This window comes from Parasteatoda tepidariorum, chromosome 2 (assembly GCF_982258835.1).
Source record: "Parasteatoda tepidariorum strain Cologne lab strain chromosome 2, Ptep-v5.0, whole genome shotgun sequence".
Taxonomy (NCBI): domain Eukaryota; kingdom Metazoa; phylum Arthropoda; class Arachnida; order Araneae; family Theridiidae; genus Parasteatoda; species Parasteatoda tepidariorum.
In genome coordinates, this window is record NC_141756.1 from 115004760 (window position 1) to 115076848 (window position 72089).

Here is a 72089-nt window from a genome sequence, read left to right on the forward strand (position 1 = left end):
TTAGCAAAAATTTGTAAGTTTAAAAGTTATTTGGCACCTTAGCGATAGTAGTTGGCATGACAGTTCACGATACGGAAATATTCCCATATTTTTAATAAACATATAAGTTTAAAAAATCAGTAACTGTATTTTGGAAATTGTTAAACAAGTTTTATGATTAAATATATCTTTATACAAAATCAACTTTTTCACAAAAAAAATAGGAAAGAAAAAGCAATGAAAAAAGCTATTTTTGTTTCAAATTTTTAAAAACCAAATAACTCAAATAGATAATCAGTAAACATATCAATAAAAAATAAGCATTTATAGTATAAGTTATAAATATAAAATAATAAAGATAACAAACTGTGTATCGATACAATTTTAACTAAATTTCGTAAGATTATTCTCTTTGTTACCAAATAAATTACTTTCATATGAAACACGCACTTTTAAGAAAAATTTATATTCGATAATAGCTTTAGTTCAAAACATAAAGCAAACAACTTTGACGAAGATATTAAAAGTAATCAAATAAACTTTACATAGAGTTGCACACATATAACAATAGAATTCTTTATTTCAGTTCAGGAAAAATAAAATTATACATTGTTTGCGGAAATAAAAGAGGTTGTTATATTAGGGATTTATTAACCTTTTTAACACAAATTTTGTAGACATTATTACTGAGCTTGCAGACCATTAAATTAGAAGAATTAAATCAATAATATTAAAGAATTAATTTTGTTTCGTTGTTTACCACCAACAGATCACAAACACACGGGATTAGAGCGTCTTAAGTTGTCACATAAGTGTTTCAGTTGAATTGAGATTTCTAATCATGCATTGCAATAGTTACGATCTTTATGACAGTCAATGTTGCAGTTAAATTCCACCCTTAGCTTCTTTACAGGGCTCTTAATACATATACTGCAATAAACAGTTTACACAGTTTTACAATTTTAGAATGATAATGAAGTTTTATAGTGCCTAGTCATAAAAGAAACTTTTATATACAGGGTATCTGCTACAGTTCAGATTTTCAAATCCATTACTTTCCATGAATAATCCAAGAAATTTTCATGACTTTACCGAAGTTACTATTTTCTCAGATAAAAACACAACAATAAATTAAAAAAAGCATTATAATAACATTAAATGAGATGAAAGGTATAACTGAAACAGTTATACTCTACATTTTCATATTTATTAATTTTAAACTTAAAAAAAAAGGAGTAAAGAAAGAGTTAAAGTTATAAAATAGCTGTAAAAAATACAAAAGCAAATAACTAAATACAAGCAGATACATGTAGTTATTTAAAGCTGTTTTATTTCTTCTTAAAAGCATAAAATAAAAAGAATAAATAAATAAAAAAATTCTGAAATCCCTGGAGTTTAAAAGATAATTCCTTCTTTCATTTCTTGAAAGAACACCGGAATTTAATAAAGAGCAGGAAAAAAAACATTTTATATTTTAATGAAATCTGACAGTGAGTGGGGATTTTGTTACTAATTCAGATATTCGGAACAATGGAACTCTGTGAAATTGGGGGGGGGGAGGATTCTGTTTTAAAAAATAGATTTTTTGGCGGCGTAAATGTATGAACTTTTCATGAATTTTTTTAAAAAAATAAGTAAAATCATGACAAATTTTGTTCCATACTGAAATCTATAACTTTTCAGGTGCGTAGATAAAAAATTGACAGAGAGAAAGTCTAAAATGACAGAACACAAGATATCAGGGCAGTACTATGAAAACTTTTAACTGAGTACAAATGCTTTAGGATCCCAGCTCAAGTTATCCGTAACCAAAATTGTTCACAGTCAACCATTTGAAATAAATAATTAAAAAAAAATGAGTATTTGCATGTACAACGATGGCTGTTATGAATTAAAATGAGATATTATACCTTTGTTTCGATTCACGATGAAAGTTATTTTAATTATTTAATATTATTTTATACATAATTATAGCTCATTCTTAATGATACAATTCAAGGATTCAGCATTCAAATAAAATATCTTAAAATACATTTAAAATAGTTTGCAAATTCAAATATGAGATATTATTAACTGCATATTGTTTTATTCTGAATGTGATTTTTTTTTAAAAAGCCAAGAATTCAAAACTATAAGTTTTACCTGTAAAAACTTTTAAATTATTATTGAAATAAATAAAAATAATTAATATACATCAGGCATTCCTATTAAATATGCTGTTGAATTTTGAATATTTCATAGTTTGGTTATTGCTTTATATAGAAACTCCCCTGATTTTGATGTACTTAAATAAATAAAAAAAAAGCTTTCAGGGTGGCCACTCAAAACAGATTTCAAATTTCCCCGATTTTTCCAAGTTTTCCAGGTAAAAATCTTAAAATTTCCAGGTTTGTGTTTTTTCCTTTTTTCTTATAAAGTGTAGGATGTGTACAAGAAAAGTGTCTGTATTATAAAATATCCTATTCAAAATGTCATTTTTTTAAACATATCTTGAAAAAAAAAATTTTTTTTGTACAAGATTTTTTTTAATTATTTTTTAATGTTCTGATACAACATTAATTTTTAAAAAATTAAGACGTGGAGAAAATAATATGTTTAGCTTGCAGAATATATTGTTTTTATTGAATAATTTTAAATGTTTTTATTGAATTTAATGTGTTATTTTAAGTAGTATTTGCTCAAAGTGTACCTACAAAATGACAAAATCAGAATAACCAATAAAACCTTGGATAAGTATTGTTTAATATATTATAGGAAAAGTGTCAGGTGATTATATATCAATAATTTTTGAATAATTAAAGTGGCTCCCAAAAATGCTCACTCCCTTATAACTTATATTGAAATAGGAAATAAAAATTCAATAATTAAAATGAATATTTCACAATGGGTATTTGATAATAAGATGTATAATCTATTCTTAGCAAAACAGTAACAAAGATGTATAATCTATTCTTAGCAAAACAGTATCTATTCTTAGCAAAACAGTATTAATCAAATAGTAACAAAAATGTTACCCCACGAAAGTCATCGTACATCGAAATGTATTGGATCTCAAAATTAAAATTATCGTCAATTGCTTTTTTTATTTAATTATTTTTCATTTAATTAATTTCTTTATTAGCAATTTAGTATCAAACCTATAATAGCAAAATTATATTTTAATTTTTGCTTGCTAACTCCGTAATATTTTATTTTATCATTTAAAAATGACTTGTGGTCGTAATAAAATATACCAAATTTGATTATTTGTCTTCATAAGAGGTAAATCAGTAATGAATATGTTAAATTAGCTTACTGTATTCAATTGAACTGTGCAATATGAGATAAAATGCTTAAAAGAAGGACTTCATATCAGAGACTAAAATTATAAATTTTGTGGAAAAATTCATAAATTTGCAATTGAGTGTTGCAAAAGTTTCTGTAAAAATTTAAAAAAAATATTCTGCCCGAATTTCACCTGAAAAAAAAAATAACTAGTTACACGTATTTTCAACCTTTAAAAGCTATTGTAGATGCTAAAGGAAACTACACTAAATGTTAATTTAACGAAAAATTAGATTTACTAATAGACTGAGTTTTTTCTTTAAAAGTGTAAGATGACTTTTGAGGGATAAAGTTTTTGTCACTTTTTGATGATTGATTCCTTAAAAATAAACTTTTCCTTTATTTTTAAAATATTTCATATTGTCAGTTGCTTTATATTTCAGTTTTGTTAAGATTAGAACACATTTTTTATCATTAAATATACATTCTGAAACATTCATTTTAATTAATGGATAGTCTTATTTCATTGAAAGTCATAAGTGTATCAACACTTTTGTGAATCACTGTAATTACATTTCAATATAAAGCTGTACTGTATACTGCATTATACTGTATTTCATCTTACCAGTGCTTTTTATGAAATTCACTGATCATATTTTCTTTAAACCAATATCTCAAGTCAAATTTTTAAATAATGGTATTTTGAAATAGCATTTTTATTTTAAGAGTTTCAGTATAAAAAAATAAATGTCAGAAATGTAAAATTGCCTAATTTTTAGTTCTATACTCTATAGAAGAAACAAAATAGATAAAATTCCTTAAAATTTATACTTTTTTGATTTTTCTTCTTATTTGAAATTAAAACATTTAAAGAATTCCAGTCTTAGCACACAGTTTTTTAGTTTAGCATAGTTAATTGTATTTGTTTGAACAACTGGAATCTTGTCAAGTGCAGAACTAAAACACTAAGTTTCGTTTTCCTTCTCCTGACTAAACACATATGAATAAAAAAAAATTATATTTTATGCATATACATCATTTAATATGTTTCCTATATATTCCTTAGTCATTGTCAGCTTTTTTAGGTAAAAAAGGAATAGTTTTGAAATATCATCTCTGGAATGCAAGCAACATTTACGAACTTTCGATATTGTGATAACTGTACAATTCGAATTTTGAATCAAAAAACTAATATTTACCAACAAAACCGTAAAATTTGATATTAATATATTGTTAGTTCTAAAAAAACTTTTTTCAAAATAAAAATATACTATAAAAGGTTAAAATGAAATAGAAAAAATTAGCATTAATGCAAGAATTGTAACAATTTGTCGACAAACATTGCTGTTAGTGATGGGGGAAATGGGTGATTGGTTAGTTTGCTGAAAAAAAATAATTTACAGATTTCTTTGAATGGGAGTTCAAAAGCTTTCAGAAAAAGAGTGCAATATAAAATCTATTATTATTAAATTATAACCAACTATTTTTAAAGAATTTAATAAAGTTAAAAATACAAAAACATTTTGACTCATTTTGTCAAAATAAAAAAAAATTACCACTCTCAATTGCGAACAAACTTGAATCATTGTGTGAACGCGGACAGAATTTAAAAACCGAATCCTAATATCCGTCTTCCACATCCACCATAATCTTTGCCTTTCCTAAATTGCACAGTCTGCATAGAGATCAAAGACATTTCCTTAGCAACCATGGGAGAATTTTATGTTGTATTCTAGTTTAACAGGGTTATAATGGAGCAAATTTTGATGAAAGCAAAGTAAGTTGATGATATTTTAACTGCTTGGGGATACATTTCCGTCTAAAAAATGTGGGTATAATGTTTGAAACAATTTAAATTAAGAAAATTAGCAAATAACTTAAATTAGTGAAATTAAAAAAATATATAAGAAAAAATTTCCAGCTTTTCTTTAAAAATTCCAGGTTTTTATCCATATTTCCCTGATTTTTCCAGGTTTATTCCAGTATAAAAAAAATTCCCTGATAATTCCAGGTTTTCAAGGTTTTCCAGGTGGGTGGCCACCCTGCTTATGTAACATACATGGAAAAAAAATAAGAATAACAAATGATTCAAATGGTTTTATAATATCTAACATAAATCATTACAGAATAAAAACTATGCACTTAAGTTAGTGGTTGAATATGGATATTTAAGTTTAGAAGTTCAACAAAAAGTTTTTCTAATAAAAATTTAGGGTTAGTCAATGTTCAAACAAACTTTAAGAGAAAAAAAAACTTGGTGGCTCTGCTCACAAACCCCATGATTGCATCACATTCTTGTCTTTTAGAGGTCGATCTTTTTAAAAAAATAAGCTTATTTTACAAGTAAAATATGTAGTTATTATAATTTTATATTGGAACATTCTCTTAATATTTCATTTATAATGATACGAACGATTATCTTGACTTGAAAATAATAGACTGTACCCGAGAAAAAATAAATTTAAACATAAACTCTATAATGAAAATATTAGAATTCAAGTTTTTATCAGATAAAAATAAAAAATTTAATTTTTAAGCATTATATAAAGCATATATGCAAACAATATTTTTAAGAGGAATTTATTTTAAATCATACAAATTCACTAACTTAAAATTTGTGCATTTTTTAATAAAATGATTTATTGTTAAATCTAAAAATACAATTCTTTAAAATAAAGATCTAAGCACTAGCAAGCGCATCAATAATTACAATGACAGTGAATAAATAAATATTCAAAATGATTTTAAGGCAGTAGAATAAAAAATAATTTTATATTTATACTACTCAAACGTAAGATTTAAAGCATCCCTGTAATTTAGCTTTGCTAAACACATTTATTTAAATGTATTACATTACAATTTCATAAAAATGTCATATTGACATATTGAAAAAAAATTAGTATGCTTATAAAATAACGAAGTCTAAGTAACAGGATTCAAAATGATAGAAATTGTTCTTAAAAAAAATTCTATTAAAAACAAAATAAATAAATTTGAAGAAATCTTAGTAGAAGGGTTAAATCTTGTTTGTATAGATGCTTTATAATGCTCAGGAAAACCATGTTTCAATCCTAGCATTATCAAATTCATTGATGTCAGAAATCGAAGGTATAGGTAAAGGGTTATTTTTCTCAATTCTTTTCTTTAATTTTTCCATGCTAAAATAACATTATTTCTTATTTTTTAAAATTAGTACAGGGTATCTGCTACATTTTAGAATTTCAAATTCATGACTAATTCCAAGAATTTTTCATGACTTAACGAAGTTACTATTTTCTCTGACAAAAACGCAACAATAAATTTAAATCAGCATTATAATAACATTCAGTGAAATGATAGGTATAACCAAAACTGTTATACTCAGCATCTTCATATTTATAGACTTTAAATTTAAAAAACAGAGTAAAGTAAGAGCTGAAGCAATGAAATAGCTGAAAAAAATACAAAAGCAAATGACTTTTTCCCCTTTTTTTCTGCAGAATTATATTCTAAAGATACTTTTCTTGTTCATTGGAAATGAAAGAAATACTCCTGATTTTTCTGTTCCCATTTTGGAATAAAAAAATTCGCTAATGACTGACTTTTGCTTCAGCTAAAATTTTAAATTGATAAAATAAAATAAAAATTCTGAAATCACAGAAGTTTAAAAGATAATTTGCTGTAGAAATGATGTTTTTTGTTTCATTGTTTGAAAGAACACCATAATTTTTAAAGAACACGATAAAAACATTTTATATCTTAATCAGATATGACTGTGAGTGGGGATTTTGTTACAAATTCAGATATTCGGAACAATATGAAATTTGGGGGGGAGGGAGGGTACATTCCATTTAAAAAATTAGATTTTTTGACGACCTAAATCCATGACTTTTCATGATTTTTCTCAACAAAAAAAAATAGTTAAAATCATGACATTTCATGACACATTTTGATCAATACCGAAATTCGTGACTTTCCATGATTCTAGAGTTTCTTGAGTCGATGAATGAGTTTCATGGTGCGTGGATACCCTGTTAGTACTTTTATTTCATGTTAAATTGTGCTTTAAAGTTCAAAATGTTTAAAAAAAATGCAAGTGAAATGTCATGACTGCTCCTTGTCCCCAAAATGCACATAAAATCTGATTTAGTATGACTGTTTATTTGAATATAGCATACATAATTCATATTCTTAGAATAATTTGTAAATTTTGTTTTACACATCAATTTTTTGTCATTTGTGCATTATCTATTTCAAATACTTAAAGTGGCAACAAAACTAACTTGGTGGCGTTAGTAGATGAATAAAATAAAACTTCGATCAGGGTGCGTAACAAAATTTTTCAACAAAAAAAAAAGCACCTTTTAAGTAACTTTCAAGCACTCAAAATGTTTTTAATCACTTTCCAAAAATAAAATATATATAATTATGATTTGCGCAGTAATAAAAATTACTTTTTTCTATTTTTAAAATTCGTAATTTATAAACAAAAAATCAATAAAGTTAAAAAACTTTACATAATCATAATAAAATAACTAGTTTTTGATATATATTGCAGAAAAAAGTCAATAAATTGCAAATGAGTAAAAAAAAAAAATTCCTTTGTATGAACTATAATTACTTATCTTTATACAATATATTAATAGTTTAATTTTTTAAAAAATAGCTTCAATTCTTATAGGAGAAAACTATTGTTTTGTATTTACTGCACCAACTTAAAATGCACTTAAAAAGGAAAGTATTTACTGAACAAGGGACTGTAATTATTAAATTGTTTGAAATTTTTTTAACCTGCTTAATATGTTTTAATTTTGATAATACAATTATGTATGTTGTTTCTATTTTGTCAGATTTCCAACAATATTAAAATAAGAGTGTTATTGTTTAACAATAAGAGCATAGTCAGTAAGTATAAGAATGCATCAATAGTTTAATTTACAAAATGAAATAGCTTTCCATCTTTAAGAATAAAACTATTGTTTTGTAATTACTGTACCAACTTAAAGTGCACTTAAAAGGGAAAATAATTACGGAATAAGGGACTGCAATTTTTAAATTATTTAAAACAATCTTAATGTGTTTAATATGTTTTAATTTTCATAATGTAATTAAATATGTTGTTTATATTTTTATGATTTCAAACAATAATAAAATTAGAATGTTATTGTTCAGCAATAAGAACATAGTCAGTAAATATAAGAGTACAAAATTTTAGAATGAAAGCACTAATTTATTATTGTTAATAACATTATTAATTGAGAAAAAGTTAAAATAATTTATTTAAACATGTTTAGAGAATTATGAATACATTTTGTTTTGTGAAACAGATAATTTTGATTTAAAATCATGAGCTTTGTATTAAAAAAAAAACTCTAATTAGCTAAAAAAAAAAACTACATTTTCTCAAAACTTAAATGTATTTTTGTCTTTATAATTTTTATTGGAAGTTAGATCAATATATTTTGTTTTCCCTTTTGTATTTTAACTACTTTAAGATTTAAATGTTGTAATTTCAAATAGGATCTTTTAATTAGTTTTATTTTAAAAAAATATTATATCATATATTTCTTATTTTCTTATATAATAAAAATATATTTGGTTCCTTTAAAAAAAGAAAAACAACCTCTATATAATGCAAAAATTAGCAATTTCAGTTTTAGTTATTTGTCTATATTTTTTAACTATATAGTAAACTCCTGATAATTCGTGGAGTCAAGTGGCCCACGAAGTGTGAATTCGGTCATAATCCACATAGCACTTAAAAATAACACACATAAATTTTTTTTAAACATAAATGCAACATTTTTGAAGGTTCACTTATTGTAGGCACAAAATATACGAAAATTTTCAGAAAATAAAATTAAGTGTTATTTACATATTTTCTTTGCGATGTTATCTATTTTCTTTAGAATAGTAAATAACTTTTCAATAAAATATCATTTTAATTATTTTCTATGTTATTTTAATAAATTATTTATTTATAAGAAAAAATTTAATGATCTTTGTGTGTTTTTAAAGCACTTAAGTGAGGAAACAGTAATTACATTTTCTCAAGCAAAGGCAATTTGAAACTGTAACTAAACTTTTGTTTTAAAAGTTTCTTCATTGCTAGTCATTGATTTGTAAGCTTCAATCTATTATCAACATTAAGTTCATTATGAGATGAATTCCTAATTGTCTGAGAATAATTTTTTCATATAAGGCACTTGGGTGTAATGAAATGTAAAGAGAGAACCCAAATTAAATTGCAAAACATGAAAACATTTACAGAAGTAAATTAGCAGAAAATTGTGAGCATGTGCTTTAATGAAGAATTCTACATAGTCATTTGTAAAAATTGTTTTGTACCAGATTACAGAGAATCTTGTGCATGATATTAAATGGAGCATATACTGGGCTGAATAAAGTTCAACAACAAGTGTCACACTACATGGAATATACTATATAAAGTTTTTGTATGTAATAATAATAAAATTTTACAAAAGTAATTGAATGAATTTTTAAAAAATATTTTTTGAAGCGTACTTAATAAAGAGGTTACTCAAGATAATCTGCACATCACCTAGATTATCTATGGAGCAATTGATTTCTAAAGTATATGTGTTACAGAAATTTACAAATTTCATACTATTTAGAACTTACTGCAGAGGCATTCAAAGCATTTTTCATTCTCTCCCAGGTTGCTTCATGATTACTCAAGTTGATCAAGGTTTTCCAGCAGTTGAATTATTGCAAGAAGCAACAGAGTGAAGATGAGTCCTACAAGGATTTTAATATTATGATAAAAAGATTGATAAGTATAATAGATTTAAAGAACTCAAAATAAATTAAAATAATGAAAATAATGCACAAGTTTCAAAGCTACAACAAAGCATTCATAATTAGACAGATTTGAATATTTCACATTATTTCTAACGTATGTTTCATGTAATGTTTTCTGCATTAAAGATGTTTTAATGTAAATGTATACAATTGTGAACTCCCAATGAAAGTTATATAATTTGCAATATGTATTTTCGATTTTTTTATGTTTTACTTAGTTATATCATTACCGTATTTTACTTAGTTATATCATTTACTAGCATGATTCACTGCAAGTTTACAAGGCTAATGGAAAGTTTTACAGGGAAATAAACATGATATTAAATAAATAAACATTCAAACAAATGTAATACAATTAAAAAATATCATTCAGCTTCTTGTTTGCAATGTTCCCACCCATCTCTTAAAAGTATTAAAAAAAAAAAAAAAAAAACAATTTCAAATGTTTTACATTTAAAATTTAATACAATTATACTTAATTAATCACAGATTTACATTTCTTTCAATAAGAGTTTAAAAATCTACCAGTTATTTAAAATTTGACTAAAATTTACTGTAAATATAGTAAAAGAGAAACTTTTGAAAAATGTGTAACTTTAAAGCTGTATAGAAAAAATATATATATATTTTCATATATTGGAGTGTTGTCAATAAAAAAAACAACCCAGTAAAGTTTTTATATAAAGAATCTTGTAAAAATTACTTATATAAAAAACTACGGTTCTATAATCATCGAAATACTACATAATTTTTTAAAAACCATATTAAGATGAATATATTAACTTTTAAATTACGAAATAGCATAATAAGAAACATCAAATTAATAATCACTTCAAAATTAAAGAATAAATAAAAGTCTTCAAAATACACATCAGCAATTCCAGCTTCTAAGTTAACTCTTGTTAAATTATTTTAGAAACAAATTGGAAAAAACATTGCATTTGTTTGAAATATTTATTATTAACAAATTGTTGCAAAATAATGGAAGTGAACAAGATTTAAATAAATAAGTTTACTTACAATATAAAATAAAAACTTTCAGCAACATCTAAAGAATAAATTAATTCCCAAAATAAAATTAAAAGCTTTTATCTACTCAAACTGTAAGAAATTTTTTAAAAAAATTCTAAGTAATAAACGAAAACAAAAAAAAAGTAATGCAACCAGCAGCATTGAATTATTAATCCAATGTATTAATACACACACACAAAAAAGTAAATAAATACTTAAAAAATAAAACAGCCAAAATCTAAAAATATTTAAATAATTAGACCAAAAAAATAATAATAATAACATCAAATAATAAAAACACTTCTTGAATTTGCAAAAAACTATGTGATGGTTCAAGAATATCTTTTTAAGAAAAACTAAAAATCAAAGTTTTGAGTTTGCAGGCAATCTTTAGACACATAATCAATTCATAAAATACTGATTAATCTAATTCTATTCAAAGAGGGTTAAACATTTTAGGGACAGTTAGCAATTTCAATTGGGATTTTTGGTATTACCCTAAAAGAGTAGGCTTACACCTAAATACTGTTGTTCAGTTATCAAAGCATGCAAAAAAGTTGGTTTCTAACAAGGGAAGAAAGCATCTTGAAAACTCCAATTAAAACAAAGTTAAGCTTTAAACTCCAATCAAAACAAAGTTAAGCTTAAATTAAAGAGCATGTAGCTAAGATAGGGCACAAATTATACAAGCGATTAAATTTCAGAATAGATGGCGCTATTGGTCGAAAATGACATCACAATTTGTGAGAAAGGAGATGGTATGTATTGGTTGATGTGATTTTGAAAAAGTGCTGAAAATTTTTCCTCAAAACAAGTTATTTCTATGATTTTCTTTATTTTCATTTAATCATTTTGTCAGGGTCACGTGATGTAATAACACGCATTTTCTGATGTTGCGAGCTAAAAGCTTGATATTATAGATATGATTTTTTTTTTTTGTTTTGGTTTTTTGGACGATGGATGAAAAAGAATAATAAAATGGTGAATTAGTTTTTTGTAGAATTTTGCGTTATTTCTTTTGTAAAGGGTTACGACTGACAAATGTGCGGGGAAACCCCAATGGATTTCGAAATAAAAGATTGGTAGTTGTTTGTTCTATGAATTTCAAGTTGTTTGATGGAAGATAGTGAGTTATTTAGATTGTCTTGAAATTGGTTTAGGAAGTGGCATTTTTTTTTGTAAGAAGGTGCAGTTTAGAAAGTAGTAGGTGAAAAATGGCATTTTTAGGAAGAGCTTTAAAAGTAGATTTGAAGTGTTTGGCGGAAGAGTTAGGAGAAACGGCAACGGAAGACATGAGAGTTACCGAATTAAAGAAGATTATATTGGCAAGTACGGAGTACGAAGAGGAGTTTGTGAAGGAATTATTAAAAAGAATAGTTAGTGGAAGAGAAGAAATAAAGCGCCAACAAAAAGAAGATGAAATTAGGCGACAAGAATATGAAATTAAGCAACAGGAAAGGGAAGACGAATTAAAGCGGCGAGAACAGGAAAGGGAAGATGAATTAAAGAGGCGAGAACAGGAAAGGGAAGGTGAATTAAAGCGGCGAGAACAGGAAAGGGAAGATGAATTAAAGCGGCAAGAAAAGGAATATGAATTGGAGAGGTTGAAGATAGAAGCTTCATTGGTACATACAGGTACTATAGGAGAGACGAGCAGCTCTCGAAATGAAGAAACAAGAGAACATGTACCTGGTGGATTGCAAAAATTAATGCGTACTTTTGATCCAAAAGAAGGTGATATAAGTTTTTATCTAATATTGTTTGAAAGACAAGCACGAAGAGTCCATATAAAAGAAGAAGATTGGGTAACGCATCTTGTTGGATTATTGCCTCTAGAAATGGCGAATTTAATTGCAAGGGAGCCTGAAGAAAAAGCAAATGATTATAAACATGTAAAATGTATGTTATTGAAAAGGTTTAAATTGAGCCCAGAAGCATTTAAAATAAAGTTTAAGAGACATTGTAAAGCGGCTGAGAGCACTTGGCGAGATTTTGGATTTGAATTGGCGAACTATTTTAACGAATGGGTTTCGGGACTAAAAATTAATGATTTCGACAGCCTGAAACAACTTGTCATTGTCGAACAGATAAAAGAACGAGTACCTGGAGACATACAAAATCATTTTATTGATGAGTGGAGTAGAATTTGCTCAGTTGACACACTTGCTGAGAAGTTAGATGAGTACGAGAATGCAAGGAAATATAACCAAACTACTAAATTCATTGCTTCTCAACCATATAGGAACTTATACCGGGAAAAACCAAACATGGTTAGTAGAAGATATCATACATTTGGTGAAGGATATAAACATGAGCATAACAACCATGGCAGAATTGATAAGCGGAGTTCTTCCCAAAATCCAGTCACATGTTTTAATTGTGGACGAGTAGGACACTTGGCACGATTTTGTCGAGATAATAAAGAGAGGAGAAGAAACATTGAAGGCAAAGTGGCCGAGGTTCAAGTATCGGAAGGGCAAGTATCCGAAGTTAAGGTACTCAGAAATGGAAATATCGAAAGCAAAGTAGTCACTGCAAGATTTAACGGTGAAGTCATGATAGGAAACAAAAAATGTAAAGGCGTTCAACCAAAAATAGCTGCCCTTAAGAAAGTTAGAATTTCATATAATGGAAATGAATACGAAGCTGTAGTAGATTCTGGTGCACAAATAAGTGTATTTAAAAACGATATAGTGGGTAAGGAAGTGGATTACAAAGGACATATAATACTACAACCTGCGTTTGGCGAAAGTCTAAAAGCTGAATTAAAAGAAGTGGAAATCGCTTTGGTAACGGAAGGATATATTACGCCTATAATTAAAACGATGATAGCAGCCGTCAATGGGTTAAATGCTGACATTTTGTTGGATGCTGAAACTTATGAGGCATTATTAGAACAAAAAAGAGTATACAATCCCAGTTTTACTGCTGCTATGAAGCTAAGATCAGATTCCCGAAAGGAGCAGTTATATATGAGTGCAAGTGACGGAGAAGAGCAGCAGGAGCCAACAGTAGGTGAATGCGGTGATAAAAAGAATGGAAATGAAACCGAACGATTCAAGATACAACAACAAAGTTGCGATACTCTCCAAGAAGCATGGAAATTGGGGAAGCAAAATAAAGGAGGGTATGTGATACAAAATAATATACTATGCCATGAAGAGCTGTTGGACGGGAATAGAATACAACAATTAGTAATTCCCGAAATTAGAAAAGGTAAAATACTAGAAATTGCCCACGAGTCAGTATTCGGAGCACATCTAGGAGCTCGTAAAACAATTCAAAGAATTAAATTTTCCTTTTATTGGCCAGGGATGGTCAAGGAAATTAAAGCTTATTGTAGCTCATGTCATGGGTGCCAAGGTAGAAGAGTTGTTCGTTCAGTAGACAAAATTCCGATAACACCTGTGTCACGTCCTGAACTTCCATTCCAAGTGGTGAACGTAGATCTAATTGGTCCTCTAGATCCAGTATCAGCACAAGGACATAAATATATCCTTTGTTTGATGGACCAACATTCAAGATGGCCTGAAGCAGTCCCGCTCAAATCGTTAACGGCAAGGAATACATGTGAAGCACTGCTCGAAATATTCTGTAGGACAGGAATTCCAGAAGTAATCGTGGTGGATAATGCGACAAATTTTACGGCAAGTTTAACGCAAGAGTTTTTGAAGGTTTTAGGAGCTTGTCCGCGATTTTCAACGCCATACCATCCGGAAGGGAACGGATTGATTGAAAGATGGAACCAAACTTTCAAAAATATGCTACATCACATTATTAGAGAAGTAGGAAGAAATTGGCATCGACACATACCATTTGTACTATGGGCTTATCGAGAAGTTCCAAATGCAACTACAGGAGTACCACCTTTTCTGCTAATGTACGGGAGAGAACCGAAAGGCCCGTTATCTATATTGAAGTCAATTTGGGCCGGAGATATGTTTTTACCTTTGAATATGAAAGGATCAGCGGAGGAATATTTAAAAGAGTTAAAAGGAAAATTAGAAATAGCAACCGAAAAGGCAAGGTTAACAAGTGATGTGCAACAAAGTAATTATGCCAAATATTACAATAGAAGGAAAAAATACCGGGAATTTGCGCCAGGAGATCAAGTACTTGTGCTAATGCATGATTCATCCAATTCATTATATGCCAGATGGATAGGTCCAGTAAAGGTAATTAGAAGAGTGAAACCGAATTCGTATTATTTGCAAATGCCTGAAGGAAATTTAAGATTATTGCATGTTAACAAAATGAGAGAATACAAAGCGAGAATTCAAACAGTTGGAGTTGTCTATGATATTGATGATGAATTTGGTGAAATATACGAAACACCAACTCTTCCTACAGATGTGGAAAGCTATGAAGCATTGAAAGGATTAAATTTGGATTACTTACCCAAAATGCAACAAAATCAATTGAAAGATCTTTTACATAGACGCAAAACGTTGTTTTCGGGGAAGATAAGGATAGCTAAAGTTGGGAAACATGCGATAAAGCTGAAAGCTGAGGAGGATACGATGAAACCAAAAACGTATAAGATACCAGAAAACTTAAAGGGGAAAGTGGATGCACAGATCAATGAATTGCTAGCGTTAGGACTGATTGAACCGGTGGTAAGTGAGATAGCACACCCGGTAGTATGTGTTCATAAGAAAGACGGAACAATCAGGTTATGCATTGATTTCAGAAGTTTGAATGCTCTTACCGTTCCGGATGCATATCCAATGCAAAATATGATGGAGTTGAATTTCTTAGTAGGAAAGAAGAAATTCATTACTGTGCTAGATATGTTGAAGGGATATTGGGCTATACCGATGGAGAACGGCAGCAAACACCTCACAGCATTCCGAACTCACCGAGGCCAGTACCAATGGAATGTATTACCCTTTGGATTAAGAAATGCTGCTGCAACCTACCAAAGAGCTATGTCTAAAGTGGTTCAGTCCATGTCTGATTTCACTTGTGCTTATATCGATGATTTAGCAGTATTTTCTGATACGTGGGAGGAACATTTGATTCATCTTGAAGAAGTTTTTAAGAGATTGGAATATTTTAATTTCTCCGTGAACTTGAGAAAGTGCGAATTTGCTAGACAAAAGGTTAAATACTTAGGACATATTATTGGTTCAGGTAAACATGCTCCTGACAAAGAACGAATAAGAGTAATGCAGAAATTAGAGGCACCCAAAACCAAAAAACAACTGAGAAGTGCTTTGGGATTATGCAACTTTTACAGGCAGTATATTCCAAACTTCGCAAAGATTGCTCTTCCACTAACAGAGCTTACTAAAAAGAAAGTTCCTAATGAGATTCCTTGGAGCGAAGAAGCTGAGAAGGCATTCAAGGAATTGAAGACGTCGCTATGTAAGATCGCAGAGTTACAAGTCCCAGACATAGAGAAACCATACTACTTGCATACGGATGCATCTCAAAATGCGGTCGGATGTTGTTTAGGTCAGTTAGATGAAGAAGGAAATATTCGTCCCATAGCTTTCGGTAGCCAGAAGCTGAATTCAACTCAACAGAAATGGTCTACAATTGAAAGGGAAGCTTATGCTATTATTTGGGCTTTGCAGAGATTTGAAACCTTACTCTGTGGTGCTAAGATTATTTTATTAACTGATCATAATCCCCTAGTATTTCTGACGAGTGCGACACCCCAAAGCCCGAGGTTGCAGAGATGGGCGTTAGTCATTCAACGCCATGATATTGAGGCAAGTCACATCAAAGGATCGAAACTTAGTAATGCAGATGCATTGTCCAGACTGTAAATATAAACTAAAATAAGACTCTGAACATTTTTTTCCTATTATTATTATTAGGTGATTAAAGTAAATACCTAGTGTTAAGTTAAACCTAAGATTCAGTGAATATTTGGGGGAATGTGAAACATAGTTTGTTTATGTGTAAAGTGTGACCCTTAAATTATTTGCCATATTCGATCTTTGGATCTAATATGACTCTGGGGGGAAGGTGTCAGGGTCACGTGATGTAATAACACGCATTTTCTGATGTTGCGAGCTAAAAGCTTGATATTATAGATATGATTTTTTTTTTTTTGTTTTGGTTTTTTGGACGATGGATGAAAAAGAATAATAAAATGGTGAATTAGTTTTTTGTAGAATTTTGCGTTATTTCTTTTGTAAAGGGTTACGACTGACACATTTATAATTGATTTTACTTCAATTTCAAGATATAAAACTTCAATATTTTCAAAGGTGCTTTTAGTTTAATATTTTAAAAATAAGTTAATATTTAGTTCAGTTTAATATTTGTAGCGTGACCGTTAAGTTGCTCTTCTACCAGAGAGGTCCAGAGTTCAATTCAAATTTCCTCAACTAAAAAGATTGATAGCTATTTAATAAGTCTTAATTCATTTATAAATTATAATTTTCTTAATCAAAATTAATTCTTTTCAAAAATAAAAATTTTAAAATAAAAAATGAATAGATGTTTCATATTTGTTATTTTTTAATTGAAATATATGGATTATTCTTTAACTAATTATAAAAATTTTAATGTGAATTTTAAAATATTATGGTTATAAAATGGTTTCAGCATTTCTTAATTGAATTTTGCAATTTAAATTTTTTTTAAAAAAAACTTACATTTTAAATTACAAGATTCAGATATCGCAACGCTCGAGTACGCCATCTGGGGAGAGACCGGTTTCATGCCCTTGGCCCTTCTCTCTTCCCTTTCCTCCTCTCTTCAGTTGTATAGGAATGAACAACGATATTTTCCCTTTTCTTAATATTTTTCCTTTTTATCAAATAAAGATATTTTTTAAAATTTCCCTTATGCTTTTCCTTAGAACTATGCTTAATGTAGTTTTCAGTTCCATATAGTTTTCCAACTTAAAAGATTTTAATCTATATGAAAATCAAGGGAGAAACTAACATACTTCCTTCCTCTATTACTCTCCACATGCTAATAGGGGAAGCACGCGAAGTGTTGCCATGGGTAGAGAGTTCTGCTCTACGCCACCTGCAGCCCATTTCGATCGCCAAATAACTACTGATTTTTTGTTTTGTTTTTAAAATAATTTATAAATTGTATAAAACATTAAATAGTTCTAAACATTTTTAGAAAAGAAAGTTAGAGATAATAAATATTATATCAAAATCCAAACTTTTCAGCAGAAAGGAAAAGTCTAAATGCTACACCATAAATGCAGGTAAGCTACAATGGGGAATATTTTATAGTTGGGGCTATTTCCTTGTAAAACATGCATTGTTGATATAACTTTTTACATTAGGCATTTTTGTGTGCCATAGCTGTAAAATAATTTTTGAATTATTTGCTTTAGACTTTTGATCTGACTTGAAAATAAGCGAAGCTGAATTTTCAATGAAGTATAAAATTTAAAATAGTACATATAATTAAAACAAAATGTGAAAAGAAGAAGAAAAAACATTTGGGAAGTTATACTAAGATGGAATTTTTAGTCAAGTCAAAATACATAAAAAAAAAATCTGAATAATTTATCCATTATGTTCAAATTGAGCAATCAATTGGAATTGAAGAAATTATAAAGCTAAAAAAGATTTATGAATGAACGATCAAACTCAATTATAAGTGAATTAAAGTTAAAGCAATAAGTCCAAACTTAACTGAATGCATCAATTCAATTCAATACATTTTGCAGTTACTGTTAATATTTAATAAGTTTACAGAAACCGAGAAAATACCAATCATGATAAACACATTAATGAAAAAAGTAACATTCAGTAAAAGTAAACATTTATTATTAAATCTATTTATTTTCCAGCTTACCTCTAACAGTAAAGGAAGAATCGTTTATCCTGCAACCTTTAGATTATATCCAAATTCAATAAAGACATCAATGTGGCCAGTGAGATTTTTTCATCATTAGCAGCACTTGGATTAGAGACCTGAAAGTCAAAAAATATTTAATTAAAAATATGACAAGAAATAAAACAAAGAGAACATGACTGACACAAATGCCAAAAAACCGATTTCTTAAATGCTGCAAAACACCAAATACACAAGTTTGATTTGAATTGATTACAGAAGCAAAACCTATAGATCAAATTTTTAAGAATATCTAAAATATTAAAAAATTTGCAATTTCAAAAAGAATTAATACAAATAAAAATAATAAATTAAATGTATAAGAAAATATGTTTTTTATCACTTATTTTTATGCAGATATTCAATAGAAATGAGGTTATGAAAAAAACTAGCTTAACTCTCTCGCTTAACTAATGAATGTTTCATAACAGAATTCACTGAAAATCTCAATTTTTAAAATTTACTCTCAATTTCAAAATTTACCCCTCTAAAATTCAATCCCACTCAATTTTCAAAAAAAAAAAATTAATTAATTAATTAATAAATAAATAAAAAACAATAATAATAATGATTTTAGGATTTTGCAATCACTTTGAAGGACCTACTCAATAACAGTTAGTATGCTAAAATATATGTCCACCAGATTTTATAATATTGGAGCATATATTAATTGTGTCAATTTTGCATTGTTTAATAGTTCAGGCAATTTTTAAATATGTGTTGCTCATATCTACCAATGCAAATGATTTGACAGTTGCACTGTGATTTAATTAACATAAAACCTCAAATTGACATTAGCATACATGCAAACCTTTAAAGACTAAAACTGGTAAGACTTTTCATTAAAAATTTATGAAGCATATAAGAATTTCAAAACTAATATTTCACACATATGTTTCAATTTTAAAAACACAACACCTCAGAATATCAGTAAAGTATTTTGGACTCAATAAAATCCTTCATAGTACAATATTTTGACAGATAACAAACTTGAGATTTACAAAACTATAGTTTCCTTAAAATAAATCATTAATTGCAAATTTTTTGATTATAATTCACTATGACTAGTTTTTTAAAATAAATTGCAATATGTTGCCCATAAATAAAATGACATGAAACATGAAGCAAGTCTTAAAGATGACGTAAATTATGTACAAGATATGACTTGCAAATTGAAATGCAACGTATGTTCAGTAAATCGAAGTATATATGAATAGCAAACAATAAAGTTTGAAAAATGCACAAAGTAACAAGTCATAAATAGCAATGAGTGATTAATAAATCACCAAAATGCAAACTTTGTCACATGATTCTTTGATTACTTCAATGCAAAACACAACACATTATTTGGTAATGATTTTTATGTAAAAAATGATGCATAATCTAATAATCATTAAATGCAAAAGGAGATTCATATATCACTTTGATAAAAATTGCAAACAGTAATTTTTAAATCCCATTAATGCTATTTGCAATAGGCAAATTTTAAATCCTTCAAACACGAATCTCAGTGTGTGATTCGTAAATCACTTGAATAAGAATCGTGATGCTTGATTCGGAAAACACTTAATAGCATGTAATACTCAGTATGATTCAGGAAGCATTTCAATGCAGACTCTGATGAGTTATTTACAAATCACCAAAATGAGGCACATCATTTGTAAATCACTTTCTTATTAAACACTATGCTTAATTCTTTATTCACAGAATATTTACCTATGAGGGATAAAAAAATAATGTATAAAACTGAATATAAAATGATAAAAAAGTGAAATGAAGCTAACGCAGTGACTACATTTAAATTTCGAAAAAACACCGCATACCGAGCGGCAACTATAAAGCTATGTACAGAAATGAAAATTGCTTGCTAAAAATTCTAGCTTACTAAATATCAAAGTGAAAAATAATCTAGCAAGAAAAAGCCAAAGGGAAAAATTATGCATTCCTTTTTGACCTTCAAGAATTTACTCATTGTAGCTTTTTAAAAATTATGTTGGTGCAAATTTTTTTACCATTTCATATTTGATAGCTATATAGATTAAATAAATCACAAATTATCAGATTTTCTGAATTGGAATAAAACTTCAATTTTCACACGTTAGCAAATAAAATAAAAAGTTTCAAAAACCACACATTTTAAAATTAGTGCATGCTATGCATGGTTAAAACAGGTCTATTATTAGACATGGTTTCGCTAATTACTTCCTTTACACTTTTCCCACACCCTACTTGTATTTTGATATCCAATCACAGGAGAGGGGTAAATAAGGATAAGGGTCTTTTCCAAAATTTAAATCAGACTCTCATTTAACTGACCTAGAACTATTTTTATAGTAAAAAAAAAATGGCAAAGGAAAGAGGAGTATTTTTTTAAATTTCATATGAACTTGATATAAAATTTGATTTATATAAAATTAATATCTTTTATTAGAATTTTATTCTTAAATTAAATTAGTACAGTAAAAATCAAAGTGAAAACCAGGGGCTGATGCAACATCTTGACACATGGAAAAAGGTTTGCAATTTACTTAATTATGCTGATAAGGTGTTCAAAATTGTCCAAAATATTCTTATATAATATTTGAAAGGCCTCTAGTTTAAAGCAATCATAATGTGATAATAGTAAGGAAAAGCATTAACTGATTTGACCAAACAATGTAAAAGGACAAATAAAATGGAAATAAACAAGGTTTAGCACTTAGAACACTATTAGAAACTACATAATTTGGAAATGAAGACAATATAACTCTATAATATATAATATTACATTATAATAAATAGGTAATTATAAAATTTTTTATTTTAAATTGATACAACAACAGGAAACTTTTAAAAATATTAATGACATAACATAACTAATAATTCAAAGATACAAAAAAGTTGAAAGAGCTTCAGAATTTTCTTTCAGATACAGTAAACTAAAAGTGCAACATTCTTTGTATCATTGATCGGAAAAGGCAAAATCTTATCATCATTAAATATAATTTTTCAAGGCCATTGAAAAACATTCTAAAATGGCAACGTTTAGTTATAAGAAATTCAATAACAGTATATTTTAATACAGTGTTCTGCTTAACTGTTTTTTGAAGGGCGAACCGCCCTGCCCCCCCCCCCACCCCGATCCCAATCAATGGACACTCTTTGCTCTTTTTATAAAAATAAGACACCCTTCATTAGAAACTATGTCTTTTTATTCAGATTCTATTTTGAAAAAAATTAATTCATTGTTTAACTAATAATTATATTGGTAAAATTATGTGCTTATAGGTAAAATTCAGATTACTTATACAAACATTTACTTTGCTTGGATTATTCTCAACTAGTCAAATTTCTAATAAGTATGTTTTTTGGGGCAGGTGGAAGGGGGATATTAATTTTGATTAGTGATTTAAATTCTTTTTTTTTTTAAATGCACCTTTAAAAGTTTATTTTCTTATAATTTTCAGTTAAAATTATTGAGAAAACCTTTCTAGTTGTTTATCAATTAATCTTTTTTTGTTAGTTCTTTTATTGAAAAAAAACATGCACAGAGATTGCCATTTAGCATGCCTTTAATTTTTTTCATAAACTACAATTTTTCTCATATTTTGATAACAAAAAAGAATTACTTCTTGAAATATACTCATAAGATAGTATGAGATGGTAATTTAATAAATTGTCTAGGATAAAATTCAGTTATACATAATAATACACATTTTAACATTTTTGATGTGAGAACCTTTTGAAAGCTGATAAAGCTTTTTTCAGAGAGGAAATACCCTGCTCTTATTTTATTCATGAGAAAAACTCCGTAATACAATATATTTCTTATTTATATAGACATAAGTTTGAAGAGTTTTATTTTTAAAAAAAATAAGGATACGATATATTTCTTATTTCTATAGACATGAGTTTGAAGAGCTTTTTTTAAGATCTCATTTGTTTTAAATTCATATTAATAAACAAAATTCATAGGAATAAGTCACTAAATAAATTAAAGTAAACTAACTAAAATGAGTTTTATTTGTTATCAAATAAAAAATTTATTTCAATTAAGAAAGATTTAGTTGAGAAGAATAAAAAGAAATATATAAAAATATAGAAGACAAAAAGTTTTTATTCAGAAACTTTATAAAATTCTATAATAGCTATATAACATTTTGTACATCATTATAATGATTTTTTCAATTTTGTATTTGTGTATATTGCTAGATTAAAAATAATGAATCAGAATAAGCACAGATATTTCAAGACCCAAACCTGCTTCAATATCATTAAAAAGAATTATTATTAGACCATGCTAGTTTAATAATAATTCTTTTTAAAGAATCATTGAGAATTTTAGAATCATTAAAGTATTTTTAAAATCTAATGGATTTAATCTATATTCTACCAAAACATGTATTCCAAATTTCTATTTCGCAGTTTACCTTCATTTGATTAAGCAAAGAGAAAATAACATGGGTGAAGCTAATAAAAAGTTTTTACTTTAAAAATCTGACACATAAACCTTGCTATAATTTTCTATTTTTAAATTTTTAAGATAAATTTGTGATTGTTTTCATTAAACTAAAGAATATTTAGGTGATTGATTGCAAATTGCATAATTCCTTTTGATGCCCAAGAGCTTAACCTTTGTTTTTGAGTTTTTCCTCTAAAAAAATTCCTCTGCTTAGTATGATTTTTTAAGACAAATTTGTTGGATGAAAAATTTAAAAAAAAAAAAAAAAAAAATTGCAAAATAATAAGGTATAAAACTTGTGAATTTTCAGTGTTTTATGCAAACTTTATTATAATTATTTATTTTTATTAACGAAAAAAAAAATTCAAACTTTAAATAGTTTTAAAAAAAATATGTACCATCATTGATAATGAAGATAAATAAGCAAATTTTAAAAGACTACAAAAATATCAGTAGTTAAAGGAAGTTTAGCAAATTTATAGTTATTATTTTATATTTATTAAGAGTTCTTCTATCCTGATTTAGCCCAACACTGTATGGGTATAGAGGTGAGTCGGATAAATACCCAATGAGTATGGTATTTATATATAGCTATTTACCCCCGCCTTGGGTTAATACCCTAAATCAGGGTTTTCATAACTTTTTATTATTATCTAACTAACTTTTATCAAACCATCAATTGTCTTGCTTATAGTTTTGGAAATAAAAAAATTTTCAATTTTTAAAAAATGAACATTAATACTTAAACTGTATCGATAATAGGAAAAATATTTTTAAAAAAAACTTCAGACACTCAGTAGAGGAGCTACATTGTCACAATAGAGAGTATCATAAAAAGGTTTAGTTGTGTAGCACCACAAAGTAAATTTTATGATAAGTGATTTACGCGAAGGTTAAGCCCCTTTCAAGAAAAAATCACTTTTTTCCCAAGACAATGGTATTAACTAGATAAAATAAATTTATAAAAATAAAGGATGAGTTTAAAATTTCCTAAATATGTTCATTTCTATTAATTCTATAAATTTAATATTTATATTAATTGACTAAACTAAAACTGGAAATTTCCCTTGTAAATTTTTATAAAAAATAACTATATAACTAATTTATTTAAAATAAACATATAAATATATATTTTTTATTTTAAATTTAAAATTATTTGATATTTTGTTTAAAAAGTTTTTTTCTGCATCCTATTAGAAAAAATAAAAATGATTTTTTTAAAAATTCCTTGATATTTTAGTCAAATTAAAAAAAATCATTTTCACAGAAAAATATTAAAATATACAATTTAGTTTTTAAATTAACAAATTATTTTGTTAATTATGAGCAAAACACAACTTAACCTTTAGAATACAAAATAATTTAGGGGATTAAACAAGAGATAGCTGTTGTTTAAAAATAATAAAATTTGACTGAGATAAATTTATTAAGAACTTGTATTTTCCTTTCAGTTTCATATGAAAGATTGATTATTAATATTCTGCTCTGAATTTTTAATTAAATATTAGTTTAAATCAAACTCTTTTGTGATTTGTAATAAAAATACACATTGTAATGGACAATATAAAAAATTTAATGAGTTTTTAAATATAAGTTTTCACTGTTTGTTTATAGAAATATGTAAGCAGGGATACCCTGGAAGATGCACTTTTTAGGGGGTGTCATGTGATATGTATATATTTATATATCAATATGTGAATATATGCAGTGTTTTCCTTAAGTGATTTTAGAAGGGCAACCTGCCCTGTCTACCTTTTGATCCTTATAAATGCACCCTCTTTTCCCTTTCTGTAAAAATAGCCACCATCCCTTAAAAACACTGCCTTTTTACTCATATTCCATTTTTAAGAAAATTCAATGAAAATTATACAATGGTAAAATTATCCGTGTTTATAGATTTAATATTGATAACTATTATAAATATTTACATTGTTAAGATTATTTTCACATGGTAAAATTTGTATAAGTGTCTCTTTTTCTGAAAGGGGTATATCAATGAAATTTTAAGGTTATTTTTTAAATAAATACTTTACTTTAAAAAAACGGACTGTTAAATGCTTAGTTTTTAAAAAAATTTCTGTTCAAATTATAGAAAAAAGCTTGCAAGTTCTTTATTCAAAAACAGTCTTTTTATTTAACTTTTTTAAAAAGAAAAAGAAATATGTATGCGGAGAGACTGTATTTTAATTATTTTTCATAAACTACATTTTTTTTCTTATTTAGATGAGAAAGAATTACTTTTTGAAATATACACATAAAATAGTATAAGAGAGTAATTTAAAAGGAACAAAAATAAAAAAACATTTTCAGAGAAAAAACAATGTGAAAAGGGTAAACAATAAATTAAATTTTTTTTACAAATCAACATACATTTATAAGTTTTTCCCTTTAAACCAAAGGGAAATTAATACCAATTTTTATATATTTTTTTTATTTATTCCAACAAAAAGTAATCAAGATGGAGGGCACACTAGGATAGGTCCCAGTATCCCACTTCATCCCTGTATGTAAAGAAGATAAACTTTTCGAATTCTTAATCTATCAGATATTATTTAAAAGTTATATCATTCAGGAATAAAATATATTTTCAAATAAAATTTGGTTCAGATAAATTATATATGGATATGTGTGCTTTTGCTATCAATCTCACTTGCTATATCCTAATCAGATTTAAAATCATGCCTTATTAAATAATTAATCATTTAATGTATTTAAAATATCGATTTCCAAATTAATTACATACATTTAAATAACAAAAGAAAATAACAATAAATTTTCATTGCTAGAAGTATAAATAAATTTCAGTTCTCAAAAACATTAGGTATAGTAAAACCTATATATTTTATTTATTTATAATATTTCATGTAATAAATAATACATGCAAATCTTGGTTTAGGAGTTAAGCAGTTAATTAAACATCTTTCAAACGCAGAAAAAAAAGTAGTTCTTAAGAAGAGGTTTTTTTAAAAAAGGGAAGAAGTGTAACAAACTAATTAACTTGACACGCATGCTAGCATTAGCATATATTTTCACTCTATTGAAAATCTGTTTAATATTAAGCTCTATACTTTTTAATCAAACACTAATAATTACATAAAAACTAAAAAATTTACTACCAATTTAAATTAACACATTAAGCATTATTGTTCAGATATCATCACAGCACAACTAAATATGGAGCCGAGAAGGAATGAATACTATTCATAAGTAGCAAAAGTTTTGTATGATAAATTTTCTAAAATAAATACTTAATATCCGAAAAATATTTTACATTTTAAAAATATATATCTGAGATCAGAAACCAAAAATAATAGGAATTATGAATCAAAATGTAAACTTCAGAAAGATTAAACCATAGCCACACTCAAATAAAAACTTAAGTTCAATGAATACCTATATACATATAATGTATAATTACATATGTTGCAATATAAAATTTTCATTTAAATGAGTTATAACATTAAGAAGAAAATAATTAAATGCTACAGAAATTTTAAAAAAACAAACACTGGCGAATAATTTCATTATTGACCATTCATTTAAAAAATTGCAATAATTTTGAAATTCCAATTTTCTTTTTTTCAAACTTTTTTATTCTTTGCGCCTTGAGAGTATTGGACAAAATTAATAGTCACCCCTGATCACAAGGCAACTAAATATGATGAGTGGTGATTAAAATATGGCCTGCAGTAGCCACATGATCATCACTTTTTTTGTAGAAAATATATTCAGTGCATTTTCTTATTGTTTGTTAGCCTTTTTTCATAAGTATGAAATTAATATGAATATTTTATAATATTCTGAAAATAACCAAATTTCCCGATAGTTTCTTCATTTTACAAATGAACCTTGTAGAGACATGATGGCTCAGGGGATAGAGCGTTCGCCTTCCAATGTGGTGAACTGGGTTCGAATCACACCGATGGCTGGTCAATACGAATCCGGATCCCGCTTGCACAGAGCTGACATCCTCAGTAGACGGATCATGTGTAGGATTATTAATTATTACAAAATATTCTAAAAAATAATTTAAACAAATAAAATATTTTAGAAAATCAACTCAGTAGTTTTTCAAATAAATGATTTCAAACTTGGTCATTTTACACCTGATTTTATTTAGAGATGAGATCAGCTGATATTTCTTAAACAATCATTATACTTTTTCTGAAGGGGTTTTATAGTTATTATAAGCTATTTGGAAATTGAACATTGCTCATGGAAAAAAAATTCACGAAGGAAAATATTTCATTTCAACACCTATGCAATTAGCCACCGAAGCATGCAATATCTAAAGTTGTCCTATCACATGTTGTTTTTGCTAGCTAAAAATCAGTTTTTGGTTTTGTTATTCAATGAACACGTTTTGTTCATTGTGTGATCATTTTTTGTTCATTCAAGTGAGGAAGATGTTCTACACAAACATAACCAAATGTGAAATGCTCAGACTGCATGCTACAATAAGGAATGATTACAAAACTATTTGTTTTAAATACTAAATTTTAACATTATACTTTTTAGTGAAAAATAATTTAAATCTGCTAAATTTATTCCTACTAGTAAGATATTAATTAATTTATTAAATTAATGACTATCTAGTTAAATCAAGTGGGAAAAATGATATAACACACAAATTATAATAAATTAAAAGTTCAACCAAAACTGCTTTGTTCTTAAAATCTAGATATTGTTAATTATTTTAATGTAAAATGGCTTTAATATTGCTTAAACCCACAAATTAAAAAATTACCAGCTTGAATATTTTTAGACATAACAACAAAATTGTTCATTGTGGGAGTTAAACAAAAATGTAAAATTTCTACAAATTAGTCCAATTAACACTATTCTTTACAAGGTTTTTGTCAAACCATTTCACATTCAGATGTTAGAACTACACTTTCAGCAAATTCAAAACCCTTAAGTCAAAATTGAGTCAGAACACAAATGATCAAATATAGAAAATAATAGAAATAGTCATGTATTTTTAACAGAACTCAGAGGAACCAACTACACTCAATATTCATTAATGTGTAAGAAAAAAAGTTTACAGTTTTCTAATAAATATTTCAATGTATCCATTATGAAAGGTTTAAACTAGTGCAATGTCTGTAAGTGTGCAATCCAAATGAATAGTTATGTGGTATAGATCTGAGAAATATAACTTTTTCTAATTGAATGGGAAAGCCTTTATGAGTAAACAAGAATTCTCTATTTCTGGACAAAACCAAAGTATTTGTATTTGAAAAATATATACTAAAAAAGGGAAAAGTTTTATTATTAAAAGATAAATAAAAAATAATATTAATATATATTTTTTAATACTGTAATGATTACAGTAAAAATTCTTAATGCATAAGAATTTCATTAACATAAAATGCTTTTAATTTATTTATGTTTGCAGGATTAAATGTAAAAAATTTAAGGTTTTGGACAAAAAAGTATAAATAGTCTTACATGAATCTCTCTTCATTAATATAGTAATTTAAATTCATATTTCCAATATGAAGCACATAAAAGAGAACTTTACCTTTATAAAATTTCATTTACGAAAAATATTTAACTAGTAATTTACCAAATTCTACAAAGAGCTGCTTCTTCAATAGATTTAATGAAGTATCAACTTGCACAGATACTGGTGTATCAAAGGAAAGCTGGCACAAACATTCTTTACCTTTTTTTCCCCCTAGCATACATTGCTGAATTTTAGGAAACTTCATAGAATATACAAAAATCAGGAGAATTTTTAATGAATCAGGATAAATAAACAAAATCTGGCAAAGCTGATAACTACAAATTTATCTCTCGAAATAAAACTACATGCTGTTAAATAGCATTGCTATCAATCTAAGCAATGAAGAAACTACTTTTCTTAATCTTCTTACACATTCTTTTAAATAAAGCATCTGAATGGAACACAGTTTGCAAAACTATTCAAAAATGCCTCTATATATGCTTCAAAAAAATTTCTAATTATTTTCTTGTATTTTAGAACTTAGATGCAATTTTATACCAAGTTCTTGGGTGATTTTCGTTGCCAAAAACTCCCTTTTCGAAGCTTTTCCGTGCACCAGCAAGACTTTAGATGGCTCACAATGCTGAATTAGTTCTAATGATTCCTTTATCATCAGCATGTGCAGTGAACAACATATACTGCACAGACATTTTAACCTCTATCTATTTAAAATACTCATATCATGAACAGAACTTCAGATCATAAATTTATTAAAAGTAACAACTAAGTTAATAACTAACTTACAATCTGGCTTTCAAATTCAATTTTCTTGGTACCGCTAACGACTTTATGACCAATCGTTTCAGATACACAATAACCTGGCATAATTATCTATAAAAAAATATGATCAATTTTGACTTAAACAAATATTTTTAACATATACATAATTTCTAAAAAGTCACTTAAAATAAAGTAGCCCTTCACTTGGCCACAATTAGGTACAATGAAAAGGTTCATTGTATTAAAATGAATTTTTGCCAATTTATGCTCTTTGCAAGATTGATTTTCTTAAATTGTAAGAAATAAGAGTTGAGAAATCACTTACAAACTTAGTTATGGTTACAATTATTCTAAATTAAATTTAGGAATTCAAATGAAATATTGTAGGGGGACTACTGCCGAACTAGATTTGCTATCACTCTAAATATAAAAATTATAAAAATATAAAATCTAGCAGAAAATTTGGAGAAATACAGTACCCTTCCATATTATTAGGGACACCTAAAATTTCAAAAAAATTGTCATTTTTCAAAGTGTCATAACTTTTTCAAAAATGAATCAATTTTTATAAAAATTTCAGGACATCATGTTCAGGTCTTCTACTTTCACCTAAAAATTAGTAATTTAATTTATCTCAATTGTTTGCATAAATTTGCCCATTTGAACAAAGCAGGTTTTTTTTTAAAAAAAATGTCATGTCAGACAAGGTGCTTCTTTGTGACAAAATTGTTTACATAAAAATCATTATTTACGCATTAAAGTACAAGTCGTTACCTTTAAAACGCGCTAATGTAAATGACTTTACGATTTTTTTTGCCCGAGATATGAGATTTTGAATTCGAATTCACAACATTAAATAGTGAAAATGTTGACGTTTATAAATAAAACCAATTATTTATACTTTTGAGTATAAATATAAAAATTTTATTATATATGTAATTTATTATATAATATGAATAAACAATTCAAATTTATTATAAAATTTTGATATCGATTTCATTTAATTCAATTGAAATCTAATTTTCACCAAAAATACTGCCACAACTCACTTTTCATTATAAATGACAAGAAAGTTTCAAAATCGTATATCTCAGTCAAAATAAATCTTAAAATCATTTACATTAGCGTGTTTTAAAGGTAACGACTTGTACTTTAATGTGTAAGTAATGATTTTTATTAAAAAAATTTTGTCACAAAGTAGCAACTTGTCAGACTTGACAATTTTTTTAAAAAAAAAATTGCTTTGTTCAAATGGGCAAATTTTTGCAAACAATTGAGATAAATTAAATTAGTAATTTTTAGGTGAAAGTAGAAGACCTGAACAAGATATCCTGAAATTTTTATAAAAATTGATCCATTTTTGAAAAAGTTATGACACTTTGAAAAATGACAATTTTGTAGAAATTTTAAGTGTCCCTAATAATATGGAAGGGTACTGTAGGTAGCATTGAAAATGTAGGTTATAATGAGACTTATGACAGCAATAAAAAATATAAGTATGTTAGTTCCAGCTTGCTAATTATAATTATACTAAACAATTACACTCACTCTTATTGTAAACTATTCTTCAAAAATAGCAACATATGCTCCTTTCAAATGAAAAATTAATCAAAATTGGTTCTCAATCTCTATTGCTACAGATAAAAAAATAATGAACGAGGGTTACAGTTATGTGGGAGTTCTCTTATATTTTAAAATACAATGAGAATTCATAGATAATATATTAATTGCTGGAAAAATTATTCACTTTGATAATAAAAATTATTATAATTTTCACTTATAAAAAATAATGATAAAGGAAAAAACTCTAAAAAGTTATTCAAAAAAATTACTAAGGATAAATAAAAAAAAAACTGAAGGGCAGCTCTTTCTAAACTAACTACTTGTTTATAATTGAGAGATATTGAAGGAGAGGAGGTATTCATTAGGAATCCATCAATATTTTACAGTGTATTTTCAAACCTTCCTTTTTAAAAGAATAAACTATGAATTTCTAAAAGCTCTACTTTCTTTATCTTTCTGGTTAGTCAAATTTTGAGCAGCCAGGCTTTTACTGTATATCCATAGAATGAAATATGTGCAATGGAATTCAAAATTCATAAAAAAAAATTTTTTTTAATTTTGTAATATCACAAGTTAAATTATTTCCATGGCTACAAAGTATGGTTACAAAATTCAATTTAATTTTTACCATTACTGCCATAAAATAGAAACTTTTTTTAAACTAATATTAAAGTCCCCTGTGAAATTGCGACAGCTTTCACTTTTAATGCATTGTATATTTCATTTTTTATCACTAATTGTTTTAGAATTATTTAAAAGTAAAATCAGATTATCTAATTTAAATACAGTTTTTAATTATTTTATCAAACTCAAAAAAAAATTATAAATAAAATATTCTTGCACTATAAAAAAATTATAATTTGAAATACAGTACCACCTCGAAAATCCGGACTTCTGAAATCTGGAAATCTCTAACCTGGTAACAAGAAGCACAATATGGGAAAATATTCTAGAGAAGGCCAAAATGGATTGCTGTACCAATGATGATGATGAATACAACAAAGTTAACAGTTTACTCAAGTTTATACCCAAAATATAAATATTTGCTTAAATCTTATTGCGTGCCTGGACAGGGATTGAAATTTTCTATGTCACAAATGAACAAGCAAAAATTTTTACTCAATAGAACCAATTTAACCTCTTTCCTGGTTATAACTGATTGATTGACCTGGTTATAAAGATTGAGGCAAATGTTTTTACTGAAAAGAAAACAATTTATAAGTTCAGCCTAACAGGCATTGTCTAATGTCCTTTTACACTTTGATTCATTTTAGACCCTTGGAAGGCACAATATAACAAAGAGTTATTGTAATTTCATGCTAATTAATATGAGAATAAGAGAAATTTCAATGATGAACATCCGCAACACTGAAGATAATTAAGAAAATAGGAAGTTGTAAACTTACTTTACCACCTTTTTCAACTCAGTCATATACTCTGGTCAAAAAATCTCTTTCTCTACAACGTTTTGAGACTCTAATAGTAGTAGCATCTGTAGAATCTGTAATCAACAGGTCTAGCCTGCATTTATCAATCCACGCAGGCCCCAAGTGACGATCTGGAGTGGTGTTAAAGTCCCCCTAAAACAGAAATAGTTCTGAATACATGAATCTACATACTTAAACCTATGATGTATTTCAGAATATGCACGAACAGAAAACATGCGTAGAAATGTAAAGAAAATGTATTACAGATACACTTCAAGAAGTAAACATAATTTAATTTTTAAAGAAATCAACGGCTAATTTTTTTATAATTTTGTCAACTGTATTTCACTTCAATTTATTGCAGTTTACAGTACTATATAAGCTGACCACTTGCAATGCATAACTATAGTAGCTCATTCAGATAGTAAAAATTTCTATGTTATCTATTAATTCCTATTTCCAGTAAAGATCTTTTAAGATAAGAGCTTACATCAATTTTAATTTCATTTTTTTTTTTGTGTTACAAAATTTATTTATTAAAACAATAATTCCTAATGCCAATTTCCTCTAATTTCCCCCCTTTTTCTATTAAATTTTATTTTATTTATTATCAACTAAAAAGTCAAATAATTTAATTCTTTGAACTATTAATTAGGTTAATTTTTTTTTCCATAAATTCTAAAAACTGAATATTCCAGACTTAAAAATTCATTAAAAAAAGAAGAAGAAAATAGGAAGATGGATGAGTTACAAAAGTTTTGTCCTCTGTTTCAAAATAGGATGAATTTGGTTCTTGATAAGAGATCAACTTAGACATAACATAAACTTAGTAGGCTTTACTGTATAAAAAAGAAACTGAAATACATCTAACAAGTATGGGTAAGTATTGTGTTGCAGAAATGCAAATTAATGTGTATAAAATAAATTTATTACAGACCAAATGATTGTAATAATAAAATCAAAATACTTAAAACCTAGCTTTTCTCCTATTTGAAAAACACAAAAGCTCAATCAAAATAAATATAAGAAACAATAATCCAATTAATTATTTATGATGACAATAATTTAGAAAAAAAGACTTACTGTGCAGACTACCCAGTAAGCACACACCTCACGGCAAACGTAAGGCCATAAGCTGGCATTCTAGGTAGGATAACGGCAAAAGGCAAGTACAATAGGGTCCTTTATCGTTTGTTTTGAGGCATTTCAGGAAGAGGCGGAATAACTCTTCACTTAAACAGGCCCGAAAAATAAAATGGTTGTTTGGCCTCTTACACTAATTTAGTTACAGGACCTTTATTGTATACCGTTAATTAATTGTAATGTTACAATAGATTAATAATGAATAGATGCAGAGTTGATAAAAAATGTGCTTTTAACTCAAAATTATGAAAAAATCAGGATAGAAGGGGAAAAAATCCATAAACCATTAACCGTATTTCTTGAGAGAGAAAAATTGATTATTTTCTTTTTCTTTGAAAACTGCTAATTTTTTACATAGAATATTAAAAACTAGAATTTTATTATTTTACTATAATCTAAATATACTTTCTGCAGCATTACCTATTATATTTTTTAAAAAAAATAATTTTATTAAAAAATAATTATTTTAAATTTTATTACAATTTTTAAATAAATATATATATAATTATTTATTTTTTATTTTTGAAATCATTTTCTGAAGTATAATTTTTAACTCGAAATATAATATATTCTTACTTTCTAGAAAAATTTAATACATATTCCCTTAAAAATAAGAATAAATATTAAAACTTATAACTAGAACAATTCCTTTGTTCATTGAGAAAAAGTTTTTATTTTTTCGATTGCTTATTATAAAATTCTGTTAAATTTATTGTATTAAACATGTACTTAAGAAAGACTTATTGAATTGAATACTCATTGAAGACTTTCTTTTATTGAAGACTTATTATTATTTTTATTGAATAAGGGATACATTTATTTTTAACGTTAAAGGATTCAACAAAATATCTATCATTTTTATAATTCATGGTAAAAAAAAATAATTAAGTAGTAATTTTATATGATAGCAAAAAAAGGCTAAAGGTCCATTATTGTTTGTATTTTGGCATTTTAGGAGGAAGCGGTATGGAAACTTTTCCCATTGGTTATGTTTTGGTCGCTTAAAATTTATTACTGTAATCCCCAAATGAAATTAACACAAATTTTTTTCCAGAGATTCCTTTTTAAAACCTTCTTTAAAACAAAAATGAATAGGTAAGTTTAAAATTCATGTAAATAAAAAAATCTATTTATAGAAAAAAAATAAATATATTGTAAATTGCTTAAATCCTCCTTGAAATTATAAATTTCTTGAATTTAGAGCAAGGATTTTTAATGAAATATCCTTTTTATTACATTAATTTACTAACTTTTATTACAATTTTAGTATTTTGTAATAATGAATGTATACCATTTTTTAAATGGTATACATTCATTATTACAAAACTTTTAGTAAACTTTTTATTTATATAAACTGTTTTTTATTTTAATGTTCATTTTAAACTTAATTATCTTAGTTTAATCACTTACTTCTCAAAAACTGGATTCAAAACAGTTTAAATGGTCTTAAGAATTGTGAATTTTCAAAAAAATGTGTTTGAATTTTCTGATTGTTATAGCAAATGTTTAGTCTAATAAAGCAAATAACTTTTTTTTTTCCCTAAACTTTTAAGCAATACTTGAAAGTAGTAATTGTTTAGGAAATTTTATTCCTAAAATACGTTTTTAAATAATAAAAATACACTAGGATATTTTTATTAATTAAACTTCAAAATACTAAGCAAAAAAAAAATTTTTTTTAAACTTATAATAAAGAATATAAATAAAAATAAAAATTATACTTTCAAAATGTTAATTATATTTATTTTTTATTTGCATAACAAAAATATTTCTTCATGCAGCATTATATTTATTTTTAAAATAGTTTATATACATTAAGGAAAAAAAACTGTTTTGAATGCAATACATAGATGGCGCTGTTTTCTAATTTTTTATTTTAGACGTGTTTTCGAGTCCTGCAGATAGATGGCAGAAAATATAAAGAGTAGGGTCTTGTAGGGTATAGTTATTCAAAACCAGAATTGCGTCATTGAGTTTTATTTTAAAACTCAATTCTTTTAATAGAAAATTAGACAAAATTAAACATTAAATTTCTCTGTTTCAATCTTTCTCTACACTTACATTCGTCACATACTTCAATTCAAGTGTTAATAAAAATAGCATCGTATTTAAAGCTGGAAAAAATACAAAAGTTACAGTATGATTTAAAAAAAGTTACCGATTTTTTCTTCTACAAAGTCGATATAAGATTTAAATAAAAATACATTCTGTGAAAAATTACTCATTCACCAGTAATATTCCCTAGTTGTAGGAAAATGAAAGAAACATAACAATACAAAATAATAATCACACATTGAATCATTGTCAAATGTCATTTGCAAAATGTTTCCTATACATGAATTAAAAATATTGTTTTTTCTCACAAGGGGTTTTAGGTTAACAAATTTTAAAATTGTGCTTTGTTTTAAATCTTAGGAAATAATAGCAGAAATATGGCTGAAATATGAAAACAACGGTAAGAGTACCGAAATTTTATCTGTTTGCCCAATTAAACTGTTGGTATAGTTTGAAATTTACGGTCAATTTGCAAATCAATATTTTCGAAAAGACATAACTATTTAGACAAAATTGAATGATTATGTAATTAGAACTAAGTGGAGCTCTTTTAACCATAAACTGGTGAAAAATGAAATAGTATTTCATGCTGCTGAATCGACTTGGCAATTTTCATAGTACAAAACGAATCCAACGAATCATTTTCATACCTCCTTTTTAAAGAGAGCAGTTCTTTTCGAATTAATTTATTAAAATCCGGTTAAAGTTTGACGATAATTTAAAAAAAAAATCAAAAACAGTTTCGTAAACATGCAAATAGTACTTAAATATATTAAATGTTTTTCAGATAGTGACGATAATTTATACCTTGACTGCAGCAGATAAATTTTTATCAATTGAACCGCTTACTGATAATAGTTGTTCGGCACAATTTATTTTTATGTATCTTTGTTTTCTACATGGAGGCACCGTCACTTGTTCGCTACGCTCGATAATCCCTGTAGTTGAATCTCATTCATCAAGTTTGAAATAATTTAAAATCAAGTACCAATCGTTTTCTTCCACTTTTTTTCAATAAAAATTACGATCGGATTGCCAGCAGTTGCATTTTAAGGATTACTAAGTTTTGACAAATGAAAAACAAGGAAAAACGGTTTCGCCGAGAGTTATTACAGATTGAAGATGTTCTCTGGAAAAAGCAGTTTATCATTCTGAAGTTTGTTTGTTATTTTTTTTCTCAGAACTAGTGGCATTGGGCACAAACCGTTCTTCAACATTGTACTTAAAAGTTTTTTTTTTCTTCCTGAAAAATCGATTAAAAACCATTTTGTCTACAAAATATAAAATTATTACACTTTTATTTAAGTACATTATATTAAATTGTTAATTGTAACAAAATAAAAAGGATAGCTGGATTTGAATAATAAATAACTGTGCTTAAAAAAATTACATTTAGAAAGGCAGAATGTGCGACACAATAAGAATTAATAAATTAGAAGTAATTTTTTCTTAGCAGATCATATAGGAAACAGTTCATATTTCTCTTTATTCTACATAAATTTTCAAATGTCGGTATGAAATGTCAAAGTTTTATATTTGGCAACACCTAATTTTTTTCGATATAATATTTTTTCTTTATTTTTGCTATTTTTGATATTAAGTCAAGAGGGATATTATAAAAATCGCGTAAATGATAAATTTTTCTACAACAATCGATAAATATTTATTAGTTAAAGAAAAAATTAAAAAGAACCTTTTAAATTGTAATAATTTTCAAACAAATAAGAGTTTCTAAAAGCAAATAAAGACTCTATGTTACGTTTATAAACAAATTTGACTCTTTCAGCAGACCAAATTTAACTTCTGCAGCTGAATTCTTGCTGCCATAGAGCGGCCCATATGTTATTTTTCCAACAAGTTTAAGAGTAAAAATAATCTTGACTTAATTTTAGAATTATTTTTTAATTCCATTGTAATCTTCGTTCAATTTCCTACATATCTTCGTAATTTGAAGTTTCTAAATCTAGTGTTTAGTTAATTAGTTTCTAGTGTTTGACAAAATGTAACGTTAAGTTGAAAACCCCAAAACAGGTCAGTGACCTTTTCAGTTTTCTGACGGAGAAGGAAATTTATTAATATCTGCTCGTTTCACATTAATTTAACAATGCAGTTTATTTTTCCAACTTCATATAAAAAGAAATTTTTAGAATTGGTCAGTGGCAATGTTATTTTTCTAGGTTCTCATACGTTCGTACTTTTCGATTAGATCAACTTCAACACTATTATCTTAAGTAAAGAATTCTAAGAGTCGTGAAAAAAATCATGATAATATAAGCATTAATAAAAGCATCTCGAAATGATATAATAAAAAATAAAGAAGATAATTTTTGAAACTCTTGGAATTCATTGTTTTACAGACTGAGTTTTTTCTTTTTATTTTCACCACAGCATATTTTTAATAGTGTTACATTAAATTACTTTAAAGCAATTATATATCCCTTTTACAGTTAACTTATACACAACTATTGTTCTCCTTTTTGGCAGCAATTATTATATAAATATTAATACTGAAGAAAGAAAAGAATTTTGTATTGTTCTACGAAACGTATATTGGCTGGAATTAAAAATCAATTTAGCCCATTGGCTGAAAAAATGAGAAAAATTAATTTAGAGACCTTTTGTAATTTATGACGACCTTATGAAAAATCTATCCAAGAAAAAAAATGACCAATGGGTATCCAGTGATCGGAATAGTGCAATCACAATTCTCTCATGTTATTAAACAAATAGTATTCTTTAACTTTCATTAATCTTTTTATTAATGCATAAAATTGTAATTGTATAGTATATTTTTCTCTCTTAATAACACATACTTTTTTTAATTTTTTATTTTAATAATCATTTTTGGATTAATTCTGTTTTTAGAAAACAGTTCAAATCAACCTTTCAATAAAATTTTATATAAATAATATCTGATATCTAGTAACTTAATCTTAGTTTATTTATAGTTAAATATAATAAATTTCGCAATTATAGTAGGAATAAAGAAGTTTAACAAATACGACATAGTTAAGTTAAATTTTAACTCTTTATTTTGTAAAAAAAAAAAAAATTTATTTTGATATCCATATTTTTTGTAGAATATTTATTTTGAAGAACTTGTAATTCAACTTTGAGTAATTTACGATGAGTAATTCTTTTGCCGTATTGACTTATTCATTCTTTATTTGACTTAGCTCAAATAAATTTCCCCATATAATCAATTTAGAACAGTCCAGTAAACATATCTTAAAAGAAAATTAAAGGATTTAAGTTTCCGACTCAGAATTTTAACACTTTAATCTTTACACTACTATAACAAACCTTAAATGAAAATATTATTTCGAATTATTTTCGTAAAAACAAAAACAAAGTTTACTCACTGTCCCTTCTTTACACAGGGGGGTTGCTCTCCAAGGAGCGACCCATCATAAAAATTAATTCCTTGAATTAGTGCTGTTTTAAATAGTTTTCAATAAAATTATAATATTTTGAATTATTATTAGTAATGATTGCACTAAAATTAATAGCTTGTAATGCAAGCACGTGTCAAGCACTAAACTGGATGAAATGGAAGAAATCCTTAATTATCACAGAGAATAAAATTAAAATTTATGAAATTTGTTGAAACTAAGTTCATAAACAGGTTTTGTTCATTTACATTGAATTTGTAAATTTAATATAAAAGATAAAACTAAAACTATAAATTCCACGTTTAAATTTATTTATAAAATTATTCATAAAACAAAAAATTAAAGAAGATAAACTTTATTAAGCTAAATTTATTAAGAATTATTCTATACTTATATTTTATTCTATACCAATTAGGAGTAAAAGATATTAATGCAAATAAAATTAATTTCAATTAATTATCATTTTTTTAATGCTTTTGTTGTAAGCAATTTCACCTTTTTATGTCCTAATCAAACTTAAGTTCAGCATTTAATTTATGATAAACATCTTTTTTAAAAAAGAAAATCAATAAATAAAAAATAATAATATGCTTTCTTCATTCTTGTAAGAATTATAAATTAATAACTCTCTAAAAGATTAGGAATTAAATGACAATACTAAATATTAAAAAAAAATTATTATGTTATTTACATAATAAAATATATAAATCATTGTTTAGAGTTTTGCAGAGCAGTTTTGTTCTGTTGGAGTACAAACTTCATGATCTCCTTTAAACTTAATATACAGAAATATTAAAACATTAATGTTAGCATATAATTTATAACCCTTTGAAAATCATACTAATATTAAGCTATATTTCTATTAATTTATTAGTATTAGAGACGTAGAAATTAAAAAAAAATTACAGCTAATTTAACACATTGGACATTTATTATTCAGTTATTTATTATTCAGATCATCAATTCACAACAGAATACGGATTAAATAAAGAATTGTGTAGTATTCATATTCGGAAACTGGTTTGTATGATCAATTCTTTAAAAAAATTACTTAACACATAAATAAACTTTTGCATTTAAAAAATATATTTCAGGCAAATCTCTTCTCCTTTAGGTGTTACTTTTTAAGTCACAAATATTAGGAATTATAATCAGAAATGTGAATTTAAGGGCTATTAAACCATAACCACTCTCAAATAAAGAAAATTAAAAAATTGTGATTTTAATAATTTATATGTATATTGTAATAATTGAATTTTTCTTCAAAGTTAATAATGAATTAACTATTGACAATGTAAGAAAAACTAAATTGTGCCTTAAATGCATATAATTTTGTAAGACTTTAAAAATAAATATATATACCATTGAATTAGTAATAAAACTGATAACTGATTTTTTTGGAATATTAAAAAACATAAATAAAAAAAATGTGATTGTCAATTAAAATACCTTTGCACAATTTCTTGATCCATAAGAAATTAGGACAATATATATCCTTCTTAATGAAGAAAAAATATTTTTATTTCTTGAAAAAAGAAGTACTTTGAAAAATTCTTATTTATAAATGTTTTCTACTAAAATTAAAATGTTTTAATTATATATAGATTAATACAATAAGTTAAAAATATTACACTTTTTAATAACTTATTATCAGCAAAAATTTTACTTACCAGATGAAACAGTGAAGACAGAGTTGTAGTCAGGCATGGTAGCTTGCTTGGTTGAATCATCTTGTATGTACACAGGTTGATTTGTTTATGATCTTTCGTGCTTCGTTCCAAAGCTCTGGCCATATCTTCTTGTTGCTCATAATGATGAGTATCCAAAGCAACAGATTCAACTTTTGTTTCAGGTTCCTATCGAATAAATGTGATTTTACTAAAAATAATTATTTATACACTTGCAGAGGTACATTAGCTATTATTTATACACTGAAAGCTTATGGAAATTAAAAAAATTTTAAGATGCATATAAATGTTTGTTCGTATTTTTTACAAGTATTTATTAAAATTTTATGAACTTTCACTAGAAAAGAATAAAACGCTTAATGAACATTTATTTTTAATTTATTAATGTATTTCAGTTAACAAAATTACGTTAATATCTGGTGAAAATGTGAGAAATTTTTAATGGCCACTTTAAAAAACTAGCTGTCTTTTCAGAAGGAAAATAAAAAAAAATATATAAGTTTAGTTTTTTTTATTGATTTTTATACTTTAGAAAAATTGACAGTTAAAAGGATTTTTTTTTTTACATAAAACATGATTATAAAGAAGCAATGATTTCATTTAACCACATGCAACAACATAAAATTCGAAAAATAGAAGGGTAGTTTAATTAAAAACTAGCCATCAGGTCAGCTGATAGCTTTTTGTTTTTGACTGCCAGTGATACCAACATCAATTCTTTCATAGCATCCAAAATACTTCATCTTCAGTATCCAAAAATACTTCAAGGATGTTCAACCTTTTCACCTTCTAAGTAAGAAAGCAAATAATATTTTAAATTAAATACATAAATAAGCTAAGTTACCAACATGAGAGAAAAAAAAAAAACAATCCAATTCACACCAACTCTCAAACCATTTAGATAACATTCTAGAAAAAGGAAATTTTAGAGATTTTATAATCAATTAAAAAAAACTGGTATTTTAAATTTGATGCACTGCTTTAAGCTTGCAGTTGTCTTTAAATTAACTTGAATAGTACTTGTATTTATTATTTTACAAATAATGACTGGAGACAAAAGAACTGTTGCTCTCACATGGACCCCAGAAGGAAAACGAACTAGAGAGGTTTTAAGGTCGAGATAGAATATTGCAAACTTAATATCCTTGTATACAAGTTACTTAACAACTAATGATATCAAGTAATGAACTAATACATATTATACAATTAAAGTTAAAAGATATTTCGAAAAGAAAATTCATAACTCAATGTTTACAGGCCCAAAATTATCAACACCTACTTGCGATGTATTTGCTTTTGTATCAAACTTACGATTTGGCTTATAGCTTCTGTAGAGCAAAATTAGGTGAGTTAGTTGTTAATTTGATGCTGGAAAATGATGTGATATGAGCTTGTTGTTGCTGTTGTAGTTTATTTACGTCGCACTAGAGCTTCACAATGGGCTATTGGCGACGGTTTGGGAAACATCCCTTAGGATGATCTGAAGACATGCCATCACAATTTTGCTCCTCTCCAGAGGGGATGGTACCCCCATTTCGGTAGCCCGACGACTTGCACGCGAAATCGAGCACTTGACGGTAGAACAGTTTAACGAGGACCAATACCGCACGCCCTCGGTCCCTACGCAGACTAATCCAAGTGGTCACCTACCCGCGCACTGACCACAGCTAGTGATGCTTGACTTCGGTGATCTGCTAGGAACCGAGTCTTAACAATCAGTCCACTGCGGAACAGTAGGAGCGTGCAACTGATTGGCTAGAAAATGCATTAAACCGCTTAATCATGATGGTAGATCTACGTGTTATTAAGTAACCATTATGCCATGTTATTACGTAAACTTTATGATGCTAGAATTTTAGTCTCACCTCTTAAAAAGTTGTTTTATTTAACAAAACATAGTTGAGACGATGCCGAGTCATATCTTTTGATAATTTTTACGGATGTATGTCAAATTTAGTTTATAAGCACCTTTTGAAAGTATTCGCGATTACTAAAGACGAACACATATGTAGGGAAAAGATCGATTCCATGCTTTGACCCTCCTCCCTTCCCTCTCTTCTTGTTCTAGATTGGACAGGAAAGTACTACGATATTTTCCCCTTTCTAAATATTTCTCGTATTTATTTAGCTAAAATAATTTTCAAAATTTCCATGACACTTTCTTCCATAACTATGTTCAAGGTAGTTTTCAGTTCCACATAGCTTCCTAGCATAAAAGTTTTTAATCTATTTAAAAATTCAGATAGAAACTTGTGTACTTCCTCCTTTTATGACTCTCTACACGCTTATGATAAAGGCATGTAAAGTATTGTCCTATAGGTAGAGAATTCTGCTGTACCCCACCTGTAGCCCATTTCTATCACCAATTACCAAAGTTATGATAACTCACAGTGGACTGATCATAAGACACAAATCTCGGTAACTCACCAATTACAAGCTTCACTGGCAGCGGTCAGTAGGTGGACGGATAACCACTTTGATCAGCCTACAAAGGGACCTATGGGGCGCGATATCGGTCCTCGTTAAACTGCTCTACTAAAAAATGCTCAACTTCACGCGAGAGTTGTCGGGCTACAGATGCAAGGGGGCCATCCCCTATGTAAGGGAACGAAACTGCGATCGTATCATCTTCAGAAATGTTTCTAAAAAAACGTCGCGAATTGTGCAGCACTACAGCAGCGTAAATAAAGTAGCTACCTTCCTAATTATTTTGCCAAATGACACTTTTTGCTAAAGTGTCCCAAGTTGAATGAAGAGAATATCTATTAACCCTCCTGGCGCCTGCCCCGAAATAACTCGAGCGTGATTTCTACACGTAAAGCGGCTAGCCCGAGTTTTTGGCTGGTATTTTTTTTCCTTATTAATTATTTTGACTGGGTACTAATTGAGGGGTGGCATAGCTGTCATCATAAATCACTATAACAGAAGAGTTGTGAGTTTATTTAAGAGTTCATAGTATGTTAGCATTTTAATTGTACTGATAGTAAAAGTTTGTTTTGATTTGAAGGGAAAAAATATTAATTTTATGTTTTCTTTTGCTAATACTGAATCAAACATTTTGTTGCTTTCGTTGTTATTTTATTTCTATTTCGTTAAAAATTGAAGTTTAAGATGAAATTAAAAAAAATAGGAATAAACAGTAGTGAAGTGTAGTGTGAAAAACTTACGAAAAAAACGCATCTTAATTTTATACATTTATTAATTAAATTCAAACTAATTTAATTACTAATTTAATTTAATTAATTTGTAAGTGGAATAAAGTAGTACACAATAAAACCCGTACTCCGCTACTAATATTATAATTGCGGAAATAAGTTTGTATATAAAACTGTAGTAGTGTATTATCGGTCTGTTTGTTACGTTTTTACATAAAAGTTAAGCAACAAATCTCCGTGATCTTGTGAGCAGAGAAAATAGGAGGTTTAGCAAGCTAAAGAGTTGACACAGGCTAGGCTACACTTTACCTCTGAAAAATATTTTTATTGTTACAAAATAAAACCTTACGCACAGAGAAAATAAAAACGCATGCCAGCGGAGCTGCAGGCAGCTGCTAGTTTATAATAATTCAGTTTCATATGTCAAAAAATATTCCTAATAACTTTAATTTTAATAAAATTTTTACTTCATTGCTACTTTTATAAATTATGTGGAATGTAGATAGATATGTGTCTTAATATTTTAAGATAATATAATGAATGTAAGTAAATAGTAGGTAGCATCAGTGTATATTGATTATCCCATTCATGAAATGCCAAAATAAGAGTCACGACCTGTCTATATGAGATCCACTATCGTTGACCCCCATTTTCATTTTATGGACTCCTACTTTTTTTTCTCTAGACATGGACACCTTGCAGGTTGTTGTCGATCCCTGGGGGTCCATATAGACCACTTTGGGAATTACTGCTCCAGACTTTTAATTCTCTAAACATTCTTAAAATATCAGTTTAATTAAAACAAATTGATTTAAAACTAATCATAACAGTTATTTTATGCTTTTTCCTCAGAAATAGCGAGCAAGCAGCTTTTGTTGTAATATAAATATAAGTGAATAGAATTACACTCAATTTATTATTCCATTCATAACCATCGAAAACATTTCCTAAATTTTAAATTGAGCAATTTAAGTATGGAAAAATAACTCTTAAGACTTGTATTATTAGTAATATGAACATATATGAATGCTTTTTCTTCATTAAACTCATAAATTACACTTTTAAAAGTTATCAGTAATGTAATTAAGTATTTTTATTTATAACTGTATAACTTTTTTATTGATAGCGCGCGTGTTATAAAATTAAAAATGATGGAAAAAATGTATCGATAGAGAGCAAGCAGTAGAGAAATAGGGGGAAAAAAGCAAATGAACTTTCTTTTTCTTTCTAAAAAAGGCTGTAACATCAGTTTACGAATTCTTAATGGAAGAACAAAATTTTCTAGGGCGAAAAATTTAAAAAGTTTTATTCAGACTTCAATAATCAAGTTTTAAAAAATATTTTAACAATGGTTATCAAGCCATGTCATCTTTCATATTTTTGGATTCGGCAATATTTTCGGTTTCTGCATGGATGTACTATCTACAAGCAACAAGGAAATTTATTTGGTACACAAAGAGTTAAAAACTTCAATTTTATAAGGAAATGGGAAAAAAGGAAATAACTAATACTAGTCGAAATTACACTTAGCTACATTTTGAATATTGATGATGAAATTATATTCTAAATGATGTACTTTCCAAATCAGAGATATAACTTAGAAGGATGATAAGGATAATGGTTTAGATTGAATAAAAGAAAAAAGAGCAGCTGTGCAAGATTGAAAACTGTAGGAAATTAAAGGATTTTAATAGCAATTATATACGCTATGTGTAGTGATAATAATCACTAAATAAATAAAATTTAATAATAAAAAATAAAGAAACATAAACTTCACAATATTAAATTTTTCATATTTAATTTTTTTATTTTATTTATTACAAGTTTTTTTTTCTCTAAGAAAAACTTGAATGACATTGTTCCAATAATCAATTATTATTTAAATATAAAATGTAAAAAGGTAAAATCATTCTGTAAACAAGCATTGCGTTCAACAAGTATTCAAAAAAGATAGTTGAAGAGTGAACTACTTAATTGATTTCATCAATCAAACTGTCAATACCCCTGACTGACCACACAGAGCGTGAAAAATTCTCTTCAGAACTACGTTTTCAGGGGGACAAAAAAGAAAAAAAATATTTTTGTCAAACCTGAAACGAAAAATATAGGCGCACAACATTCTAGCGATGGAGAGAAAGAGGAATTAAAGTTGGTGATAATCCTATCAACAGTTTCTCCGTCTTCAGAAAGTAATGCGTCCATCGTTTTTTGTTTTAGAAGTGGCAAAATCGAATTATTCCCTTTTTTCTCGCTAACTTGAAAAACGTAGTGTATATTACATTATAATGCAAAATAAATATTTATTGCAATCAATTATTAATTACACTCAATTCAATTATTACAATCACAATCAAAAATATTCTAAAACTAAACTCAGTGGCGCGACAGCCCATAGAGGGCCAAGGCCTACTGTGTCCATCTCAGTTTTCTTGACCTTGTAACCTGGGGTGCAGGAGCATATTTTCCGGTCAGGTGGCCAGCCGAACGCGGGTCCCCCAGTGTTTAATTCCCAAGCATGCATGGTACACATTTATCGACCCACTGAAGGGATGAAAGGCTGAGAGAACCTTGCCCGGCCTGAGGATCGAACCCAGGAGCTGTGGCACGGGAGCGCGAAGCGTTACCACTCAGCCACCGGGTGTTTAGAAATATTCTACACCTTTAAAATGTATTCAACATATACAGTTAAAGTTCTCAATTGATGATAAGTAAACTTTATAATTGAATCTTTATATGTTGATTTCTCTCATTATGATTTCTCTTTTGTTGAAAATCAGTGAATTATAGAAAAAGAGTTTTGTATTTAAAACAGACTGATAGAGAAATTGCTTTATAACACACATATATGCTTGTATTGAACACTAATTTTATTGTAAATTTTCAAATAGTCAGAGAAGGAAGAAAATAAAACTATCAGTTTTATTTATTTTTATTTTGTTTTTTACGGCAGTCGTAAGGACTTCGGAGAATCTTTAGGGGTTTTTGCTTTTTTTTCTAGCCTCGTTGCATTATTAAAATTTTAAAAACATGAATACTTTTAAAATCAAACCAAATCTCCTTGAATATGAAATTAAAAAAAAAAGAAATATTAACACATACTGATTACAGATAGAGTCGCACAGTTTCAATCTGTTCAAGTTTTAAATATTCAATTTTCTGGTGTACGCTTAAAATTAGTGGCTGATGTTGTACAACTGCTTAGAAAAAATGATTACAAAAACCAAGAAAAAATGATTATTTAAAAAATATTAACGCGAAAAGCGATTACGTAAAAATGATTACGCAAAAAAAAAATTACGCAAAACGAGATTGCGCAAAATGTGATTACGTAAAAAGTGATTACGCAAAACAGTGATTACGCAAAAAAAGACTATGTAAAAATGATTACGTAAAAAGTGATTACGTAAAAATGATTACTCAACAAACAACTCAACTCAACTTGGCAGCAGGAAGAAAACAACTCAACTCAGTAGCAGAAGGCAAACAGCTCAACTTGGCATCAGGAGAGAAACAACTCAACTCAACTTAGCAGCAGGAGAGAAACAACTCAACTCAACTTGGCAGCAGAAGGAAAACAACTCAACTCAGCAACCCGAGGCAAACAACTCAACTCAGCAGCACGAGAGAAACAACTCAGCTCAGAAGCAGGAGAGAAACAAATCAAGTCAACTCAGCAACAGGAGGTAAAAAACTCAACTCAAATCAGCAACAGGAGGAAAACGACTCAACTCAGAAGCAGGAGGCAAGCAACTCAACTCAACTTGGAAGCAGGAGAGAAACAACTCAACTCAACTGGGCAATAGGAGGCACACAACTCAACTGAGGAGCAAATTTCGAGACCCTCTAGCTCCCTTTAATTTCAAGGTATCATTTTCAAACTCGGACCCTAAGTAGGGGTCTATGATCCAAACATGGCTGCCGAAAAGAATTTTTATACACCAATTAGGGGGGGCCACAATGGGCCCCTAAAGGTATATTGCGAAGATGAGAGGAGAGAGCTTCTGAAGCAAAACTGTGGCAGGCTTCACGTTATACCGTGGACTTGAAGGTAGGCCACCAGACAAGCAAGTTCGCTGCTGGAGGGAGGGGTCCTGGGTTCGAATCCCAGGGAGGGACAAATTTTCAAAAAAGTTTCCTTTTTTTTTGTTTATTTAAAATTATATTATTTTTTATGTGTTTTTCGATATTCTGGTGGGTCCTGCATGTAGGAAATATTTTTTTTAATTGGGAAAATGGGAAAAAACTGGGAAAATCCAGGAAAATCAGTTTATTTGCTTTTATTTGGATTCTTTTGTAACATTTTGGATATTTTAGCATGCATGGGGTGTTTTCTGTGTGTGAAATCCAGCAAAGAAAGCGTAATGGAATAATAAAAAAAAAGAATAAAAAAATAAAATGGCTCAAAAAAGGATCAAATTTCAAGACACCCTAGCTCCCTTTAATATCAAAGTATAATTTTCAAACTTGGACCCTAAGAAGGGGTCTATGGTCCAAACAAGGCAGCTGAAGAGAATTTTGTTAGGCCAATTAGGGGGGTCACAGTGGGCCCCTAAACGTATATTGCGAAGATGAGGGGAGAGAGCTTTTGAAGCGAAACTGTGGCAGGCTTCACGTATCACCGTGGACTGGAAGGTTGGCCACCAGACAAGCAAGTTCCCAGCTGGAGGGAGAGGCACTGGGTTCGAATCCCATACTGTGATTTTCAGTTGCCACTTTTTTTTGTGCTGAGGTAAATTAAATATATTTTTAAGTAAAAAAATTGTAGTTATCGTGCAAACAATTACATAACTTTGACAAAGTAACAATGGTTTAAAAGAATTTAGAGCGAACATATTACTAAAAATTTTCTTGTTTTTAAACCAAATGTTTTTTCAATGAAACCATAAATTTATTCTAATTCCACATGAAAAGAAGATATGTATTGTCTGTAAAGAAACACACAAATATTGAATAAATAAATAAATAAAAATATATCAATGAAAAAGTGGATAAAAAATGTGACTAAATGTTACAATTTTTAGAATACCTCAGCACTAAAAATGGGGACAACTATTCACCAACTTTTTGACAGAGTACTTTGTGAAAACTGTGGTGTAATATCTCTCCAAATAAAATGTTGCACAACCCAAAAAAATGCGCAAAGGAACACTTTATTTCGGGTTAACATAACATCAAATCAAGCGTTTATGTACGATACAAAATATGTAATTTAAATCTAAAAATCTTAGAGCAAACTTTCACTACGTACGAGAACGAATTTCTCTTTCGAAAACACCAAATTTGGCGCTTGGCGAGCTTTAAATATCAAGAAACGCCAAGTTGAATATTTAGTAGTAGTTTGTTTATAATTTGGAATATAATGGAAAGAAATCATTGTAATTTCCAACAGTGATCAATTGAAGCAAAATGTCGCCGCTAAATATGTATGTATGTTTTTAATTGTATAATAATGATAATTATCTTTAATTTTAAAATATCTGAGTTCTGTATTAACTGATTTTATAATGTATAATTTCTTTCTGTTAAGCCTAGTTTGCATTCGTCTTAAAATTTTTTCAGTGCTATATGCTACGCGGATGTTCGATTTACATTTAAATTTTTTTTAAGAGTTAGTGTATAAATGTATTTTAAATTAATGATTTAAACCTTATATTGTATTGTAAATATAACTTTAGAGACTCTTATGTACATCGTATCTTACGGCAATTAAAAATTTTAATGTTACTGAATAACAAAAATGGTGACTACTTCTATGCACTAAGTATTCTGAATAGCATGTTGTATTTTATAATTAGTCATCAGTAAGTTAAATCTCTATTTTTATTAAAACATATCTCTTTTAACCATTAACTCAATAAATTAAATTTCCAACAAATCTGGTTAAAATTCTCCAATTACCGGGCTAACCATGCGAATGTTTCATAGTTTTCTTCTCCCTGTATCACAAATACACGTTAATTTCATTTCTAGAAAGAAAATTTGCGTTTTTTTGCATGAACTAGCACATAAAATATCTTTTGAATTTTCAAAATTAATTGGATTCTGAGGTAGAATCATAACATTAGGGAGAACAAAACCGATATATGAATCTTCTGTTCAACATCGGTAATATGATAAGCTCACCAAGTACATAAAAATTTTAGAAATTGTACGCAGTGGCGATTGGGGCATAGTGTTCATGGCCCCCCCCCAAAAAAAAAGACTTTGGAGGGAAAAAAAAAGAATTTTTTTTTAATAGTTTACAAAAGAAATAAAGTATTTTAAAAATTACTATAAATATTAATTATGAATGGACTCGCATTATGAAACATATATCGAGAAATTGATTTGGATGTTAAAAAAATCATGGACAGATTTGCCAAAGTTTCTAAAAAACGCATTACATTTAGTATTTAAAGATTTTGAATACTTGAATTATTTATGTATTGTTCTATTGTTCGTTATAAAAAAAATAAATGAGAATTCTAGCATTAATAGCAGCGTTTTTTTCAAGAAATATATAATTTTTTTCCTTATTATGAAACAAATTAATTGGGGGGGATCTGAGTCTATGACCCTCCCCCACCCCCCAGGAAAAATTTCTGAATCCGCCCCAGATTGTACTTAAGTATATCTCGTGACACGATAGTTACGTTTATAGTCATCGGGTCATTAAAAGTTAAATCCTGATATTTAAAATGCTTTTCATTCAATATACTGTCTTTTTATTGAACTCTTTTAAAAATTTCCTTCATTTAACAGACGATACGTTATTGAATGCTATAGAAAAGTTAAGTAAAATGAAAAATGAATTAAGTATAAAGTTCCCAATTAGCAGATGTCTCAACTTCAACTAAGTTTTACGTCTATCATTATAAATCCAAACATTCATCACAATTTTTTTTAGATTCATTTTTTAAAATTTAGTTTTAAAATAAAACTAAAATTAAATAGACGCTCATATTTATGTAGGTGCGTTGTAAATTTCATTCAAACTTTACCTTGCAAAATACTTTTTCTATAGAAAATTATAAAATTTTATATTATTTTAATACCCTATCGGAACATAAATCCGAGTTTTAACAAAAAATAAATTTTTTGCCGGGTACCAGGAACCGACCTGGAAAAAGATGTAATTTTCAACGGGGCCAGGATAGCCTGGTTGGTTAGGCGTTAGGCCGTCCGAGAAGTGGTGAGTCCGATCTCCACCAGCTAAAGACTCTCCGCGTACAAAATAGTGACTGGTGCACTCTAAATCTGTTTGGGTCACAAAGTCCTCCAAGTTGCCATAACAAATAAATAACTCTGTGATAACTAGAACAGAGTTCGATCGTGCTGTTGTTCAGGTCAAAATTACGATCTATGGATATTGTGTAAATATGTTTATCCTGTAAAACGGGATGTGACGTATGCATGTTGTCTCTGGATCGCCCTCAGGGATGTTTCCTAGTCCATCGCTTATACCACATCATGCAGCTCTAGTGCAAAATGAATGAAAGTACTAGTACTATGAAATGGTATACAGTACTCTTACATATCAAAATTTTAGGACTCAGTACACCCATACTTTAATAATCTTTTTCATAATTTTCCTCATTCTTTGATTGACTTATTATTCGATTGACTTATAATTCTTGGTCAAATTAAGGAATAGATACTTCCCTGTTGGTGTGGAGAGTAGAGGCTTCATTCACAACGCCCAGGAGCGGGGTTCGATACTTCGTAAAGAGCAGCTGTCTGATTTAGTTGTTCGGAATCGAGTCTGATGTAACGGGTATATAACGGAATCTTATGTAATGTTTATGAAAATCGCAGAAATTTCAAAGTCAGAAGAAATTCACGCACGGTCTGGGAGCATTGTGAGGAGACCGGATAATTTCTATCACCATCTGTTGTCCCATCTAAATAGAGTGATAGTATAGTGTGTTCAAGCATTTTCACCAGATCATTAAGTCATTAGTGTAGGGCCGGGATAGCATGGTTGCCCCCCCCCCAGCCGAAGACTTTCCGTGTAGTAAATGGTGATAGGTGCACGTTAAATCTGTCGAGTCCCAAAGTCCTCCATGTTCCCGTAGCAAATTGTACCTCTGGGAGTACTGATCCAAGAGTTTTCTTGTCTTTTGGATTGGTTCAAATTTACAAGGCTGCGGAGGTGAACATTAGTAGTCGTAAACCTAAAATTGGGTCGGCTGTTCAACGTCGGTAATAAAAAGTTATTAGTGTAGCTCCAGTTCGACATTAGCAACCAAATAAATCAAACAGTATAAATTATAGAGTTGTATTACAAGCCATCTTCAAGGGGGGAATCGAACGTTTAGCTTCCGAGCGTTTGGCGTAAGGACAATAATACTTTGTATTATAATACAACAATACGGCGACTTTAAAGGACCTTGTCCAATTGAAAAGTAACAAAAACTATTAAAACACGTCACAAAGAAAATATGAAATATACAGCAGTGGTTTCTAATTTCTTTTGGCGGAACCACGACTTATAAAAAACGTTCATAAACATGTGTAAATATGCTACAAAAATTATAAATTAATTCAGAAATCTTTCACGTGAGTAAATTGTTTTCATTGTTTCATTAATAAGTCTTTGAAAGTAAGATTTATGTAGGCAGTTGAATTCGCAGCGATTGCGTTTTTGCTGTATATGTAAAGTTTAATAGTTTTTGTCGTATAAGATGAGATTGAATAAAATAAGCTCAATTATGGTTTTAAAAAAGAACTGTAATAAACTGTAAGACTGGATTTTAGCAGGGCTAAAGAGAAAATAAGGGCTGGTTCATTCTTTACTCAAAGCTGAAGCTAAGATTCCCCACCTCATGACGTCACGCCGCAATTAGTTCTCGAAAATCACAACTAAAGGATATGAAAACTTTGCTGTTTATATTTTCTGTAAAAAATTAGTCAAATGTTCGACTGATAATAGCTATCAAACTTTACTCTGCTAACAAATTATTTCTGTTCAAAAATATAGTATCCATACATTTTCTTACAGTATTAAAAATATCATTTTAAAGTTCGAAAAAATTTCTCAATAGTGGTCATCGTTTCACTATCGTTTTCTAATTTCAACTTGTAACTTTTTCTGTCAAATAACACAAAGCATATAAAGGCACTTTCATAGTTATATATTGTTCTATAGTAATAGTTTATTAATTGAGATATCATTTAAATTACATTACTTAAATTACACTTTTTTATACTTCATTATCACAAGTAACAAAATCTTTAAATGCTGACAACTAAAAAAATAATCTTTGAGCATATAATAATAAAAATAAATATTTAAAATTAAGGAGTTATGATTAATACAAGAATATTGTGAATAATGTGTTAAAAAATACATTCATTATGAAATTGGAAAATTTTTTAAGTATTAATAAATTCAGTATTTTCTTTTCTTTGTACATCCCCCCCTTTTTTTTTCTGTTTTAAGTTACGAGACGGTATCTATTTCAATGACTCATAAAAATTCGTAAACAGTCTAAACGAAAAACAATGCTTTTCTTTCACAGAAATTCCTCCAGTACATTTGATAATTCATTTGATGTCAGCTTTTGAGTTAAAACATGAAAAATTACTTTCTCATTTTGTGTTTTATAATAATTCTTGCCCCCGTTGCGACAGGACGACATTGTCGCAGAACGTTACAAAGTTCTTATAGATGGATTTTTCCTTTGGAAAATAAAAAAAAATTGGTTTTCTTTTCTGCAGAAATTTGTGCAAGATTTTATCTTTTCTCAAGATTCAGAAAATGCCTTTCTCGCTCATCCTAGTGGTAAAAAAAGCTTGAGGTTTTTTTTTCTCATTTGGGAGTAATGAAAAATAAAGAATAATAATGTAAAAAACTTGGTTTTATTTTCTGAAGAAATTTTTGTTCTATTTTTTATGCAGTTATTACTATTGATTTGCGCATAGCTTTTAAAATCCGATATTATTTATTACAACAACTGAATCTCGAACTTCAATGAGAGAAATACTGATGCAAACATTTGTAATTTTATAATTTTCTTAGAAATTTCTTCAATGTATTGTTATTAGAAAAATATAGATTTTTTAATTTGTTATTTCTTTTTTATTACAATTTTTAACAAATTCCATTAAAAACATTAATATTAAACAAATAAGGTATTATTGGTTGGATACAAACCTGCAACAGGTGTCATAAACCATTAAAGGTTAAAAAAAATGTCCCAACTCACGGAACTCCTGTGTAGTTTCAGTAGCTCAGCTCAAAAAGTTTTCGACCGATTTTGTTCAATTGTTTTGAATTTTGTCATTTAAAATGACATATTTTAGAAAAAAATTTTTTACTTACAATTTGAAGTTTTTTTTTACTATTATTAAATAAAATAATAATTAATACGAAATACTTGTGAAAAATTATGTGTAGTTTATTAACTGTAATTGGTTAAAATAATTTTAGTATTGTGTGAAGAAAAAAATGTCTGTTCGTTTAATTAGTTCTTGAGAAATGACGAATTACGCAAAAAGTTAAATTAACATTAAAGAGTGTAAACTTTCTCGCCCGTTCTCTAGACCAAACTATATTTTGAAAACCAGATTATTTTGTGAAACGATTGAAACTTGTATTCTCCCTCCTTCTGCATAAAGTTCTCGAGAACATCCGAGCATCTTAGTTAGTCGGGAAATGGAGGAAATTTTATTGACAATAAACTCATTTTAGTCATGAAATATAGACAGGAAACGAATCAAACTAGGATGAAGTAAGGTGCTCTGAATGACATTTAAGCTCTCTAGTCAATCGGAAAGTTTACGAACTTTTGATCTTAATATTCTAACCTTACAGGTACGAAAACAAGTTCACTAAAAGGTAGTAGAAAAGTGATTCTGTAAGAAAACTTCAAAGAAATTTAGATCAAAAAGAAATTTACCTACAGTCCCTGTCCAAATTAACAGACGCACTTGAAAATTCTATGTAAAATCTTAATTATCATATGATACTATACAGCTTTATTGTTTTTACTTGACTAAAACCGGTTTGCATTTGTTTACGTTCATGTATTAATTGGTAACTTTGTAATGCAAAAAAATAAATACAAATAGGAAGTATCTAAAAAATCTCCTGAATTAAAACCCATTTCATCTATAGGTAAATATGAAAGTATTGCCTATAAACTCGTGCAAAACATGCAATTAATCAAACACTACAGTGGGCCTAATAATTTGGTCTGATTATTATAATATACTGATATAATACCAGATATAAATACTCTATATTTATATATTATATCGTCTAATTTATTCAATCATCGAATATATATATAATATAAATAGTCTAATTTAACCAATTGATACACTAATGTAAACAAGTGTAAACCGGTTTCAGTCGCGTAAAACTAATAAAGCTGTACAGTATCACCTGATAATTAAGATTTTAAATCGAAATTAATGGTGCTTCGAATAATTTGGACAGAGATAGTAGATTTGAAAAGAAATTTTGATATTGTTTTGCTCGAAGCACCAGTTTAAAAATTCGAGATAAAAAATAACCATTTCGAAAATCGTAAACTTATACAAAATCATTTGTTTTAATAAAATATACTATTAAGCTTTCGACTGTATAACTAAAATTGGAAATAAAATGTTTCGTTACTAGGTCTGATCTTTGTCAGCATTTTTTAAAATAACAAAGCATTTTCGACACATTTTAATACTCTTTAGGAAAATCAAAATGTAAATATTGTCAGTATCATTAAATTCAAGTTTTATTAATCGAGGATTTTAAATTGGCGACTTCAGATTGGAACATTGCAAATGTGAAATTACATTATTAAGATTATAGCAACCCTGGAAAACCAAAACGGAATTGAAATATTTCTTTAGAAAATCTCATTCACTTCGATAAATGCTAGTATAAAAATGTTAAATCTGCGTTTATCACTTTAAGTTTTTTTAAGCTGTCTGCAAGAGCTTATATTTTTAGAAAATTGAAAGTAATAGTTAGGATTCAACAAGTAAGTTTCAATTTTCTTAGCTATATATAGTATAGCATTTTTTGTTTCCTATTTGTTTTTTCTTTTCACTTATTTTATAACTTTGCCTAGATTTGTGTTTTAATTGTTTTTTTTCTTCTTCTTAGTTTTTTCTTTAACAATGTTTTTTTTTTATAATTTACAACAAAATTTGATCGAAATTGAATGGTTATCGTTCATTATTGGTCATTGAATGGTTATTATTGAATAATTATCACTTATTAACTGATGCAAAGTTATTCAATCATATAAGGTTATTTCAGCTAGATTAATTTATTAAAATGTTAAAATTTGTATAACTTAAAAAAATTTTTTTACTCGTAATTTCATAATAAGGTAATTACAGAAATTACTGAGCAAGGAATTATGTTTTTTTAATATTAATTCAGTTAAAAATTTTATGAATTGGGTACAAATACATAATTATCATCAATTAGTTACAGAAGTGCAAATAGTTTATATGCAGTATTATTATATGAACTCAAAATGTAATATTTATTGTGATTTTAATAGTTTTGAATCTTTTTAACTTCCCAATTTTAAGTTTTCAAAATTTCATGGTTTTTAAAATAGCTCACTTCAATATTAGTCAATATATTTTAAAATAGATAAAAACATAATAAATTAAATCTAGGGCCATTTACGGCTGTCAACTCCGCACCGGTGAAATAAAAACCCAATCCTGAATATAATGGAACATTGGAACAAATTAACTTTCTAAAAGACCCTATTGATGAAACTAACCAGGATTTACTTTACAACGGGAAGAAAATCACGAAAAGCGGCAATGAGTTTTAAAATAAAATCCATTTAATTTATCACTGATGATATTTTATGTCAATTACACTGCTGTTAGACACTGCTGTCTATTGTATTACATTGAAGCGAAAACTGCAGAAACCGCTTACGGTTAACCTGATGCCAAAGTGATTTTAACCTTAACGGTATACCTTTGAAGTTATTATACCTCAGCACCGTAGTTGTTGCGACTGTATTAGCTATTATAGTATGAAGAGCTATATAATAGCTCATAATTATATATAGCATTTATATAATATGTAGCCTTATATTATAGCCCATATAATATGTGACCCTTTAAAATTAATAACATTCTCCCCCTCTCTGCAGGCAATATAAAATGTGGCTCTATGCAATATTCGGTCCAATATATGTGTCCTACACTACAGACAACGTAGCATTATATACAAATTTAACCATCAATATGCAAATTAATGAGTGCAGACGATATTTTAAGTTAGGAAATCATACTCAAAAAAGTTCTTTTCCTGAATAAACGCACCTTTTTTTATGGATTCTGAGATTTTTGATCCTTAAGGTATGGGGATAGCCGCAATCTGAAAAACAAAAATATTTCTCAATCGTTTGAACTAGAGAGCGGTCAAAAGTTTGAATATCTTTACGTTAATTTTAATTACTTTGCCATATTCTGATAACATATTAAGCTAATCGAATTATTTCATTACTCAAAAACTGTGAAACTATAATTTTATTCACCTTATGTGTTTTGACATCAAAAATTGCAGTCATCAAACATCAAAATCATTTGACATCAAAAATTACAAATTTTTGTCATTTTTTTTACTATTATTATATAAAATAATAAAAAAAGCGTAAAAAAGTTAATTTTGCTTGGACTTCCTAGATAAAAACAATTTAATATTTGAGTTCAAACGCTTTTTCAATTATCTTAAAAAATCTCGAGATGCCGAGAAATGCGTAAAATTAACATGAAGGTATATAACTTTCGGCCCTGCTCCTGCTTTTAGGATCAAACTATATTTTGAAATAATTGGAGCATGCATTGTCATTATTTATAAAGCTCAAGATAACATTTGAGCTCATTAGTTAGTTGGAAACAGGTTGAAATTTCTATTGACGATAAATTCAGTTTGGTCTTAAAATGACGATGAATTTTATCCATTGAAATAGCATAACAATTCAAACTAGCATAAGGTGTGGTGCTACGAATGAGATTTGAGCAGTCTAGTCAGACCGAAATGAGACAAAGTTTTAAAGTTAACTAAAATGTAGTGACAAAATCATGGTGTAAAAAAAAACTTCGAAAGAAATTTTGATATTTTTTGTTTAATTGAAAAACAAGGGTTTAAAAATTGAAATAAATAAAACTATTTTGAAAATTATAACCAATATAAAATCACCTGTTTTAATAAAATACATCATTATGTTTTTGAAACGATTTAAATCTATACATAATAATAAATGCGGCTGTGTGTGTGTGTGTGTGTGTGTGTGTCTGTAATCACAATATATCGCCCCAGAAGCCTCGCCCGGGCACGAAACTCGGCCCATAATTGTGTTTTGACATAATGAAGAAGTATTTTTTTTCTTTTTCAAAAATTTTGATTAGTTATTTAGTTATCAGTCATTTTGTAAGTCTATGCTTTTCGTCTGCTTTTTCGTCTTCAAAGAGCCATATTCAAAAAACTATTAAAAAATGCATATACTTTTCCCCACTCTTATAAATGTATGCTAATGCGAACCTCACAATTGAAATATTAATTTTCGACAACTTAAACCAATAATATACGAAGGAATTAATAATTAAATTGTAAAGTTCGCATTAGTTTACATTTATTAAAGTGGAGAAAAGTTTAACTTCTGTATTAAAAATGCGGCAACATATTCGATACGTAAATAGAACGCTTCGCTTTGATATATTTGTCGCTGTTCATAATTGTTATAATAAGTTTTTCTTCTTCTTTCCACGCTCTATTTTTTTTTCTTAAGCGAAGACGATAATTTTTATAGCGATATTGTAGTACTTTGTACAACTAAAAATTCTTTTCACAACACTTTAAAAATATTTACTTTATTTTCTTTATATATACAGAGAACAGTCGGCAAAGAATTCGATTAGGTTGAAAAACATTTCGCTAAAAAGGAACGAATTCCAAAAGAAAAAATAAACAACTTAAAGAATAAAAATGCTGATGCCAGCCAATTTTTTAAAGTTAACTTAAATAAAACAAACCAAACGATGTTAAATAACAAACCAAACGATGTTAACAAAATGACGTAGAAAGCGCAACTAGATCAAAATTACACAAGCACAACTAGATCAAATTATAATACCTGAGTGCTTGACGTAACAGATATAGAAATAGAATTTGATACCATAAAAAATTATTTAGAAATAGAAATTGATACCATAAAAAATTTATTCGTTTTCGTGTTCTTTTCATGTATTTATTATTATCATGTTTTTTTTTCTTAAGCGTTGTAGCTATATAATTTCAAACATCCTCAAGAGCTATAACACATCTGCAGCAGAACTGGATATGAAGACAAAATTGCTGGACAGGAACACTTTAATTGTCCACTAATCTTCAGATTTCCGGCTATGTTTTAAAAAACTTTATTTGTGAAAACCTTTAGCTTGGCGAACAGCTGGGCGCCTTTGGCGGCTAGTGTGTAATAAATTATTTCGTTCTCGTATCTAGTTCTGATTTTTGTCAGTATATTTATAACTGTATATCACTTCGCAACTATTTAAATATACTTAAAAAAAGTCCGGATTTTAAAATCCGATGTAACATTTACTTCTAACTTTTTTTAATCATCGAATATTAAATTGGCGACTTTAGTTCGGAGCATTCCAAATCGCAAATTAAGGGGAAACAGTTCAAGATTATAACAACCCTAGAAAACCAAAGTAGTATTGTTTCTCTTGTAGTGAAGTATGGTTAATTTTAATTCTAGTTTTGAAATTTTATTATTTGTGCTTGTATTATCTGATAGAGCGTCATATGTTAGCTTTTTGTAAATTAAGAAAAGATAAAAGGTAATGTTCTAGATTTACCTAGCAATTTTCAATTTTTGTTTCTACATTTATTATATACTAGCCGCCTAAGGCGGCCAGCTGTCCGCCACGCTAAAGGTTTCCACAAATAAAGTTTTTTAAAACATAGCACGAAATCTGAAGATTAGTGGACAATTAAAGTGTTTCTGTCCTGCAATTTTGTCTTCATATCCAGTTCTGCTGCAGATGTGTTATAGCTCTTGAGGATGTTTGAAGATGTAACTTTGCTATGGTAACCTAACCTATAATATAACTATCAGGTGGAGACTTGTTTTTTTTTTCTTAAAAAAAGGCCTCAGAAATTGTAAAAGCATACAAAAGTTGCTTTAAATACATGAAAAGAACACGAAAACGAATTATTTTTTTATGGTATCTATTTCTCTATAATTTTTTTATGGTATCAATTTCTATTTCTATATCGCTACAAAAATTAACGTCGGGTAGACTATATTTGAGGGTGCCCCTTGATTCTCGCCAAGTTGTGATCGCGGTTGATCGCCAAGCTGGGCGATGTTGAAACCCAATCGTGATTCTCAACGGTTTAGATTTTAGCGTTATTAATGTTCAACGGTATGCGTAATTTCAGAGGTCCATTAGTTCTTCGTTAGATACCGGCTGGTAAGGTTACTTTTACTTCTGGTCAATAAGATCAAAGGTATGTGGGCAGTCGTAAAAAGGGACTTTATAAAAAAATGTCATCACCAGATCGGTACCACAAACGCCATTTTCGATTCATATTTCGCCGAATTTATGTGACGATGGAGGTACACAGATTCTATTCACGATAAATTTAGACAGTATCTAACTGTTATTAGATAATTCTGTGCACCTAAATCTGAGTATATTCAAGCTTAATGAAGAAGTGAGTTGTTTTTTTTTCCTTTTCTTTCTGCACCTACTCCATTAATCTTTGCTTCGATTCAAAATCCTTTTTATTGGATTTATTAATTTTGCTTATATTGGGTTCATTGCAAGCTTTATCCGATGTTTTGTTGAAATTTTCCAATGTTTTTTGAAATATCATTATGTTTTGGCCGTTATTTCTGTTACCACGGTGTTCCGCGCAAGCAGGAATAGCGCCAAACATAAGTCACCAATTTCGCCAAGGGGCATCCTCAAGTATAATTTTACCTTATCGTCTTCGCTTAAGAAAAAAAAAGAGCGTGGAAAAAAGAAGAAAAACTTATTATAACAATTATGAACAGCGATAAATATATCAAAGCGTAGCGTTCTATTTACGTATCTAATATGTTGCCACATTTTTAGTACAAAAGTTAAAGTTTTATCCACTTTGATAAATGTAAACTAATGCGAATCTTACAATTAAATTACTAATTCCTTCGTATATCATTGGTTTAAGTTGTCGAAAATTAATATTTCAATTGTAAGGTTCGCATTAGCATACATTTATAAGAGTGGAGAAAAGTATATGCATTTTTTAATAGTTTCTTGAATATGGCTCTTTGAAGACGAAAAAGCATAGATTTTCTTACAAAATGACTGATAACTAAGAAACTAATCCAAATTTTTGAAAAAGAAAAAAAATACTTCTTCATTATGTCAAAACACAATTATGTGCCGAGTTTCGTGCCTGGGCGAGGCTTCTGGGGCGATATATTGTGATTACAGACACACACACACACAGCCGCGTTTATTATTATGTATAGATTTGCATTTCTATTTGTTTTTATTTTCGTTTATTAAATTATGTTAAGGATTGTGATTTAATTGTTTTAGGCAATTGCTATGTTGTGTCACTTTTTTTTATGTTCTTTTTTGATTTCTTTTTTGATGTTCAGTATTCTGAAAAGCTTTTTCTATTTCAGTTGTCTTTAGTTGGCTTAGAGTAATTAAGGCGTAGATTACTTTTCTAATCTTTCATGTCAATGTAAGTAATCTTTTATTTTCTTTATTAACTTATTTATAACTAATATTATTTTAACTATTATTTAATAAATGCTATTTTTACGATAATTTTATTAATGTTCCGTTTTTATATTTGTAATAGCTTAAGCCTGTTTTTTAAGTCTTTAAAGCAATGAGCTTTTTTTTTCTTTATAAAGAAATACGTTTTTAGTTTTTCGTGATCACTACATCATTAAATGCTTTGATTTATAGTCGTTAGATTTTTGAAAGTTTTAGATAACGACTGTTTATTTTCTGGATAAAAAAATTTCCACAGTTTCTTGTTGCTCTGGTAATATTTTTATTAACTTATTTCCTCGTTTTTAATTTTTTTCCACTAGAATTAGTTTATGTCAAGGTTAGCAAGTGCGGTTTTGCTATCTGAAGTACACAGTATCGTTTGGATTCCGCGCAGTATCGCTACTTCAAGCTTTTATATTTATTTAAAGCTTAACATTTAATAAAATTCAACGAAGAGTTTAAAAATTTGCCATCTTTAATCATATTTTTGTCATTTTTCGCCATATCTCTATGAAAACTTACGCAAACAGAAAATAATTAGAACTTATTAAATTCGTTTACACAGATTTCAAAATTCGTAATTTATCATTATTAATCTTGTTAAACATATACTGATATAAATTCTATTTTTTACACGGTTTTTCCTTTATTTATTTATTTTTTGTTCTATGTAATCTAATAACTTTTTCTTTTTTACTTATTGGTTGTTTTGAAAAAAGATCAGGTTTGATAACTAACCCGCGATTTCACTTATGCTCTTTTATCACACACAATAGACAGATCGAAAAAAAAATGAAAAATCTATAAAAAGTCCTCTAAAAAGGCAAAATTCTCTCAATACTTGATCCAGGAGTTTCCCGATCTTCTGAATTAAGTTCAAAATTAAAAATCTAAACAGTTGAACATCGATAGTCGGAAACTCAAAATTGAGTCGCGAGTGATTACAGCAGAGTTTGAGTTGCTGAGGGTATGGAGTGTTTTCCTCCCAATGGAGGGGACCATGGTTCGAATCCTAAGGTGCCTGGTTGATATAAATTCTGTCGCACCGACTACAATACTGACGTAAAATGTCATTAGTTTTAGACAGATGGATCATGGGATAGAATCGCCTTACCGTTGGACTAACCATGGGAGGTTTCCTCTCCATATAATGCGATTGCGGGTTAGTTGCATCATAAAGTCCTCCACGTAGGCTAGTTTGTTCTATTGCTTGATTCAGGAGTTTTCTTGTCTTCTGGGTCGAGTTTAAAATTAAAATTCTACAGAGTTAAATATTGATAGTCCTAAACTCAGAATTTCGTCATCTGTTCACCTGTAGTTAAAAATTACAGCAGAGTTAGGACAATGAGAAAGTAACATCGTCTTTGAGGCAGGTAGTTTGATTAGTTGTTCTGATTGTGTAAAAATATTATCTCTTGTTTGAAAGTTTATCAATAGTTTTTAAAATACACATTCTAATAGGTTGATAAAAATAGAGAATTTATCGAGGGTTCCTTGGGAATGTTAGAGAGTTGTAAATTTTTTGTTAACCACCATGAACTTTTTAAATTTTAATATTTAGATCAAATCAGTTATTTGTTTTGTAATAATTTGGTTGCTGTTAGAAAATTATCGAAAGTTTAATGCCAATGCAAAAAAAGGGCAAATATTTAAATATATATATAACAATATATTTAACTAATAACAATATATTTAACTAAATTATAAAAAGGCATACATTTTTAATAAAATGATGATTTCCCTGATTAAAAACTTGGCTTTACTTGATTAAAAACTTCATTCTCTTCAAAAACATAGAAATTGAATATAACAATCAGTATATTTCAAGCTCTTAAAAACATTTTTAAAATTTGCCTAACGTGAGTGAGTGAAAATTACTTAAAAACCAAAATGGAGAGGGTATTAGCAATTTTATAAGTAAACTTGACGCGCTTTAAAATTCAGACATAAGGAACATTGCAGATATGTTCGTCATAAAGAATTCAGAAAATCGATTGCTGCTCATTGGTAGATTCGTGGGCATAAATCCAAAATTATTTCCACCCCGGTCACATCAGCTCATCTTGATACCCTGGAATCTTGTTTCATTCATATGAATGCAAATTCCTTATTAACGATATTAATTACTCATGACCTCTCCATAGCGTGTAGAAATGAATTTTGTCCCACTCGGCAATTGTGACTTTTCTTGTCTTTATTTCTCTTTCAGCTACTCTGGTTTTTCTAATTCTGTCTCGTGTCGTTATTTTTCCATTTTTGGTTAGCATACTTTACGCTTTATATTTTAAATTACTTTTGTATCTTCTCATTCACGTCTGACCAGTCTTGAAAATGGGTACCTGTTTTTGTGCGCTTGAAACATGTCGACTGTTATTTCCAACTTGTATATTTTTGAAGCGAATGAAATTTCTAAGCAAGCCATTTGGATAAGGGATTATTTATTCATGATGTGGCTTATTTTACTAATTTTCAATTTATGTATATACACAAAAACAAATATCTAGGCTAGATATAGTTCTATAAGTGCGAAATTAACCGACGGGCATAGAACTAAATTTTAGATTATTAATGATAAAATGATGAAAAAATTTCATTTATCTCATGAAATTTTATCATCGTTCTCTGAAGAAATTTTATCAAAATTATTTTATTTGAGTATAAAATCGGGTTTTCATAGTAGAAAGAAATTGGGAACTAATGGTCTGTTCAGTATCACGTATTTTTATTTTGTCTTTTTCTTCCTGGAGAATTAAATTTTTAAAGCATGGTTTAAAGTGGAAATTGATTTTAAATAGAATTTTATAATTTCTATTTATAACTGTTTTAGTGTTCCAAAATGTTTTTTACAGGATGCGTAGCGTTTTTAAAAAGTGCTTAAAGGTGCTTATTTTTAATTTAAGATTATTTAAAAGCCCATAAATGTTCATTTTTATTCGGTGTTTGTTAAAAGTGCATAATTTTCTATCTTTAAAATCGAGAATTTTTCTTCGCCTTCTCGAATGTCGTTCTAAGTTACAAAAAAAAAAAATTCATGATTTTCATAATTTTCTTAGCAATATTTATCAGAAACTAGTTATTTTATCATGAATATGTAAAGGTTTTGAAAATATTATTGAAATTTATTGATTTTATGTTTACAAATTAAGAACTTTAAACTATGGAAAAAATAATTGTTATTTCTGCACAGATCCTAATTATGATTTTTTTTGGAAAGTGCTGAAAAATATTTTTTTGAGTGCCTAAAAAGTACCTAAAAGGTGCTCAATTTTTGTTGAAAAATCTGGCTAAGCACCCTGTTTCAACTTGACTAGTATGTATTTGATTTTTTAAAAGTTTTTTTTAAATGTTCATTTTCAAGTGCTGAAAATTGGGATAAAGAACACTTTTCATTTCTTAATTTATTCTTTCACTTAAAAGAATTTTCCAATTCATAAATTATTTAGACCTGAGTTTAATTTTAAAAAAACTTTAAGTTGAATTTTAGTTTCTTTCTGTTTCATTTTGTTTTTGGAGTTTTCTTTTCTCATGGTGGATCAAAACAGAGGTTTATGCTACTTGTTTTAGAATGAAAAAAAAACATATAAGCGAATGAAAAAGGCAGAAAAGATAGCCATTTTTTAAACATTAATAATACATTGGTCCGTTCATAGTGTTACAGAAGATTGTAAAGTCAGCTAAATAAAATTAATCAAAGTAAAAATCTCCCCCCCCCCCGATTGAACTAATAAAAAAAGATTTCATATTACAACTTTGAACACCCGACCCACTTGTAAGTTTGCGACTATCAATTTTTACTTGCAATTTTGATCACAACACAGAAAATAATTAATCTCCTGAATCAAGCATTAGAACAAACTAGCCTACGTTTAGGACTTTTTGATTGAACTCAGTGCAGAATGCACGTGCAGAAGTTACATAAAGTGCATTTGCGTTATATGGAGAGAAAAAGCAATGAAAACCTCCTAAGGTTAGCCCGACAGCATGGGTGGGTATTCTATTCCCATGATCCATCTACCACAGAGGATATTTTACGTCTGTACGATGTGTAATGTTCCATCTAGTTCGCATAATAACATGCCAAATGCCGAGATAAGCTTCTTTTGATTAAAATGGTAGTAATTATGAAAAATTTAGTCAAGAAGAACTCGTAAAATTCTTTTAATTTATATTATTTAAAAAAGAAAAACTCGTGGAAATAAGAAGCTGGTGTTGTGCGCTATCGGAAATAAGAAAGAAAAACAGCTTGCTTATTAGCATGTATTTGTTGCGGACATTTTTTGTTGCAACACTTAACTCTATATTTCTGCTTTATTTATTTGCCTAGCACACTTCAATTTTTGTCTGTATTAAAGATGTTTATAATCCATTGCTAGTTAAGGAAAGACCATTGCTGTATAGGATTTAAGTAATCATCCGTGACTGTGTATAGTTTTGTTTTATTTAGCTATCAAACTATACAAGATATGCTTTCAAAACAATATAGAAGCTTTTAAAAGTTAAACACGTTCCTGCTATCTTTTACGATATATATCCCAGAATTATTAAGAAAGGTTACCATTTGATTGTCTTGCTGGAATCCTAGACTTGGTAACATATTTTTATAAATAAGGGGAACCTTCTTACTTGGAAAAGAAACAACTATATGACGTTTCAAGAGCGTTGAATTTAATTGGACCAGTAAAAATGGCACATCTTATGCTGACAAATCAAATTACCCTTAACAAATCAAATACGAGATAAAGAATTTTTACTTTTGTTTCGCTGTTAAGGAATTTCGTCTGCAATAAACAATATTTGTTATTTTTTTATGAATTTCTTTAAATGCGATCAGAATGGCGTAGATTTCTTACGATTTTTAGATACCATTTTTATTAATTCTTTATACTTGTTAATTGATTATTCACGAAGTTTTTTTCCCTAATTTCACACGATTTAAAAAAGCAAACAAAAAGAAGACTTTGCAACTTCGTTTCAAGAGTTGGCGATGATATTTGTTCTCTCAGGGGTCATTCATTTGATTAGAATATAGGGCTAATTATTTTATTCATAACTTACAACAGAGCATAGATATTCGAAAACTGCGGAAAATTTTATTTTAAAGAAATGCCTCTTTCTGAAATAATTCATAATTACTTTTGCGTATTTAAATTTTTAAACTTTTTTTTCATTGCTAATGTCTTGTAGCAAATGATAAACAAAATGATTTTAATTATTTTTTTATGCATTGGTGTTGCACGTTTGAGTAAAGGATAGTCATTTATATCATGCAATTGAAAGAAGTTTAAAATGTAAATATCTATTTAATATACATAATTGAACACTTGAGATCAATTTATATTGTGCAATCATGCAATTGATAAACGATAAATATCGATAAGTGCCTTGACAACCATTTTCTTTTCCTTGTCTTCACTATACTGTTAACGGACCCTTCACAAAATAATTTATCTTTTAATGGAGCAAACCCTTCCTGGAAGGAGGGGGGGGGGTGAAACACGGTTCCAGACAAACTAAGTTTCCCTAAGTTTAAATTTTAGTATCCCAAATGTAGTATTCTAAGAAAATATTTCTACTTTTATAAACATCGTGTGCGCATTCTTATTAATATTAAATCATATTTTTTTCGTTAATAAATAATTGATCAATTTATATTTATTCATGAAATTAATTAATAGAATATTATGTAAATAAAAATGAATTTCTGGCACTTTTTTTAAATAAAATATTATAAAGTTACGAATTGTTTAAGTTTACTTAATGCGTAACACATTAAAAATTATACATTACTAAGTTGTGTTATTTAAAATATGTCAATTGAAATTATTAAAAATATGAGCAATTTTGTTTCCTATTATTCGTCCTAAATTAATATTCTTTGCTAAGCAGTATAGGCTAAATACCAAATATTTGTATGTTGCATCTCTAATTTAGTAGAAGCAATTGTTGAACAGAATCTTGTATCTATTTACAATTTAAAAACTTGAAAAGGTTTTCAGTAATTTTTGCAATAACAGGACACCATTTGCACACATTCACAAAAGCAGGACCCTGGTTGAAAGAATGTGACATAATGCTTATTTTATATTCTCAAATTATGAATAGTTTTTTCGCAATTTTGCAAAAACAGGACCTTTCACAAAATGTCTGGGCAGACCCCTGTACTTACTATATTGTTAAAATAAAATATCAGGAAACTAATAAAAAAATTGATTTTTGAAATTAAAATTTTTGACAATATGAGGCTTAATATACAAAATTGTTGAATACTTAAATATTTCAATTTCGAATTATTGTCAGATTTGTTGATTTTTCTGTTGCACAGTAATATACTTTTTTCATTTATCTGTAAAATGTAGAAAAATTGCAGCTTTTATTGCATCGCTATTAACGCGTTGATTTTACATGGCCTGCCCGTCTGGCCCAAAATGATTTTCTCAGTATGTATTTTATTAATTTCATCAAACCATTTTAGTAACGTTAATAATATAAAAAAATTATAAGCATTAAAAATTTACTCGAATTATGTGTTTCTAATAATCTTCGTTTCACCGATCACCGGTGACTCCCGTGGTGCTATGAACAAATTCAGTGCCGATCACCGGTGACCCCCATGGCCTTCAACGTGTTTGTATCAGTAATGATTTTCATTTTTCATTTTTCAAATATTTTCAGTATCAGTATCATTTTAAAATGTCATTAAATTTAGAAATGTTATTTGGTAAATTCATTAGAAAAATGATGAAAACAATCTGCCATAGCCTTCATCATACTTAAAAATTAGGTTTGTTTCGAATGTAACAGTATTTTCATTTGAAATAAATCACAATTAAAACATAATTAAAATGATTTTGAATTTAAATTTGCTCACATTTTCATTTATTAATGATTTTTACATATTTTCATAAAATTAAAACTTTTGTATTACTTTATTTTAATTCAACTAGATTTTTTTATTAGGACGCGATCATTTCATGTTTATTGTTCTTAATTTTAAATTATGCTTAAGCTGTTTAGTGTTATTCACTTTTTTAAATTCAATTCTTTTTCAAATAAATAGTAACCACACTATTCAGTTATTGATACTTGCTTTAAACTATTTGTAGCAAAAGCTTTTCTTAAACTTATCTAATGAACATTAAGAATGGATGAAAAGGAAAAAAGATTCTCTTAGATGACCTGATTTTTAGTTTATAAGGACAACTGTTGTCAGAATAATTTTAGTTACCAATAAAAAATTTAAAAAAAGCGCAATTATTATTTGGTTTAGAAATAATTCTTGGGTATTATTAAATCGATTTCTAATAACAATTTCTTTTCTATCTATAAAACAGTATGTCTTTGAAGTATGGATATATTGATTTTATTATAGACCTGCTTTTTTTGGTGAGAAAGGGTATTTTAAAATCCTAGGAAGGATCCATACTTTTTAAAGACTTGCGAAATTATTATTAACATTGTTCGGTTTTTATTTAACCTTTTGTTGTAGCGCGTCTGATCTCTAGGGCCATTAAACTATATTCTCAATTCAAATGGGAGACATTAATGTTGCTTAGTGTTGAGCGGTTTAAAAAAACTAGTTTTGTGAAAGACAGGGTAAAAAAAACGCTTTTTTTTAAATTCTAACGTGCTTTTTTCTTAAAATTTTTTTAAAGATATTTTTCAATGTATAATATTTTATTTAATGCTATATTCTGTTAAAAAAAACTTGTTATATTCAAAGCTCCATTATCTTGAAATAATTTGCATAAAAGCATTTTATTTATTTTTATTCTCACTTGATTTTATTACTAAATAATTAGTACTTAAGCATACCTACTTCAGGACTGGATAATTATTTCAGCTTATCCGCCATTTCTAAAAATTTTCATCATTATATTTTGAAATAATTCTGAAACGAAAAATCATTGTTATAAAGTTGTAAATCTATTTATTCATTCGTAAATATTCTTTTATTATAAGGCTTAATGTTTCAGACGGACCCTAAATAAATAGATTATTTAGGAAATTTGCGAGAATGTCGTCTGATTCTAACGCAATTTTGAGAGAAAATAAAACCTTATGTCTCAGTTTCACCTCATTTTCGACGTCTCTGTAGTATTCTTAGTGACCATTTTGACGTCAAAAATTTTTGTTCTGGAAACGTGAGTTAAATCATAAATTTTCTTTTATATCCGCCGTTGAACAGCCTTACGGCTTCTAATGTTCGTCTACGTAGCCTTGTAATTTTGAACCCAATCCAGAAGACAAGGGAACTCCTGGATGCTTTCGTGGAGGACTTTTGATGGAACTAGCCCGCATTTGCGTTACTCGGAGAGGAAGACCACGAGAACCAGGCTTGACGGTGAAGGGACTTTAACCCATTATCCGTCCGCAGGAGGTACTCGTGGTTTTCCTTTCCAGGTAACGCAAATGCGGGAAGTGCCATCAAAATATACGATTGCAAATTTCTCCCAATACTTGATCCAGGGATTCTCTTGTCTTTTGTATTGGGTCAAAATTACAAGGTTACGTAGTTGAGTCCGGGGTAGCCTGGTTAGTAGGGCACTGGGCCCATTGCCAAGACATAGTGGGTTCGATCCCCTTCGGCCGAAGACTCCCCGTGTAGTAAATGGTGACTGATGCGCGTTAAATCTGTCGAGTCGCAAAGTTCTCTATGCTCCCATAACGAATCATACCTCTGGGGGTACTGATACAGGAGATTCCTTGTCTTCGGAATTAGGTCAAAATTACAACGCTACGGAGTTAATCATTAGTAGTCGTAAACCCAAAAATTGGGTAGACTGTTTAACGACGGTTATAAAATTAAAATAAAATAATCCTTGATTATTTTTATTGTGTATCATGTCCACTTATTAATTTCCTAAGGACTCAACACCACAAGTACCTTAATTACGTGATGAATAGGTAAAAAGGGCCACAATGACTTAAGGTAGGCAGGCCAAACTACTATGAACTGTTTGTGACTGCAATAGTGTTCTGATCTGCGGGTCTCCAGTAAAGTAGTTCATAATTGAAACGTCGGGGGCTAGGAAGCCTGTGTTTTACTGTTATTAAGTGCTGTATATGGCTAGAGTTTGTGAAGGCTTTGACAATTGAAAATATTGAAGTTTTACGATTGTAATTAAGAGCGGTTTTTACTGAACACCCAGACCCAGGTTTTGAAAGCTTTATCTCAGAAAGAATGATTATTGCATTTGCCATTTAAAATTACTTTTAAAATGATGTAAAAATTTGCATACCTTACAATTTAAAGTTGTTCTTCGCTATTAGAAAGTAATGGAATATCTGGAATTTTAGTTTTGTGTTATAAAAAAATTTCGATTCGTTTTGAAAGCTTTTTATTTTGTCATTTAAAATTTTGTGTTTTGTCATTTAGAATAGCATACTTTAATTTTTGAAATTTAAAAATTAAGTTCTAAAATTTGATATACATTGCGTTTTAAAATTTTTCGACTTTTGTTAAATAAAAAAAATAAAAATCATTTATAATTATTCTTTTGCATGTCTTTGGATAAACGAGTTTAAGGAAAACAAAATTTTTTTCGTTTCGCTTAAAACATTTTCTTCATATAGCGAAATATTCAAAATGTCAAATTAACATTTTCAGATCCAAAAATAAGTTCGCTCTTCTGTTTAAACTCTTGGTTATTTGATATATTTATTCAGAGAAATATATTTGGTTTGTTCTGATTTCATAAATATTTATTATACATAAAATAATTAATATTTATGAAATCAGATAAAATATCGTCTGCACTAATTAGCGTGTTTAGGATTATGCCTTAGAACTATAATGATTGAGATCTAGTAAATGAAAATCCGATCATTTAGATCGAAAGTTATTCAACGTATTTATTTATTTATTTTGTATATTGAACTTTCTTTCATCGCATTCGACAATTTTTGTTTTATCAAGTTATTTAATCAAAGTGTGCAGGGAACTACTAGAACATAATTATTTGAAGTTTTTAATTACTTTAACGAAAAAAAGTTATTTTGTTTGGGGGGGGGGGAGAAAATTAGATATTAAAAAAATTCCTAAGATTTGGTTAACTATTTGTAAGGAGCACTTCCTCCCCCTCTACCAACGTTGATTCTATGATACTACAGCGACAACTTAGTTTTGGTCGTTGCAAAAATTCGCATCTAGAAAACGTTACATGAAGAAGATGCTTATGTTTGAAAAATTTTACTATCAGGGGTCTGTCCAGACGTTTTGTGAAAGGCCCGTTTTCGTAAAATTGTGAAAAAAATAACTCGTAATTTGTGAATATAAAATAAACGTCAAGTCACATTCTTTCAACCAGGGTCCGCTTTTGTGAATTTGTGTAAATAGGGTCCGTTACTGCAAAAAAACTTTTTCAATGAGTTTTTT

The 72089-nt window shown here is 28.1% G+C and overlaps 1 protein-coding gene across 6 annotated transcripts; it reads right to left on the bottom strand.

The window, feature by feature from the left end:
* Positions 1–9889: 9889 nt before the first annotated feature.
* LOC122272689 (uncharacterized) lies at positions 9890–42114 on the bottom strand. Of its 6 annotated transcripts, none has more exons than XM_087158101.1 (5): positions 41473–42114; positions 40794–40979; positions 32513–32686; positions 29568–29654; positions 9890–9981 (listed from the first exon to the last, which is right to left on the bottom strand). In XM_087158101.1, the coding sequence occupies exons 1-3, from the start codon at positions 41533–41535 to the stop codon at positions 32531–32533; spliced, it is 405 nt and encodes a 134-aa protein (XP_087014227.1). In that variant the 5' UTR covers positions 41536–42114; the 3' UTR covers positions 9890–9981; positions 29568–29654; positions 32513–32530. The 6 variants fall into 6 exon arrangements, with proteins under 6 accessions (XP_087014227.1, XP_087014226.1, XP_087014230.1 ...); XM_087158100.1 differs by lacking the exon at positions 9890–9981 and adding an exon at positions 18835–18953 and having other exon boundaries at positions 41473–42113; XM_087158104.1 differs by lacking the exon at positions 9890–9981 and adding an exon at positions 22270–27331 and having other exon boundaries at positions 41522–42113.
* Positions 42115–72089: the final 29975 nt, after the last annotated feature.

Excerpts from the sequence above, each read along its gene's own strand:
- LOC122272689 (XM_087158101.1), bottom strand. The coding sequence starts at position 41,535 with ATGAAAGAATTGATGTTGGTATCACTGGCAGTCAAAAACAAAAAGCTA. Across the intron at positions 40,980-41,472 it reads AGCTATCAGCTGACCTGATG|GAACCTGAAACAAAAGTTGA; the intron begins GCTAGTTTTTAA and ends TTTATTCGATAG. Across the intron at positions 32,687-40,793 it reads TGTCTTCACTGTTTCATCTG|GGGGACTTTAACACCACTCC; the intron begins GTAAGTAAAATT and ends TTTCTGTTTTAG.